The 72,089-nt window shown below is 37.6% G+C and overlaps 1 protein-coding gene, 1 long non-coding RNA gene and 1 other non-coding gene across 3 annotated transcripts; 2 read left to right on the plus strand and 1 right to left on the minus strand.

The window, feature by feature from the left end:
- Positions 1-25,145: 25,145 nt before the first annotated feature.
- Positions 25,146-29,525, plus strand: LOC107784169 (bidirectional sugar transporter SWEET1-like). The gene is made up of 7 exons (XM_016605254.2): positions 25,146-25,256; positions 26,896-27,018; positions 27,121-27,157; positions 27,554-27,649; positions 28,475-28,754; positions 28,961-29,080; positions 29,176-29,525. Exons 2-7 carry the CDS (start codon positions 26,976-26,978, stop codon positions 29,359-29,361), a joined length of 762 nt encoding a protein of 253 aa, XP_016460740.1. The 5' UTR covers positions 25,146-25,256; positions 26,896-26,975; the 3' UTR covers positions 29,362-29,525.
- A 302-nt stretch (positions 29,526-29,827) lies between these two features.
- TRNAK-CUU (transfer RNA lysine (anticodon CUU)) lies at positions 29,828-29,900 on the minus strand. The gene has a single exon. It is a non-coding gene; the product is annotated as a tRNA-Lys (tRNA).
- Positions 29,901-52,049: 22,149 nt separating this feature from the next.
- LOC107787354 (uncharacterized) lies at positions 52,050-55,263 on the plus strand. Its single transcript, XR_012693985.1, has 2 exons — positions 52,050-52,479; positions 54,861-55,263. It is a non-coding gene; the product is annotated as an uncharacterized LOC107787354 (long non-coding RNA).
- The last annotated feature ends 16,826 nt before the right edge of the window (positions 55,264-72,089 follow it).

Here is a 72,089-nt window from a genome sequence, read left to right on the forward strand (position 1 = left end):
GAAAGCAGAATCAATAATCCAGAAGCGTTTAAGTCAAACAAGGCTCATAGATCAACTCAAAGCAACTCCAAATTAACCACACAGACTCGAGAATGAACCCAGAACTCCTCTGAAACTTCCAGCAGACAAAACCTCAACTCAAACTAGTTTAACCATACCCAAAATCACTTGAAATCAACTCAAAACACCTCTGAATACTTTAGCAACCAAACATTGAGCAAAGATGTGAATCAATTGGACAGAGATCAAAATTAACCTACAATTCTTCAGTGAAGCATTGCATTTTTTGGATTTTTTTGCAGATTTTGTTTATTATTTTTTTCTGAAGAAAGCTAAGATCTGAAGGAATTTGGATCTGAAATTTGAATTTCAGATCTGTGAGGCTTTGAGGAGTATTTGGGGGGGAATTTTGGAACTCCCCACCTTGTCAAACAAGGCAATAAGGGCTGCCTTTTATAGGCAAAACTAAGGGGAAGCTTCAGATTTTCAGTTGCCTATTAGTCTCATGTTTTCTGACTTGTGTCACAAGTTAATACTCTACAATTACTAAAATTACACTAAAGTCCTACTTTGGAAGGCCCTAGAAGATTCTAGTTTCAACTACCATGTGTTACTCAACCCTAAATGTCTAAACTACCCCTGCACTTAAACTGAAATTACATCTATAACCAAACATTTTCCTAAACTCTGAATCTATCCCAATTTAAACTCTTATTGAATCTAGCAATTGAACTCAGAATTAATGACCAAACTAACTATCAAAGGAAAAACTAACGCAAGCTAATCTAATCAGAATTGATAACCACAGAGCCAATAACCAAATTAAACTATCAACTATAACCAAATTCAACTAATTATGACGATTAATTAAACTGAAACTGGACCAACTAGTAATTAACCTAAACTAAGGAATACCAGAAATTAATTCAAACAAAACTTAATAAAACTAATTAACAAATTATCAAAAGCTTAACTAAAAATCAAACTAAAATCCGGAATTGGAACAGATTAAAATCAAACAAATAACTAGGGTTAATCAAAACAAATCAGGACACAAGATTAGAACAATATTGACAAAAATTAAAATGCAAATTAAACTAAACGTCAACAAATATGAGAACATAATCAAAAGCAAGAATTTAAACAAAGAAAGGGAAAAACTCAAAAGCTCACTGATTCAACTTCTAAAATCTGGCCAACTCTCAGAGTCCAGATTCGATCATCTCCAGTGGGAATTGGGTGCTATTGACTGCAGATTCTTCAAAAGAGAAGCCCATGGACCATGTGGTATCAATTTGGGGTAATTTGGTGCAATTAGGGTTTTGGCCGAAAAAGTTCAAACTAATATTCGAACAGTTCCGGCCACGTTCGAGGGTCAGGACCTTGGGGTTTGATAGAGGAGGTTGTGATGGTCCTCTGGTGTAAGTTTGGTGGTGCTTGGGCTACTTTGAGTCATGGCCGGAAAAACTTCGATCCAATATTTGACGAGATGTGGTGGGATTCGAAGGAAACAGAGGTTGGATTTGTGAAGAGGAGGAGAAAGGGAACAAGTGGTGTTATTTTGGGTGGGAACGGAGTGGTTACCGTCATCGCCGCGGCGAACTTGACGGAGCGTATAGAGGCGGCGTCTCTAGGGTTTGGGTAGGGGTGAGTTCTGAGAGGCGAGGTAGGAGGGGTAACGTTTGGACATTAATATACTAAACGACCCAAGCTTCTCGTCCGTTGGATTGATTAACCTCGACGGCCCGGATCGATCGACGCCAAACGGCGTCATTTCAGTTATGTAAAGGGGTGGACCGGGTAGAGGCTACTGGGCTGGGTCATTTCGGATGTGTAATTGGGCTGAAGAAACGAATTGAACGGCCCACTTCGTTGTAACAGTCCACTTCTCCCTTTTTATTTGTATTCTCTTTATTTCTTTTACTATTTTTGTATTTCATTATGTATTTTTGTATTTTTTTCTGATTTTATAAAAATGCAAAAAGTAAAATAGAGTCCTAATATATTTCAAAGTTAAACCAATTAACTCCTAAAATTGTTTAAAATCTATTTCGTGACAAATTCACAATTAAACAATTAAAAATGCAAAAATGAACTATTTTTGTTATTTTCTTCATATTTTGTTTTAAAACAAATTAACCCCCAATTAATACTAAAACATGAAATTAAAACCTAGATGCAAATGTATTTCTGTATGTTTCATATGAATTAGAATGCAAAGATAAAAATGCAACAATTACCAGAAAACGACACAAAAATTGTAAAGTAATAAAGAAATTGTTTTATTTGAATTTTGGGAATAATTCATATATAGGGCAAAAATCACGTGCTCACAGCTGCCCTTCTTTGCCCGGAAACACGAAGAGTTTTCGTGCAAAGATAAGTGAGCGGAAACGAGCGATTTTTGCCCGTTTGAATATTCCGTGCGAAGCATTTTGAAAAAGTTTGACCGCACCCTACTTCAGAGGTTGCCTACATATCCTGGGCTAAATAGGAATCAGGTCAGTGTAGTTCGGGAATGTCTGGTAGCTGGGACTACCAAGAGCTGTGATTTTACTGCGATTGCTGCTGCCACTGCTTGCTGACCTCCCTTATTACACCATGTCAAAATAAAAGAAGCTAAACTTAAGCTATGATCTATGAATTACAAGAAATCCTATCTAAGTTCTTCAAACTTGTTCTTGTACTTCCTTGTTGCCTTGTTGTCTTGTGTTATCTTGGTAAAATCCCTTATTACTATTGCAAACTACAAACTGAGGTGTTGTTCCTTTCTTCAAATTGCTGAACTTGAATGTATTCCCCTGTTGTACGGGTGGGCTCCCGACTTCAAAGCTCGAAATGGATTCTCCTATTCTCCAGGCGGACTCTTGACTCTGTTCTCCAGGCGGGCTCTTATCTTCTGAACTTGCAATGTATTCCCATGCTATCCAGGCGGGCTCCTGACTTCTGAACTTGAAATGTATTCCCTGCTCTCTAGGCGGGCTCCTGACTTCACAAAATAGACAAAACAAAGAATTTTTGAAAGCTAAAACTTTACATTGTACTCCCTTGTTCTCCTGGCGGGCTCCTGACTGCTGCGATTGAATGTATTCCCTGCTTTCCAGGCGGGCTCCTGACTGCTGCATTTGAAAGTATTCCCTGCTCTCTAGGCGGACTCCTGTCTTTAACAAAACATATAAAAACAATTAAAATTTTCTGCCCCAGTTTGGTGGCTGGGACCATGGGTGAGTGTTGCTGAATCACAAACCAGCTATTACTAAGAGTTTGAAAGCTAAATCCTATTATTCAGGGAGGTCCTGACAACTCCTAAAATTACAAACCTAAGGTATTACTCTCACTACAGCATGTCACCTACAAGGGTCTTAAACTACGTCCTGTTATCCAGGAAGGTCCTGACAACTTCCACCCATTACGAACCTAAGGTATTATTTTTCACTACATCATGTTATCTTACAATGGTATTTGAACTACGTCCTATTATCCAGGAAGGTCCTGACAACTTCTTCTTGAATTTTATCCTAAACATGCAAATTTGCAACCAACTTATATTCCCCTATGCTATTCATAATTATCTTGTGGTTTAATCGCACCATACTTTGCGGTCAAACCTGATTACTGCTTGTTTTTCCCTTATTGAGAGTTCCTCCGGCACAATCGATTTTTCTGCCCCTGTTTCAATCAAAGAAAATTTCGTCAGTTTAAAATGGTGGTTAATTGATGGCATTCTTGCTGAAAATCGTTCCACTGTATTGCTTTGCTTTTTCCTCGAACTGGCCTTGGATCGCTTGCCTTTCTTCCTGACTTTCAAACCCCTGACTCTGACAAACCGAGTGTTCTATACCCATGTTGTTGTTTCACACCTCTGAACCTTTTATCTGAACCTTTGCACTTCCCAAGATATTTCCCAATTATCCCACTGATGACACTTTCGGTGATTCCCCATACTCCACTTTACATCAGGTTGTTGCTGACATGCTCTGACCACATTATGCTTTACCATTTTCGGAAGCTGGTAGTGAGCTTTGGAATCCCTTCCCGCTTGCTTTGCACAGAACTAAACCCCCTAAAAGAAATGAAATGCAATGATTTTACGAGTTAAGGATACAGATAATCCAAAATTGGATGACTGCTGAAAAGAAAAAGGGAAAGAAACTTATCTGACCAGAACAACTGGTACCAATGGTCATGACATGCATTTCGGACTAATCGGCCCAATCTGTCCAACTACCCAGCTCTTGGTCACCACACTTTGTTGCCCCAGAATTTCCATCACTTGACTACTTTACCAAAACCTTAAACCCTGTTCATCCTGCGGCGCCTTGAAAGATTTTTACCGGCATGCCTCTTTCATTCGTTCATCTCTCAACTCACATCGCCTTACGGTGCCCGTGAGGGTTTTCACCAATAAGACTCTCTCATTTTAATTTCTCTCAACTCCCATCGCCTTACGGTGCCTGTGAGGGTTTTCACCAATAAGACTCTCTCATTTTAATTTCTCTCCTTGCTTGTACCATAGTGCTGCCCCTGACGGGAATTACTTTTACCTGCTTGACTTGACATTTCTCAAAGACTGATCAGAAGGTCTTTCTTTGGACTGTAATGTGGGCTTTGGATGGTGTTAGAAAGAAAGGGTATGAAAGGCTCAAAACAATTTCAAAATGGGTTAAAATTACAACTTTCGGAATCTAATTTCTTTCACAACAACCACAACTTCTGCCCCAGTTTCTTGCTTGGGGACTTTAGATTTTTTATTTTGGTATGACTGAACCCCAGCGAGGCTGCCTACGTACCCTTTCGGGATCAAGTCAAACGTAGTTCACGTTATAGAGACTACGTTGTTGTGTGTTTTTTTGTTTTTTGTTTTTTCTTCTTTTCCTTTCAATTTTCTTCTTCTTTTCTTTTCTTTCTTTTCTTCCTTTCTTTTCACTTTTCTTTCATTTTCTTTTCTTCCGCACTTCTTAATGGTGCCATTGATTCCAAAAGAGGGACATGAAAGAGAATAAGTAAGGCTCAAAGGGGATGACAAGGTGTAAAAGTGTTTAGATAGCAGAACAAAACGCCGTCGTCATTTCAAACTTTAAAATATGCCAAATACAAACAAGTACAATCAAAATAAAGAAATCATACATAGTATCTCTTGACCGCATCGGAATTGATGGCCATTTCTACACATTTTCCTTTCACATCTGTCAGATATAATGCACCATTAGACAACACTCTGGTTACGAGAAATGGTCCCTGCCAATTTGGAGCGAACTTTCCTTTTGCTTCGGCCCAATGAGGCAAAATACGTCTCAACACTAACTGTCCCACCTCAAACTTCCTCGGACGCACTTTCTTGTTGTACGCTCTTGCCATTCTTTGCTGGTACAGCTGACCATGACACACGGATGCCAATCTCTTCTCATCAATCAAACTCAACTGCTCAAGGCGGTTTTTCACCCATTCATCATTATTGATCTCAGCCTCCGCAATGATTCGAAGAGACGGGATTTCCACTTCTGTGGGTATCACTACTTCCGTACCATACACCAAAGAGCAAGGAGTCGCCCCCACCGAAGTCCGAATAGTGGTGCGGTATCCCAACAATGCAAAAGGCAGCTTTTCATGCCACTGTCTAGATCCTTCCACCATTTTTCGGAGTATTTTCTTTATATTCTTATTGGCCGCCTCAACCGCACCATTTGCCTTAGGGCGGTATGGAGTAGAATGACGATGAGTAATCTTGAACTGCTCACATGTCTCCTTCATCAAATGACTGTTGAGATTAGCTCCATTGTCTGTAATGATCACTTTGGGTATCCCAAACCGACAGATAATGTTCGAATGCACAAAGTCCACTACAACTTTCTTGGTCACGGACTTGAATGTTTTAGCCTCTACCCACTTGGTAAAATAATCTATAGCCACCAAAATGAACATGTGCGCATTTGACGTTGCTGGCTCAATTGGCCCAATAACATCAATGCCCCATGCAACAAAAGGCCATGGTGCGGACATCGTGTGTAACTTCGAGGGTGGAGAATGAATCAAATCTCCATGCACCTGACACTGATGACATTTGCGTACATAGCTAATGCAATCTCGCTCCATCGTGAGCCAATAATAACCTGCTCGGAGAATCTTCTTTGCTAAAACATACCCACTCATATGAGGCCCACAAACTCCGGCATGTACCTCAGTCATGATAGATGTGGCATGTCTCGCATTAATGCATCTCAACAACCCGAGGTCTGGAGTTCTTTTGTACAACACTCCTCCACTAAGGAAAAACCCGCTTGCCGACCGTCGAATTGTTCATTTCTGATCACCTGTGGCCTGTATCGGATACACACCCATCCTGATATATTCCTTGATGTCATGAAACCACGGCTCACCATCAAGTTCCTCTTCCACCACATTACAATAAGCATGCTGATCGCGGACCTGAATCTGCAAAGGGTCTACGTAAGCCTTATCCGGATGGTGTAACATCGACGCCAAAGTAGCCAACGCATCGGCCACTTCATTATGAATCCTTAGAATGTGCTTGAACTCTATTGACTGAAACCGCTGACAAAGCTCATGCAAACATTGTCGGTACGGTATAAGCTTTAAGTCCCGTGTTTCCCATTTTCCTTGAATTTGGTGTACCAGTAGGTCCGAGTCACCCATGACCAAGAATTCCTGGACACCCATATCTACAGCTAATCTCAACCCCAAGATACATGCCTCATATTCTGCCATATTGTTCGTACAATAGAAACGAAGCTGAGCTGTAACAGGGTAATGTTGCCCTGTTTCAGAAATAAGCATCGCTCCTATTCCCACGCCTTTCAAGTTTGCAGCCCCATCAAAGAAAAGTTTCCATCCTGGCTTCTCAACTTGTTCCAACTCTTCAACATACATCACCTCTTCATCAAGGAAATAAGTCTTCAAAGGTTCATAATCTACATCAACCGGATTCTCGGCCAGATGGTCCGCCAAGGCCTGTGCTTTCATCGCAATCCGAGTCACGTAGACAATGTCAAACTCTGTGAGCAGGATATGCCACTTTGCAAGCCTCCCTGTGGGCATAGGCTTCTGAAAGATATACTTTAACGGATCCAAACAAGATATGAGGTAAGTAGTATAAGATGACAAATAGTGTTTCAGCTTCTGTGCCACCCAATTTAGGGCGCAACATGTCCTTTCAAGATGAGTATACTTAAACTCGTAGGGTGTGAACTTCTTGCTGAGGTAATAGATGGCCTGCTCCTTCCTTCCAGTGATATCATGTTGACCCAATACACAGCCGAACGAATTGCCCAATACCGTTAAATATAGAATCAAAGGTCGCCCTGGTTCTGGCGGAACCAACACAGGTGGATTTGACAAATACCCCTTTATCTTATCAAACGCCTCCTGACATTCGTTTGTCCACTTGACCGCAGCATCTTTCTTTAACAGCTTAAAGATAGGCTCACAAGTTGTCGTGAGCTGGGCGATGAACCTGCTGATATAATTCAATCTTCCCAGCAAACTCATCACCTCGATCTTGTTCCTAGGAGGTGGCAATTCATGGATGGCTTTGACTTTTGATGGATCCAGTTCAATACCCCGGCGGCTGACTACGAACCCCAACAACTTTCCAGATAGCACCCCGAACGCGCATTTTGCAAGATTAAGCTTGAGATTGTACCTACGAAGCCTTTGGAAGAACTTTCTCAGATCCCTAACATGGTCAGATTGCTATCTAGACTTTACAATCACATCGTCCACATACACCTCGATTTCCTTGTGTATCATATCATAGAATATTGTTGTCATTGCCCTCATATAAGTTGCCCCAGCATTTTTCAAACCAAACGGCATGACCCAATAACAGTATGTTCCCTATGGCGTGATGAATGTCGTCTTTTCTGCATCTTCCTCGTCCATTAAAATCTGATGATAACCCATGTAACAATCCACAAAAGAACCAATCTCATGTTTGGCACAATTATCAATAAATATGTGAATGTTCAGCAGCGGAAAATTGTCTTTTGGACTTGCCTTGTTAAGATCCCGATAATCGACACACGCCCTGGTCTTGCCATCTTTCTTCGGCACAGGCACAATATTAGCTAACCAGGTGGGATACCGTGTAACCCGAATGACCTTCGCATCGAACTGCTTGGTAATCGCTTCTTTAATCTTTACACTTATGTCCATTTTGAACTTTCTCAACTTCTGCTTGACAGGAGGGAATGCTGGGTCAGTGGGCAATTTGTGAACCACTAAATCAGTACTTAGTCCCGGCATATCATCATACGACCATGCAAAAATATCCTTGTACTCAAACAATGCTTTGATTATCTCCTCCTTGAGCTGTGGCTCCAGATGAACACTTATTTTAGTTTAACGGACATTGTCTTGGTCCCCTAGATTAACTGCTTCTATGTCATTTAGGTTAGGTTTGGGTTTTTCTTCAAAGTGACTTAATTCTTTACTAACTTCCTCATAGGCCTCGTCATCATCATATTCCACCTCATCATCACACTCGATTTCTTGTACTATTATTTCTGAGTTAGATTGGCTATTAAAACCAGACCGAAGATTCCTCATGCTTTTCATGTCATTGATATCAGCATAAAAAGAACTGTACAGAAAAGAAAGAAAAAAATGGAAACAAAATTAGGAATTAAGAAAGAAAAGGAATTGCATTTCATTGAATGTACAGATAACGGGATTTTAACTCATCCAAATGGACGGAACATAGTAACTGAATTACAAACCCTGGAATAATCCAGGTGAACAAAATAAAAACAAAACCCACTACCGCGACTCCCTCCGAGATGGAAGAGGAGTGGCTTCCTAGTTGTTGACATTAGCACGTGGCCCGATGTACTGTATATCTGCTTTGCTCGACCCTTCCCCGGCCTCAACCATGTTCACCTCAACAAATACCCTCTCAAGCCCTTTCTCCAAGTTCCCATCCACACCAATCAGTGGACTAGACACCTTTGCCAATAATTGCTTCCCGATACTTGGCCTGACGAAGGACCTGGACAGACGTGGAATTGGTTTGAGAAGAACCCAAACTCTTTTCTTCATCTTGTGGGCTCGTCTCACATCTGCCGCCGTAGGCTTGAACCCCAACCCAAAGGTAGCCAGATTCTTGGGCAAATAAACTGGCTGAACAATTCCTTGCAAATCAGCACCCAACCCTTTGCCTGGTACAAACCCATTTTTCAACATTTCAGAGGCTACCATAACAGTTGCAGCCGTTATTCTGGGGACTGGGACGCTTTTCCCTTCAGAAACCTTTTCTACCGAGACTGTGTCAAAAACTTGGTAAACCCACGGCTGAACAATACCTTGCAAATCAGCACCCAACCCTTTGCCTGGTACAAACCCGTTTTTCAACATTTCAGAGGCTACCATAACAGTTGCAGCCGTTATTCTGGGGACTGGGACGCTTTTCCCTTCAGAAACCTTTTCTACCGAGACTGTGTCAAAAACTTGGTAAACCCACGGCCCCTTATCATCATCAATCTCTATGAAGGGTACGATGGCATCACTTACAGTCATTATGTTGTCTTCCCCATGTACTACGATCTCTTGTCTATCCCACTCGAATTTGACCATCTGACGTAGTGTAGAAGGCACCGCTTTGGCAGCGTGGATCCATGGTCTCCCCAACAGAAGATTATAAGACACTGCCACGTCTAACACCTAAAAATCCATGGTGAACTCGACCGGCCCAATTGTCAATTCAAGTATAATGTCACCCACTGTGTCTGTACCACCACCATCGAACCCTCGAATGCAGATGCTATTCTTATGAATTCTGTCATCATCAATCTTCAACTTGTTCAATGTAGACAAAGGACAGATATTGGCACTAGACCCATTATCAATCAGTACTCGAGTGACAACCGAATCTTCACATTTCACGGTCAAATAAAGAGCTCTATTATGTTCTGTACCCTCCACGGGCAATTCATCATCAGAAAATGTCACTTTGTTTACCTCAAAGATTTTGTTCGCGATTTTATCCAAATGATTCACTGAAATTTTATCGGAGACATGAGCTTCGTTCAATATCTTCATCAGAGCCCGGCGATGTTCATCCGAGTGGATAAGCAATGAAAGCAACGAGATTTGGGCTAGTGTTTTCCTTAGCTGCTCAACAATAGAATAATCTTGCACTTTCATCTTTTTCAAAAACTCTTATGCCTCTTCCTCCGTAATAGCTTTCTTAACTGGCACTGGATTTTCCTTGGGAGCCCTGGCCTTTCTCAACTCTTCGGGGGCAAAACAACGTCCCGAGCGAGTTAAACCTTGTGTTTCACAGACTTCCTCTTTGATTTCCTTCCCCTTGTAGGTCACAACTACCTGTTCATACTTCCACGGAACGGCTTTACTATCAATTACTGGTAACTGGGTTACTGGCTTTATGACAACTGGTTCTATGTGAGCCCCCTTCACGACTACTGCAGGTGTTCTTGATACTCCCCGAACCACTACCTTGATCGGCTTTGGTTTCTTCACAACAATGGACGATCCTTTCCCCATCACCACAACTGGCTTGTTGTCTATACTTTTCAACCGAACCGCTGGTTTCACACTTGCTGACTTTTCATTCACTTTGGCTTCGCTAGAACGGATCATCATGACCGTCTGTGAGTGCTCTTAATCTCTGCTCCCTTATGTATCAGTTCAATCATGTTGGCCTCATGATGCACTGGCAACGGGTTCTGGTTGATATTTGGTGCCTCCGGGGCCTGAACCTTGATCCTGTTTGTGTCAATAAGCTCTTGCATAGTAGTTTTCAATCTCCAACATTTCTCAGTATCATGTCCGGGAGCCCCTGAACAATATTCACAGCTCACTGAATGGTCTATATTCCTAGGAAGTGGATTTGGCATTTTGGGCTCAACTGGGTTCAATAGGCCTAACTGCCTCAGTTTGTGGAAAAGAGTGGTATAGGATTCTCCCAGCGGAGTGAATGTTTTCTGTTTCTGTATTCTCTCGTTTTTGAAAGCTTGGTTTGGGCAGAAGCCGGATCCTGGCCTGTGAGACCTCGGGGGTGGATATGTGTTTTGCGGAGCTGAGTATGTATTTTGGGGAGCCGGCGCATGCCATTGCGCATGAACCGGAGGCTGGGTATAAGTTTGGGCATGGTGGATGGAAAAGTGTGGCTTTGGTGGTGGATAATAGTGTTGAGGAGGGCCATATGGAGTATATGGATAATTTGGGTGGTGGGGTCTGGGTTGGTTGTAATAGGGTGAAGGGCTTCTAGACCTGGACCATGCTCCGGATTCGACAGTTGCAACCTCTTCTTTCTTCTTCTTCCCAAGCATACCCCCACTGCCGTTTTGAATGGCTTGGGTGGTTGCTTTGATTGCTGAATAACTCATGATCTTATTGGATTTGAGTCCCTCCTCAACCATGCCTCCCATTTTCACGACTTCATTAAAGGACTTGCCCACTGCTGACACCAAATGACCAAAATAGGTGGGCTCCAAAGCCTGCAAGAAATAATCAACCATTTCACTCTCTTTCATCGGGGGTCAACCCTCGCTGCTTGCTCTCTCCAACGGAACCCATATTCTCGAAAGCTCTCACCGGGCTTCTTCTCAATCTTTGTCAATGACAGTCGATCTGGGATGATTTCAAGGTTATATTGAAAATGACAGGCAAAGGCTTGGGCCAAGTCGTCCCAGGTGTACCACCTGCTATGGTCTTGTTTAGTATACCATTCCAACGCCGATCCGCTCAAACTTTGGCCGAAATATGCCAACAACAATCCATCTCTCCTTCCTGCTCCTCTCATCTTGCTACAGAATTCCCTTAAATGTGCTACTGGGTCGCCATGCCCGTCGTACAAATCAAACTTAGGCATCTTGAACCCGGCCGGTAACTGAACATCTGGGAACATAAATAAATCTTTATAGGCCATACTTACTTGACCCCCTAACCCCCTCATGTCTCGAAATGATTGCTCCAGACTTTTGAACTTTCTGATCATCTCCTCCTGCTCAGGATTTTTGGGCAGCTTCTCGGTGCCTGCCGTGAGATCAAGATGAGGGGTATAAGAGTAGGGTTCTGGGACTTTGAAGGTAGGCTCAGGGGGATAATACTGGTTGTCATGCGTATGGAATAGAGGTTCACTAGGGGATCGGTGTAGGGTAGCAAGCGGAGGTGCCACAAAAACGGGAGTGATTGGTGGAGGAGGGTATGAGACTTGTTTGGATGGAGGAGCCTGTGATGTATAAGAAGTGGTGCCTTGGCATTGTTGGTAGAGGGGAAATGCTGGAGATGAGTTCACAGTGGGTGGCTCCTGAGGCTGAGCCAATGGTGGGATATAAGCTGGGTTAGCAGGATAAACTGGCGGTGGATACCCCTTCGCCCAGGCTTGGTACATTTCAGCCATCTGTTGCTTTAGCTTATACATTTCCTCCCTCATTGCATGAACGTCCATTTCTTCTACTTCTTTCGATGGGTCAGCAATACTCGTATCAGATTCTGGGCCAGTCATGTTCACTTTATCTTTAGATCGGGTGTTGTATGGATGGGTTGCCAGAATGCCAAACAACTAACCACCTACCTGGACTCAACATCAACAACAGCTTGGTTAATGGTTAGGGCATGAGCATATTTGATAACCGCATGTTGGGGAATGAATGCACCTAAGCAGTTTAACAGATTCTATTATGCATTTGCTCGGCGGCTTGCGTCATCCCGGCTTGTATTTCCAACGGCAACTTCCTTTCTCTTTTTGCTTCCTTTTTCCCTTCTTTCTTTTTTCTTTGCTTTTCCTTTCTTTTCTCTATTTCCTTTTCAATTTTTGCCTTTATTTTCTGCTTATTTTGGTTCTCTCACTCCCTCGACTTCTTATTTTCACTCTTTCTTGTTTTCCCTCTCTTTTACTTCTTTTTCTGTTTTTCTTTCATTTTCTTCCCTCTCTTTTGCTTTTCTCTTAAAGTTACAGCCGAATCCGATGAGGATTGCCTACATATCGTGACCCCACACGAATCAGACCGAGCGTAGTTCGTGAAGATAAGTGCGAAAAGTAAAGAGACAATTTTGGAAATTTTCAATTTTCATTAATAAACATTCTATTACAAACTAGACGCTTTTAGAAAGGAAAATAACAGACTCGAAACCAAACCAAATACAAACTCAAGAACTTTTGATAGACTCTGACGCGAAAGGAAAAACATACTCTAACAAACAACAGACTCTAAGGAGAAAGAAAATGCAGACTCGGCCTACGAATACATTAAAGCTTTAAATTTGGGTGCCCACGGGGCGTCATCAGGCCTTGCCGCGGGTTTAGGTGTAAGGCCCCTTTCCAGCTGTCCCAATTCATACATGATTTGCTTTACAAATATCATCACTGCCGAGAAGAAAGTAGTGCGGGTCATGCTTTCACACACCCAACATTTCCTGGTAATAGCATGAGCAATATTCAAAATCTTATCCCTTATTCGGTCTTTCTCCAGGAGTAGGCATTCTATTTGATCCCCTCTAGCCTTCAAAACCCGAGAATCACGCAGATGTTGTTTCTGTAACTGATGTATTTCATCTTCCATCAAGGCCATTAGATCATAGCAGTGTTCACTTTCGGTTTCAAAAGCCTTGGCTTGTTTAGCCGCCTCGCTTTCTAGGGTGGTCATCTTACTTTTTAGATTGGCAATGGTCTTTTCATAGTCTTTCCTCGCCTGCTGTAAGTACTGTGTGCGCTCTTTTGTTCTTTTTGCCCATTGTGCCTGTAGTTGTGCTATGGTATCCTCAGATTTCTTCAAATCATCCCGGCACTCACTGATTTCCCTTTGCAATCCTTTCATTAACCGCTCATCCGACCGACTCCTTTGTTGGTTGTCAGCATCTATCCTCATTTGTCGGATTTGGGCTTTCAGCGCCTCATTTTCTTGGGCCAATTTGTTCTTTTCTCCCCGCTCGGCATCAACTTGCAAACTATTTTCAAATTCCATGTCTCTAATATGTCGCTTCAGCTTGCCTATTACTGCCCTATAACCCTCTTCTTTTGCTAACCAACCCCATTGCCCTTGTGAATCATTAGTAAACTTTTGGACATGGGCTCTTTTGGCGGGCCTTTGGAGAATCTGGAACCTTTTCCCAAACCACGCATTATACTTCGGGTCCACCTCACCTTTAGCTAGATCTCGGACCATAGTCTTAGGCTCAAGGAACCGGCATTCGTTCCATAATTTGCGAATTTTATCTTCCGAGAATGTGGCTCTCGGACTCAACTCAATGATGTGCTTGCTCAAGTTTTCATCTTTGGGGATGACTTGAAACCTTCCCAGTTGGCGTAGTACCCGATGGGGAGCATACGGTTGGATACTCCGAACACCCATTAAAAGAATATGACACTCTCCTGCTGACATATATAGCACCTCGGTAACGGGCAACCACCCAAATGCCCATTCAATTTGATCGTCAGTCAATGACCTCAGTCGTATAAGCCAAGCTTCGGTACCTTCCGGAAATGTAATACATCTTACTCGCTTTTCAAATTCTTCGATACAACTTAACCTAGTGAGCCCATAGTTCATGTACCCCGCCCAGTGGCACAGATGTTCTTGCATCCACAACTGAAGTAATAAATTGCAACCTTGGAAAAAATTTCCTCCCTCCCTGCACACAGTCAATGCTCGGAAAATGTTTTACAAAATTAAGGGGACTATAGTGCTATCTGCCCTTTTAATCGCAACATCAACCATCCCCACAAGACCTGCCTCTATTTTCTTATCTTCTCGTGGGCAAATCACGATTCCCAGGAATGTCGTTATGAACGCCAAGGTTCGTCTTGCTTCCCACTTACTTTTGTTTCCAGCATGGGTCAGTCCCAGATTTGGTTCTTCGAAACCCCGAGGATTACCATAACGCTGATACAGGAACTGAAGAGTGCAACATCCTCCCGACAAATCATCATTCTGAACACTTCGTTTGATGTTTAGCAAATCCAAAAATTTGTGCGGAGATACCGGTCTTGGTGACAACAAATATTGACCCCTCAGATTTCCATTCAACCCCGCATAACTCGCGACTTCCTCCAGCATGGGCGTAAGCTCAAAACCCCCAAAGCGAAACACATTGCGGGTCGGGTCCCAAAATGGTATTAAGGCCTTGATGACATCCGACTTTGGCTTGACATTTAGTAGACCGACAAGACCTCCCAGGATTCTAGCCACTATTTCTTTGTTGCCTTCTCCCATATCATTCCACCATATGTGGAGCTGGAGGGGGACCTCATTAAGTATGGTGAAAGATTCATTTTCCTTTGTGCTCATCCTGCACATTTATTAAGGTGATTAAGAAAAAGGTACATTTATTTGATTCAAAACAAAACTACTATTTTTGTTTTTTTCCAAACTAAAATGAAGGACCCGGTTTTTCAAACACGGCCTTTCAGCACTTCGGAGACGAGGATTTTAAGGCTGTGTGGATTAACCGATCGACATCTTAAAAATGACCAAAGGTGGCTATTTATGCAAAATCGACCTTCCGGCGTCCCTTTTGGGGACATTCGGCTATTTTTGACAAAAATGGCATCACCCGACTTATTTATGACAAAAATTAAAATTTGACATTTTTGGCTATTTTTGCAAAAGGGGAGGTTGGACCCGATGAGGGTTGCCTACGTATCTCACACCCGGTGAGAATCAAACCTGCGTAGTTCGGGCGGAGAAACTAGCTATTTTTTGAAAACAAGATTCTTTTTTCCTTTTTTTCCTTTTATAACAAACAAACAAACTATTTTTCTCCTCCGTTTTTGAAAACAAGACAAACTAAAATAAAATATTCTTTTCCACGCATATTTGCTTTTTGAGTAAAACAAACAATTAAAACATAAAATATTTTCTTTTTATTTTTCTCAAAATTTCGGCAGAGTTTCGACAGTACTTGGCATTGGTTTTATCCTAAAAATAGGTAATTAACTCTCTACACTGCTATTTCCTCTCTTTTTTGCTTTTCTCAAATTTCTGATATTCCCGAGATTCAGAAGTCGGTCAGCATGCAAGCCCGAACAAATAAGTGCACAGAAAACAAGTAGGATGCATCAGGATGGTCTTTTTCATTTCAGGTTGCTTGTCCTAGACGAACCCAACCCCTGTGTTGAGTCCCCTAAGTCAAATGCACATGATGCAAATAAGCGTTCCTACTAGGGATCCGGCAAGAAGTTGAGTTATTCTAGGTTTAGAACCTGGGTGTTTGCTCTAGACCTGGCTTACCCAAGCGGACAGCTCGAGCCGAGAGGGGGCAGCGTACCAGGAATACAGAAGCTTCGCCGGCTTTGCAACTTATCCAAACCTCGTTCTAAATTTGGGATATGACTTTAACAGAAAAGAAGTCATACGAAGTGCACACTTCTTCATGATTTAGAAGACTCATAGAGAGGAGGGATTTCGCAACAGTTTATATAAAGTTCACGGAATATCAAAGCGGTAAAAGCAATCAATTAGCACATTAGGCCCCAAATCATGTAACAAAATCAGATAATGGATAAAGCCAACTATAACAATTATTTTAAGCTCGAATTCTTGAACCCTGAACCAGAGATTCTGGGTTCGGTCCCCAGCAGAGTCGCCAGAGCTGTCACACCTCCTTTTTCCGCCACCCCGGAAAAGGGTATAGGTAAAAGGAGTTTTTCCAATTAAAGGACAATTGAAACGGGATTTATTTTAAGAAATTCAGAGTCGCCACTTGGGAGATTTATGGTGTCCCAAGTCACCGATTGAATCTCGAATCGAGGAAAATATGACTCTGTTTAACAGTCCGCGAACCAGAAATCCGAGTAAGGAATTTTGTTAACCCAGGAGAAGGTGTTAGGCATTCCCGGGTTCCGTGGTTCTAGCACGGTCGCTCAACTGTCGTATTTAGCTTATTTATCTAATTTTATTACATGATGAACCTATGAGCCGATTTTACTTTTAACCGCTTTTATTTAATTTTTTAAAGAAAGTTGAACGTCATTTAAAACGTGTCTTTGGATCGCGTCACATGAAATGCACCCGCCATCCTGAACACATTTTATTCAACGTTTTGGGATTTGATTTGGGTCACATGAAATGCACACCTGAATTTAAGAAGGTGAATTATTAAAAGCGCGCCTAAAGTGACTAACGCGTTATTATCTTTGGGAAGGGCCGTGAAATTCGCTAAACGGCCCATCCCGAATTCTAAGTATTTTAATATCACCATTTATCGAGGGCCCCGCAATTTGTGTATTTTTGTTTGGCGAGGCTCATCTCATTCATTATTTAAAAGGTAAACCTAAAAGCAACTATGATTTTCTATTTTTATTTTGTCTCCCATCACAAAACACAGGTCCTAGTTAATTATAGTTTAAATATTACTATATTTGGACCCTTGACTCTCATTCAAAATTCAGCAATACTTTTTGGCCTCAAGCTTAGCCCAGTAGAGTAATACACAATTAAATTCAAATTGAACTTCCGATCCAGGCTTAACATTCTAATCCAGGCGTGTTTTTGCATACACGCTCAGTTCGTGCATTTGACAAGCTAACGGACTTATTCTGAAACTGTCAACAGCCAATTAATCACACATTATGAAATTTATTTGAACCTAGGAGTGCAACAACAAACTGAGCCAATCACTTTTTTTTAAATTGCCAGACGTATGTGATTTCATGTAGTTGCAAGTATACTATTTCCAAATTTAAACAAATCCAAACATTCTGATGCTTCTGTTTTTTTGATTGAATTATCGTCACTAACTAATTGCCTACTCTGAAATTAACCTCTATAGCAGAACAAACCACAAGCTAACACCACTTCATACTAGTACTAATGGTTATGGTGAAGCAAGCCCAAAAACTAACACGTTTGAATTAGCAAACTAACATAATCGCAACAATTCAGCACAGTCCTATTAAATGAAAACGAAAACACTACTAAATGTTTTATCTCAGTTCTGAATTACTTTTAAACAGATTTGCGAAAAACAACTAACAGGAACCTAACTACTACTAACGTGACCTATTCTGTTAACCTAATAGGAAACCGAAAAATTCATGTGAATCTATCAAGTAGCAGTTTATACAGTCCATTTTTCAGTCCAATTAGACAAAGTAAACACAAATCAAAACTAAAACTAAGCAAGTACAAGTTGTCTACTATCTACCCTCTTATAGCAGTTTGAATACACATGTTCCAGGAGAAATAGTTTATTTCAGCATTTCGATTCAATATTTACATCAGATCAGCCTCGAGCGTGTACCTGGGATTAGAATAAACGAGAAGAGAAGAGGATCAGCAGCAGCAGATTCACAATCCAAATAGCCCAGAAAGCAGAATCAATAATCCAGAAGCGTTTAAGTCAAACAAGGCTCATAGATCAACTCAAAGCAACTCCAAATTAACCACACAGACTCGAGAATGAACCCAGAACTCCTCTGAAACTTCCAGCAGACAAAACCTCAACTCAAACTAGTTTAATCATACCCAAAATCACTTGAAATCAACTCAAAACACCTCTGAATACTTCAGCAACCAAACATTGAGCAAAGATGTGAATCAATTGGACAGAGATCGAAATTAACCTACAATTCTTCAGTGAAGCAGTGCATTTTTTTGGATTTTTTTGCAGATTTTGTATTTTTTTTTTCTGAAGAAAGCTAAGATCTGAAGGTATTTGGATCTGAAATTTGAATTTCAAATCTGTGAGGCTTTGAGGAGTATTTGGGGGGGAATTTTGGAACTCCCCACCTTGTCAAACAAGGCAATAAGGACTGCCTTTTATAGGCAAAACTAAGGGGAAGCTTCAGATTTTCAGTTGCCTATTAGTTCCTTTTTTCTGACTTGTGTCACAAGTTAATACTCTACAATTATTGAAATTACACTAAAGTCCTACTTTGGAAGGCCCTAGAAGATTCTAGTTTCAACTACCATGTGTTACCTAACCCTAAATATCTAAACTACCCCTGAACTTAAACTGAAATTACATCTATAACCAAACATTTTCCTAAACTCTGAATCTATCCCAATTTAAACTCTTATTGAATCTAGCAATTGAACTCAGAATTAATGACCAAACTAACTATCAAAGGAAAAACTAAAGCAAGCTAATCTAATCAGAATTGATAACCACAGAGCCAATAACCAAATTAAACTATCAACTATAACCAAATTCAACTAATTATGACGATTAATTAAACTGAAACTGGACCAACTAGTAATTAACCTAAACTAAAGGAATACCAGAAATTAATTCAAACAAAACTTAATAAAACTAATTAACAAATTATCAAAAGCTTAACTAAAAATCAAACTAAAATCCGGAATTGGAACAGACTAAAATCAAACAAACAACTAGGATTAATCAAAACAAATCAGGATACAAGATTAGAACAATATTGACAAAAATTAAAACCCAATTTAAACTAAACATCAACAAATATGAGAACAGAATCAAAAGCACGAATTTAAACAAAGAAAGGGAAAAACTCAAAAGCTCACTGATTCAACTTCCAAAATCCGGCCAACTCTCAGAGTCCAGATTCGATCATCTCCAGTGGGAATTGGATGCTATTGACTGCAGATTCTTCAAGAGGGAAGCCCAGGGACCATGTGGTATCAATTTGGGGTAATTTGGTGCAACTAGGGTTTTGGCCGAAAAAGTTCAAACTAATATTCGAACAGCTCCGGCCACGTTCGAGGGTCAGGACCTTGGGGTTTTGATAGAGGAGGTTGTGATGGTCCTATGGTATAAGTTTGGTGGTGTTTGGGCTACTTTGAGTCATAGTCGGAAAAACTTCGATCCAATATTTGACAAGATGGGGTGGGATTCGAAGGAAACAGAGGGTGGATTTGTGAAGAGGAGGAGAAAGGGAACAAGTGGTGTTATTTTGGGTGGGAACGGAGTGGCTACTGTCATCGTCGCCGGCGAACTTGACGGAGCGTATAGAGGCGGCGTCTCTAGGGTTTGGGTAGGGGTGAGTTCTGAGAGGCGAGGTAGGGGGGGTAACGTTTGGACATTAATATACTAAACGACCCAAGCTTCTCGTCCGTTGGATTGATTAACCTCGACGGCCCGGATCGATCGACGTCAAACGACGTCGTTTTAGTTATTTAAAGGGGCGGACCGGGTAGAGGCTACTGGGCTGGGTCATTTTGGATGTGTAATTGGGCTGAAGAAACGAATTGAACGGCCCACTTCGTTGTAACAGTCCACTTCTCCCTTTTTATTTGTATTCTCTTTATTTCTTTTATCTATTTTTGTATTTCATTATGTATTTTTGTATTTTTTCTGATTTTATAAAGATGCAAAAAGTAAAATAGAGTCCTAATATATTTCAAAGTTAAACCAATTAACTCCTAAAATTGTTTAAAATCTATTTCGTGACAAATTCACAATTAAACAATTAAAAATGCAAAAATGAACTATTTTTGTTATTTTCTTCATATTTTGTTTTAAAACAAATTAACCCCCAATTAATACTAAAACATGAAATTAAAACTTAGATGCAAATGTATTTCTGTATGTTTCATATGAATTAGAATGCACAGATAAAAATGCAACAATTACCAGAAAACGACACAAAAATTCACAAAATTTGTAAAGTAATAAAGAAACTGTTTTATTTGAATTTTGGGAATAATTCATATATAGGAAAAAAATCACGTGCTCACACACATAAGAACCACTGCCACCTGGAGCACTATGAGAAGTCTGAAGTGCTGAATGAAACGGCCTGGGAGGATGTCCCCTACCAAAAGAATCCCTGCCTCCAGATGAGGCACCACTGAACATGTCTGAATGATGGGGCCTCTTGTCAGACCCTTGACCACTCCCCTACGATAGAACCATCTCAACTCTCCTGGCTACATTGGCTGCATCCTGAAAAGAAATCTCGCTCCCAATATCCTTAGCCATATGCAATCGAATTAGCTGAGCGAGTCCCTCAATGAACCTCCTCACCCTCTCTCTCTATCTCGGTGGGAAGTATAATAAGAGCATAACGGGCCAAAGCAATGAATCCGTCTCATACTGAGTGACGGTCGTAGAACCCTACTAGAGATGCTCAAACTGTCTCCGATAGTCCTCCATCTAAGTGATAGGAAGAAACTTCTCCAGAAATAGCTGAGAGACATGATCCCAGGTCAAGGCAGGCAACCCAGCTGGCCTGGCCAAACAATAATCCCTCTACCAAGTCTTGGCGGATCCTGACAGACGAAAAGCAGCAAAGTCGACCCCATTGGTCTCCACTATCCTCATGTTTTGAAGAACCACATGACAGCAGTCTAAGTAATCTTGGGGATCCTCTAAAGATGTACCACCATAAGTAGTAGTGAACAACTTGGTGAACTTGTCCAACTTCCTCAAAGCATTGCCAGACATAGCTGCTCCATCACCGGTCTAAGCTACCACACCCGGCTGAACTGCTCCAACTGGCTGAGCTGCTGGAGTCTGAAACTGGGGAGCCATCTGCTCCGGAGTGCGGGTAGCGGGAGTCTATGCTCCTTCCCCAGCCTGAGAGATAGCTGGTGCTACCGGAAGTAAGCCTGCCTGCGTGACACTCTCCATAAGGCCCACTAATCAGACTAGAGCATCCTAGAGTACTAGGGTAGCAATGAACCCCTCTGGGACCTGAGCTGGGCCCACCGGCCGGGTCTGGGCCGGAACTATATCATCAAACTCTACCTGAGGCTCTGCCGCTGGTGCTGCCGCTATGGGATGAGCTCTGCCCCTACCTCGGCCCCTAGCACGGTCTCGTCCTCATCCTCTGCCCCTCGTGGGAACTGCTGATGGGGGCTCGGGCTGTTGGTCAGCGGATGAAGAAGCACGTGTTCTCGCCATCTACGAAAGAACAGAGTAGAAATCCAATTAGCATTGAGAAACCAAACCGTACGACAAAGATAAATAGAAGTGAAATTGTTCCTAACGCTGTAGCCTCTAGGGGTAAGCACAGACGTCTCAGTACCGATCCCTCAGACTCTACCAAGCTTGTCCGTGAATTGTGAGACCTAAGCAACCTAGAGCTCTGATACCAACTTGTCATGACCCGGACTTCCCACCCTCGGGAGTCGTGATGGCGCCTACTCGTGAAAGCTAGGAAAGCCGAGTATTATAGATTTTATTACCCTTTTTCCTTAACATTTTTAACAATTTCAAATTAACATGCGATCAACAGCGGAATAATAATAATAATAATAAAAGAAATGCGGAAGACGAAATCTATTAACTTAACCAAATACTAGTGCCAAAAATACAAAATACTACTCTACCCAGACTTGGTATCACAATATCACGGAACATCTACGAATACTACAAACAGTGGTCTGGAAAGAACGATACAAGTCTGTCTTTGAAGTAAATGAAAATAGAATATAAAAGATAGAAGCGGACGTCAAGGCCTGTAGACGTCTGCAGGACTACCTCGGGTCTCCGCTGGACTGAAGGCAGCAACCTCACTAAGGTCCAAAAAATCCGGTACCGAGATCACAGTGCAGAGTGTAGTATCAGCACAACCAACCCGATGTGCTGGTAAGTGTCGAGCCTAACCTCGGCGAAGTTGTGACGAGGCTAGGACAAGACTACCAAATAAACCTGTGTAGTTAAAGCATAAACGGCAAGTAATAATAACGGAAACTAGCATTTAAAGATGGTAAGGGTAACATGCTGCGGGGAATATCAAGTACCAATAGAATCTCAGGAGAAAAACATAAAAAAAACATCTTAAATTTTGCATCAGTAAGAATAAGGAAAACAGTAACGAATCAATGTCCACTTTTATTCTTTATTGTTGCGGCGCGCAACCCGATCCAGATCATACAACACTGTTGCGGCGTGCAACCCCATCCAAATCATATATCAATGTTGCGGCGTGCAACCCGACCCCTTCCGTCATCCCTTATTACTCCTTGTTGTGGCGTGCAACCTGATCCCATATAATATTGTTGCGGCGTGCAACCCGATCCCAGTATACAAATCAACACCAATCACAAAAGAATCCCGGCAAGGGAGCAATAAGGAAACAACAATATCCCGGCAAGGGAATCAACGACAAGAATAAACACATCCTGGCAAGGGAACCAACAGTAAGAATTAAATACGTCCCGGCAAGGGAATCAACTATAACCAAACTTGTACCAACAATTAACTTCACAAATGAAATCTCAACTGTAGCAAATGCTCAACAATAAATAAATACCACGAAGATAATCATAATTCTTTCCCAACACGAAGAATTAACAATTTAGGCATTTGTAGTACTTATTAAGAAACACAACGATTATAATTTAAGACTCACGGGCATGCTTGACAACGATGTATAGATACTCGTCACCATACCTATATGTTATACACTACACTAGTACATAGCAAATAAAGCACAATACCTATTTCCTGAAGCTAAGGTTAGACCAAACACTTACCTCGAACTTTCACGGCCAACTCAAACCTCAAACACCGCTTTTCCTTTAGAATTCGCCTCCAATTTACTTCTATCTAGCCCAAATTAATTTAACAACATCAATAAATGCTAAAGAATTCATACTCAATGTTTAATTATTGGTTTTCTATCATATCCCCCAAAAAGTCAAAAATCAACCTCGGGCCCGCTTGGTCAAAACTCGAAGTTTGTACCAAAACTCGATCACCAATTCACCCAAGAACCTGAATATGCAATTAGTTTCGAAATCCGACCCCAAAAAGAGGTTTAAATTCCAATTATTCAAAAAGCCCTAACTCTACCCAAATTTTCAATTTCTACCAAGAAAATTCTTGATTTTTGATTAAAAAGCGATAAAAACGCTGGGTAATTGAAAGAGTAAAGTTTAGAATTGATTACCAACACTTTGGGGATAAATTTGTGTGAACAAAATTGCCTCTAGGTCTTGGTAGTTCGAAAATATAATAAAAAATTAGTTCTCCCCGTTTTTGGTTTTGTTTTAAAAAGACTGGGCAGGCCTTCTTCGCGTTTGCGAAGAGCACCCTTCCTCAAGCTTACGCGATCGCGAGATCTCCTACGTTTTCGTGAAGTGTAAGCCCCCCTGGCCTTCGCGTTCGCGGACAACAGTACGCGTTTGCGTAGAAGAAATGATAAATTCTTAGCCCACCTCTATTTTACACTATGCGTTCGCATGACACCGGTCGCGTTCGCGATGAGCAACCCCCCAGTGCTCCGCATTCGCGACTGTGGCTACGCATTCGCGATGGACAAAACCCTCCCCAACCCAGCTTGTACTTCACGTTCGCGCGAGCTGCATTGCGAACGCAAAGAACAACACATCAGTACACCAGAAGCAGCAAAACAGCAGAAAATCCTAAGTCCAAAACACTCTGAGACCTATCTGAAACTCACCCGAGCCCTCGGGGCTTCGAACCAAACATGCATACTAACTCAAACATCATATGGACTTACTCGTGCGATCAAATCGCCAAATTAACATCTTTAACAACGAATTTAGCATCAAAATCAAAGAAAAATCTCAAGAACTCTTAAGTTCAATTTTTAAAATCCGAGGGTCCGATTCACGTCATATCAAGTCCGTTTCTTACCAAATTTTACAGGCTCAACTTAAATACCATATAAGACCTGTACTGGGTTCCGGAACCAAAATACGGGCCCAATACTATCAAATTCAGACATATTTAAATTTTCAAAAACTCTTTTAATTTTAGTTAAACAATTTTCTTCAAAAATTCATTTCTCGGGCTTGGGACCTCGGAATTCAATTTCGGGCATACGCCCAAGTCCCATATTTTTCTACGGATCCTCCGGGACCATCAAATCACTGCTCCGGGTCCGTTTACCCAAAATATTGACCGAAGTCAACTTAAATTCAATTTTAAAGGTCAAATTAGCATTTTTATCAAATTTTCACATAAAAGCTCTCTGGATATACGTCTGAATTGCGCATGCAAATCTAGGTGAGATAAAAGAAGGCTTTTAAGGCCTCAGAACATAGAATTTACTTGTAAGTCAAGTGATGGCCTTTTGGTGACCCACAATTTCTTTTTTCCTATTTCCTCTTTTTCTTCTCCTTTTCCTCTTTCCTTTATCTATATATGCTTTTTTCTTCTTTATCCCATCCATTCCAAAATCTCTTTTCGAATATCATATTGTATATTTTCCGTCATTACCTTTTTTTTTTCTTGTCCTTTTGTATTCCCTTTATGTTTTCTTTTCCTTTATAATCCTTCCTAAATCTCAGTCCCTATGTATATTCCTTTGTCTCTGCTTATACAAATTCCAACTAACATCTCACATGGCGCGTTTCCAGGGGAAGAGTAGTAAAATGATAAAGTTCTAGGTAACTCTTGTTCTTTCCTTTTCCCTTCAGAATTTCTTCTTTGTGTTTAAGTAATTGATTGACCATATTTAATCTAATTTTTTACTCATTTTTCTATTTACTACATTGTCATGAATATTTTGGTCACTTCGCATATTGAATAGAAGAAACTTTTTGTTTAAAATGAGAATATTGAACTCGAATATTCTTATACTACTATATTCGTGGAACTGAACTTGTTTTGCATAATTGAGCCTAGATCACTCGTTGGGATAGTATAATATATACATTGTGTTGGAGTTTCAGTTCAATTCTAATCAATAGATGTAATAATTTAATTTGGGTAGACTCATAGGTTTATGAACCAAAGTTATTGTACCGACTATTTTCATAATCTGAAACAGAAAAATTATGTAATCTACTCAAACTATTGTCTATCAATGAACAAATTAATTAAAAATTGAAGCAACAAATTTGAAACAGACAAAATACACAATTTACTAAAACTAATGAGCAGTGGCAAGTAAAGATATGGTTCTATTATTTTCAAATTCTTGAAAATTGTGAGATTACTCGGATTCGTTGTGCTTAATACCGCGCGTATTTTCGGCTTGAAGTTCTATTTGCTGAGAAAAAAAAAAGACTTATAGTTCTCTCATTTAGTAATTTGTCAACGTGGGTTATTATTAATTGATAATCAAATAAGAATAAGAAGTACTACATAAATATCACAAATCTGTTTTTTTTTCGGGTTCAAATCTGTAATCTTAATTAAAGAAAATCTTTTTTTGTATAACTATATGGTATCTGAAAATCCACTGGCAACTAGTCCAGATCGCATCCCATAAGACCAATAAAAGCGGAAGCATTCCCTACCAAAAGTTCCTTTATTTCCGAGTCTCGAAACCGAGACTCCTTGTTATAAGGAAGGATGAATCACATTCATCTCACCGTAATTAGTAACATGATTAAAGAACATCAACCTTATAGAAGGCATATACATACAAATAAATAAATAAATAAAGATCCATACAAATAAAGTGACATGGACATTAAGAATTCACACACACATATATATATCGAATTCATTTGATGTCCAGCTAGTTAAACATATCGAATCATAAAATTGCATATGAGAATTAAAGAAATTCTTTGTAAAAGTTTAAAACTTGTTTTCCTTAAAAGACCCCATAAACTTAATTTGTTAACAGCAATGAAGAATTATTATTGCATGAGATATGATTATTGAGCGGGAAAGGTCGTTGAGAATTAGTTAAGCAGTTTCCTTAGTTACGTTAAGATCCGGGAAGTTTGCTTAGTTTTACTTGCTAGTCTACGTTTGTTAGATCCAGTTAATTACTGACCATGAATGTTTCTCCCTCTCTATATATATCTTCTCTGTAAAATTGTTTGATGCTAATTATGCGCGTAATTTCATCATCAATTTTAATTCTTCACTTTTAGTATTTTAGTGCTTCTTCGTTTTCTTTTTCATTGCTTTACTTCTTGAGTTGTGTGATTATGACATCTATATATCCCTATAAAGTATAAACACATGCAACGTCTTCTTTTGAATGATTGATTATTGGTTAGGGTTTCCCATTTAAATATTTATTCTTTGTGTCTTTAAATATTTTATTTGGATTTATATTCAAAGCAGAGTCTGGCCTCTATATATTGAAGAAGGTTAGTTCTGACGTTCTATAGAACTGAGAGCCAGCGCTTAGTAGAAGACACAACATGGGTGTTGTGCACACTCTACAATTTACTTTCGGGATTTTCGGTATGTGGGTTTGATCACTTTCATTTCCATATTTTATTTCTTTAAGTTCTAGTTGAGTTTATCTCGTTCTCATTATATTGCTTCTCTTTTTTCTGCTGACAGGAAATGCTGCTACTCTGTTTCTCTTCTTAGTACCAACGTAAGCATTCTCAAGAACTCTTTTTAGATTTTTTCCCCCTTAAATAGTGCTCCTCTCCTTGTAAAGAGGGTCATGTTCATATTAAGATTTAACTTATATATATACACCGGCAAAATAAATAACTTTTTTACTAGTATTACTCAGGTATTTTAACATGTACTATATGGTGTAAGAAAATTATTGTATATATTATCAGCTTACAGAGGCTAAGCTCTTGTTATTATATTACTATCTTCTTATTGTTACAAGTTTCGGAAAGACAGAATAAGGAGTTTTCTCTTAAGATCGTCCATGCATGTATCGATTTTTCTATTTTAATTAAAGGGGATATATCTGAAACGCCACGTAGTCAAGATTTTATTTATTTTTGATATCTTTTCGTTTGATTGAATTTAGGTTTACATTCAAGAGGATAATCAAGAACAGATCGACGGAACAATTCTCTGGCTTACCTTACGTCATGACCTTTCTCAACTGCTTGCTTTCTGCATGGTAACTATCTTTACCCAAAAACTAGTCTTTTTTGCCGTTGAGTTCTTTAAGTTGAAGTGACTCTTCACCAAATTTAGTTGTAATGATAATACAGTTCCCTAATTCCAACTAATTGTTTGGCGCATTTTGGGGTAAAAGTCTCCATCCACACATTGGATTCAGGATCTGAAATTTTAGGATTGAACACAATCGTACTTTTAAAATTATTGATCAGAATTTAATACTTATTGAAATGTTAGTATAGTTATTTCAGATATATATATTATGTCATGTATGAAAATAGTGAGTACACATTGTATATCCACCCACCCAACTTTATATACCCTCCAAAATATTGAACTTTTATACTACTACATTTTAATTGATTTTTTTTTACTGTTTTCACACGTATTAAGAAATTCATCTTTTAGCATTAAATAACAATGAAATTGGTCATACTAACCTTAATTTGTTCATTGAAAACACAACAAGTATTCACAAGTCTTTACTCCAAGGGCAACTTTGAAAAAAGAAATTAATTCTTTTTTGATAAAAAAAATAAATATTGGACCACCAAAAAAAGGCCCAAAAATCAATAAAGTGGACTGGAGGGAGTAACTATTAACCTATAACTACTAAAATTGTGTTCCCCAAAACTACTGCTAAAATGAATACGATGCTAAAAGAAAACAGTATGTTAAATTTTCCAAAAATTGTGCAGTCCTTCAAACCTTGGGATTAAGTAATTTATTTAAAGAAATGAATTTGTCTAATCTTCATGATTTTTGTGATCTCAATTGTTTGGTCATAGAGTACTGATAAATCTATTTCTATATAATTGAATAGGTACGGTCTGCCTTTTATAACATCAGACAATATTCTAGTAGCAACAATAAATGGGGCTGGAGCTGCAATTGAGCTCATTTACGTGCTGATCTTTCTCGCACTTGCACCCAATAAACAGAAGGGAAAAATCTTAGCAACCCTCCTTTTAGTCCTCCTCGTTTTTGCTGGCGCAGCGCTTGTTTCCTTGCTTGTTTTTCATGGGAAAAACAGGAAGCTCTTTTGTGGTACTGCTGCCACCATCTTCTCCATCGTTATGTATGCATCTCCTATGTCTATCATAGTAAGTTCTTTAAATTTCTAATCATCACTTTCAATTAATTTTATGTTTTCACGAGGTAGATTCAAGATTCTAATTTCATGGATTCAGTATTTATGTTCTGATATTGTAGGTTCAGAATTTAGTATTTATTGAAACTTTAGTGACTTTTGTGAAGAAAATATTGGATCCACCCCTAGTTTATACTCAAGGCAAGTGTATTGGTGCAGAGACTAGTAATCAGGACAAAGAGTGTGGAGTACATGCCATTTTTCCTGTCATTTGCGGTTGTCATATCTTGCACCTGCTGGTTTACCTATGCCATGCTTGGGAGGGACCCATTTATTGGTGTAAGCATCTCTCCTATTGAAATTTGAAATAAATCATATATACAAAAGTGAATTATGGGGTCAATTAGTAAATTAATGCTTTGTACTGCATGCAGATTTCAACAGGTGTTGGTTTGTTTTTAGGAATAGTGCAGCTGATCTTGTATGCCATTTACTGTGACAAGAAAGTTTTAACCAACAAATCAACTGATGTGTCTCTGGAGATGGACAACGGCCATAGCAATGTTAAACTTCACTATGAGGAGAAGCAATATAATCAGTCTAGCCATGAGCAAGTCTAGAACTAACAGGATCAAAAGTAGTTTTGGAATTTTGCTCAGAATCTGTATATAATGCTGTAGAAGCATAAAGGCATGTCAGGAATGGTGGGATATCTGCATTCCCTAATGAAATGTATCTATGATTTATGATAAGCAGATAAAATTAATAATGTTGTACAATCTATCACGACCCGAACAGAGGACCTCATCCAGCAATAAATTACTCCTCCTACTCTCGTAAATGTTCAAAACATTCTCTTGTTTTTCTATTATAAAATACACAAGCTATCAGGTAATATGAATATAGAGATACTTTCTACAATCATAGTTAGTTCATAATCGAATGCTAGCTCTAAAGCCAATAAAAATGCACTTAAGCTCGTGAAACCTGTATAAGGTGATGTGGCTGAAAAGTAGCATTGTCTTTTTTTTAAATTAGCAGGTTGGTCTTCCTTTTCAATCAGAAAAGGAGACAACAACTTAAAAACGCCCACCGTGGGGCTAAAACCCACGACCACAAGGTTAAGAGCCTTGCGGTCTACCAACTGAGCTAGACGGGCAGCTTGTGTTTATGTTCGAACTTTTTAAACATGACCTATAGATTGTAGGTCAATCTATTGCAAGATTACAAAGGAAGACTTATTAAAATCAAATACAACTAGCCGATAGATCAGCAAACAGATAGAAATAGGTGCATGCTTAGTTTCAGGAAACTTACGCAAATGTTCTAAATAAGCCTCAACTTACCAACTTCTAGCCATTAGTTATAAACTTACTAAAACTAGTCAAGTACATATAAAAATTGAAGAATTAAATAAATAAAGGTTCTTTCTTTCAAAGAATCACATGCAAAAATCACCTTCCATATTTTTAAGCGTGATTAGCAACATTAGATGCAAGACGGAAAGGAAATGTTATGGATGAGGTAGCAAATAAGTTGATGAAATAAAAAAAAATACAATATTCCAAAAATCTAAGCAAAAAAAAAAGGAACTTTTTCAATGGGTATAGTTGAGATTTATTGAAAACATATAGATAAGTCAAAATACAAAATTTGAGGAAGATTGGAGGTGATTTGAACTGGTTTTGTACAAAAATTCATAATTAAATCGGTTCAAAAAAATCATTTGCAACACATGTATCAAACATGTATCACGCATGTATCTCACATACAGATATACATGGATACACATGTGATACACAATTGATACAAATATGATACATGTGTGATACACAAATGATACATAATGTGATATACATATCATTTTTTTTTCATGTTCAGTTTTTACTTCAAATTTTTAATTCAAATCACCTCAAAACTTCACCAAATCATCCCAAAACTGAGATTCAAGCTCATTAAGATATACTCAATCTATTCTAATAACACCCACTCAAAAGAAAGCAAAAATTTGACTTTTTTTTGCTACAAATAGCTATTTGGCTAATATTAATAATATTTTATGAATTAGCCAATTTTAGTAATGAGCTACTTATAATTGGACATAGCTGGTAGTTTTCCTAATTACTACCTGCATGATATATTTATCGGGAGAATAATATTCTATTTTTTTTCAAATATGCAATACATAATTTCTCATGACACTTTTATTGTGCTGTATCAGGTTGCGAAACGTGTTACTCTCACTTGTACGGAATTGTTTGTGTCTTCTGCATCTCTCAGCAGTCCTCCACTCCAGTTTTTACTCGAGTAGTAGTAAGTAAAATCAGTTACTATAAGACATGTTTTCTAAGTTGTGCACACAGAAATTCGCATAAACACATGGTCTAATTAAAAAAAAGCTACCAGTGTTACAACTACAAAATGCCATACATCTCAAGAACATACTGACTACATTTTTTGTTAGAAAAATAATAAATAAAATTGGCTTTGAGGCGTGAAAATCGACTGTCCTTAAAGAGTTATCGCCTGTATACTAATTTAGGGAAAATACAAAACGATTCTCTTCAGGATACAACAAAGCCTGCAGTAACACTTGTGATTTTCTATCTCACTTCGTTTGAATTCTTGTGTATTTATAGGCAACCAACAGACCCTTTCAGAAAAGATGTCTTGTTTCACAAACAGACATAACTATTTATTCGAATTTTGAATTTAAAATTCAAATAAATTTGATTTTTTCTGTTACAAATAAAATAATTAACTTTAGGATCTCGTGCCTGTTGTGTCAATCTCGTGTCTGTTGACTCAATCTCGTACCTGTTGAGTCAATCTCGTGCCTGTTGACTCAATCTCGTACCTGTTGAGTCAATCTCGTGCCTGTTGACTCAATCTCGTACCTGTTGAGTCAATCTCGTGCCTGTTATGCGCTATTTCATAATGATCAGTTCCGAGGCTAACAGGCACGGTATGAGTAAGAAACGTCCCACTTCCAACTTGCCAATAACAAACTATCTTACAATCCCCCACTAGTTTATTATTTCACTTCATAACACTTGTGAATAATTGAAAGTATCTTTTACAGATTTGAACTTTCCTTTAGTGTAAGTATTTTAAAGTTTTGACGAAGTTAATGGTATCTTAAGATTTGAACTACAAATCCTTGTGCCAAAATCGAAAGTACCACACACACAGCGTTATCTAGTAGCTTAGAAAATCCAGTATTCGCTTTAGCACGTTTACGGCCATGTGCTCATCCTGAATTCATGAATATTTACAAGATCAACCCTTTAAATCTTGCTAGAAGTGGCACCACTTCAATATTCATATAGGTGGAATTAGTTACTATGTCCCTGTTACTCCAGACATTAATAATTCCATTAAGATTAATCAACCTCTTCATGTAACAGTATGCACTTTGGAGTTTGTCTTTATGCCCCTGTTATAACAAGCATTTAACAACTCCTTAACTCCTCATATAACAGTAAGTAAGTACAATAGAAATAGGGCTCCTAAAGAGGAGATTAGTGCTTAAACAATACAAGTAACTTGTTATTACCCATTGAACTTATATTGTTAGAGTGTATATTAACTCAAAGTGGGGTTCCTATTCCTTGTATTTAATTTAAGGGTCTCAACCCTATCCCTCCACAAGTTTGTTGTACTACATCTCTACCTAATGGCTTCGTAAGTGGATCAGCCAAATTCTTATTTGATCTTACATATATTATAGCTATAGCTCCATTTGTAATTAATTCTCTTATATAAGCATGTCTCAAGCTTATATGTCTCGATTTCCCATTGTATATTTTATTGTGAGCAACACACATTGTAATCTCACTATCACAGAATATGGAAATGGCTGGCATAGGTTGTGGCCACAACTTTATATCAAGTAACATATTCCTCAGCCATTCTGCTTCTTTTCCAGCAGCTGCTAATGCAATAAATTCAGATTCCATAGTAGAATGGGAAATACATGTTTGTTTCTTGGATGCCCAACTAATGGCTCCACCGCCTAGAGTAAATATCCATCCTGATGTGGATTTATTATCATTAACACTTGTAATCCAACTTGCATCAGAATATCCCTCTAATACATTAGGAAAACCATTATAGCAAATGCCTAAGTGCTTTGTATATTTTAAATATCCAAGTACTCTACTTATTGCTTTCCAATGATCATTACCTGGATTACTGGTAAACCTTGAAAGTTTACAAACAGCAAATGCAATGTCGGGTCTAGTGCAATGCATTGCATACATCATACTACCTATCACACTTGCATACTCCAACTGTGCTACTGCTCTTCCAGTATTTGCAGTTAGCTTAACACTAGAATCATAAGGAGTATTATACCCCTTTATTCCTAAATGACTGAATTTAGTAAGGATTTTATCTATATAATGTGCTTGTGACAAAGTCACTTGCTTGTTATCTCTTTTGACCTTGATTCCCAAAATAGAATCAACTTCATTTAAATCCTTCATTTTAAAAACTGAGGTTAGATACTTCTTGGTCTCGGTAATTCCTTGTAGATTCGTACCAAAAATCAGCATGTCATCGACATATAAACAAATTATTACTCCATATTCTTTTGTAAATTTAGAGTAAATGCTCTTGTCTGCATTATTATGTACGAATCCGTTTGATAGTATTACACTATCAAATCTTTCATGCCACTGTTTAGGCGCTTGTTTAAGACCATAAAGAGACTTTATCAATTTACAAACTTTCTTCTCGTTTCCTGGAAGAACAAATCCTTCAGGTTGTTGCATATATATTTCTTCACTAAGGTTCCCATTTAAAAAGGCTGTTTTAACATCCATTTGATGTACGTAAAGATCATAGATAGAGGCCAAGGATAAAAGGACTCTAATGGATGTTATTCTTGCAACAGGAGCATATGTATCAAAATAGTCTATGCCTTCCTTTTGAGTGAAACCTTTTGCAACTAATCTTGCTTTGAAGGTTTGGACAGAACTATATGTATTGTACTTTCTCCTAAAGACCCACTTACAACCTATAGGTTTTGATCTAAGAGGAAGATCAACCAAAACACAAGTGTTGTTGGATATAATTGAGTCCATTTCATCATTAATGGCCTCTTTCCAAAAGGCAGCGTCTCTAGAAGACATTGCTTCTTGAAACGTCTTTGGGTCTTCTTCAACATTTAATATAATAGGAATTTGATTACAAACGTTTGTCCTATCTCCTTCAACAAGAAATACTATAGATTGTGAAGAAATAAAATCAGAACCAAGATATTTTTCTTTTTTTTATTCTTTGGCTTTTCCTTGGTTCTATTTGCATATCATCACTTCTTTCCTTAGTTTTAATAATTTCAGAAAGCGACAATTTATTAGCATTGATACGTTTTCTATTTATTTCAGTCATTTCATCAACATTGTCATTTATAAATCTATTTTCAATAAATTCAACATGTATAGATTCTATAATGACATTAGATTCTAGATCTAGTAGTCTATAAGCTTTGGAGTGTTGTGCATATCCTACAAAAATACTTTTAATTCCTCTAGGACCCAATTTTTTTCTTTGATGGTCAGGTACTCTATAATAGGATACACCCCCACACTTTAAAATAATTTAAATTTGGTTTTCTACCATTCCAAAGCTCATAAGGCGAAATATGCATACTCTTTGAAGGCACTCTATTTAAAATATAACATGCAGTTAGTAGTGCTTCACCCCATAAATTATGTGGCAAATGTGCATTAAGTAACATAGCATTAACCATATCCACCAAAGTTCTATTTTTTCTTTCCGCTAACCCATTTTGTTGAGGAGTATAAGGGGCACTCATTTGATGTATTAGGCCATGCTCTTCACAGAACTTATTAAATTCGTTAGGAAAATATTCTCCGCCTCTATCACTTCGAATAATTTTAATTTTCCTACTTCTTTGATTTTCCACAACAGACTTGTATTCTTTAAACTTTTGAAAAGCTTCGTCCTTATTTCTAAGTAGGTAAACATATGTAAATCTAGAGAAGTCGTCTATAAAAGTAATAAAATATCTTTTGCCTCCTCTAGTTAATTCTCCATTTAATTCACACAAGTCTGAATGTATTAAATCTAATAGTTCTGTGGATCTTTCAACTTTACGAAATGGTTTCTTTGTCATCTTTGCTTGTATGCAAATTTCACATCTTATATGTTGAGTTTTACATGAGATATAACCATTTTTGGACATAAAATTCAAGGAGCCAAAATTTAAATGTCCTAGTCTAGCATGCCATAAACAAGAATCAGACTCAACGATGTAAGCAGGAACATAATTTATTTCACTAATACTCAATTTGAACATGCCGTTACAGTTATAGCCTTTTCCAACAAAAACTCCATTCTTAGACACTATTACATGATCAGACTCAATAACTATCTTGAAGCCTTTCTTTGACAGCAAAGCAGCCGACATTAAGTTTTTCTTCATATCAGGAACATGATACACATTCAGTAATGTCAACTTCTGGCCAGATGTGAAGTTAATCTCAATACTTCCTTTTCCAGCAACATCTGCCGCAACATGGTTTCCCATCAAGACTTGTTCAGAATCATGCACTTCTGCATATGTCTTGAACATCTTCTTGTCATAACAGACATGAATAGTAGCACCCGAATCTAGCCACCAGTCTTGAGTATTTGTAGCAGCGGTAGCCACATCAACTCTGTGACCATACCAATTTGCATTGCGGAAACCATGGCAACCAGTCCTTGGGCGGAATTTTCCACTACGTTTGCCTTTTCAGAATTTCCAGGTTTTTTAATCTTTCCAGACTTTTCGGTATTGCTTGCATTGAAATTTATTCCTGCCTTTCTATATCTGCAGTCCCGAATCATATGGTCTTTCTTTCCACAATGATGACAACTAAAGTTCTTTCTCTTTTTAAAAGAAGACTTTCTGGAAACTTTCAGATGTTTGTTCCCACTTCCTGAACCATTCTGACTGGCAAAATTGACTGCGGAACTCGAAGGCTGACTAATAGCATCACGAGCACGAGTCTCACTTTCAATTTGAATGTGAGTACGAAATTGTTCCACAGTCATTTTATCCATAGAATGTAGGATTTTCTTTCTATAGTCATTCCAAGAGGAAGGCAATTTCGAAAGAATAACACCTATTTGAAGTGCATCAGGAATTTTAACTTCAAGATCACTTAGTTTTGATACTAAGATTTGCAGTTCATGAATCTGATCCATTATAGGCCTAGTATCAAATATTTTAAATTCAAAGTACTGCAGAGCCAGGAATTTGTCAATACCTCGTTTTTCATTCTGGTATGCAGTTTGTAGAGCAGTCCAAATCTCTCTTGATGACTTCTGATTGCAGTAAAGATCATAGAGTCGATCTGTCAAAGTATTCAGAATATGGCCGCGACACAACAGTTCATCATGTTCTCGTTTCTTCCTTTCTTCCTTGACTACGTCAGAATCTTCTGTTGTGGGCTCAGGCATTGGAGGCAAGGCAGAATCAAGAATATAGTAGATATTGAGAGCGGACAACAAGAATATCATCTTGTCTCTCCAACGGGTAAAGTTCGTTCCATCAAAGCGATCAAGTTTGATGAACTCCTTCGGATTCTCAACAACAGACATCAATTTCTCCATAGCAGTATAACTCTTTAAGATTGTTAGAAAAATAATAAACAAAATTGGCTTTGAGGCGTGAAAATCGACTGTCCTTAAAGAGTTATCGCCTGTATACTAATTTAGGGAAAATACAAAACGATTCTCTTCAGGATACAACAAATCTTGCAGTAACACTTGTGATTTTCTATCTCACTTCGTTGGAATTCTTGTGTATTTATAGGCAACCAACAGACCCTTTCAGAAAAAATGTCTTGTTTCACAAACAGACATAACTATTTATTCGAATTTTGAATTTAAAATTCAAATAAATTTGATTTTTTCTGTTACAAATAAAATAATTAACTTTAGGATCTCGTGCCTGTTCAGTCAATCTCGTGCCTGTTGAGTCAATCTTGTGCCTGTTGACTCAATCTCGTACCTGTTGAGTCAATCTCGTGCCTGTTGACTCAATCTCGTACCTGTTGAGTCAATCCCGTGCCTGTTGACTCAATCTCGTACCTGTTGAGTCAATCTCGTGCCTGTTATGCGCTATTTCATAATGATCAGTTACGAGGCTAACAGGCACGGTACGAGTAAGAAACGTCCCACTTCCAACTTGCCAATAACAAACTATCTTACATTTCTGTGGATCTTTTTTATCAAAATATGTCTTAAAAAAACTACTGTAACTCGCAAATTGTTATATATCTCAAGAATACATTGACTGTTTGATACTATGTCTCAAGAACATACTGACGGTTTGATATGTCTCAAGAACATATTGACTGATTTTAACCAAGCAAATAAAATGTCCCAGCTCCTTTTCTATTCATGCTCTTCCTCATTTTACCTTTACCAGACATAGTTTAGTAAATGGAAGAATATGGCTTAGGCTAAATGCTCATACCATTATGTAATTTGCTAGTATTAAGATATTTTTGGATTATAAAATCTCCACATCTTTTGGTTACTTGAAGGAGATTTTCCCTTGCTGATATGGGTGAAGGAATATGGCTTAGGCTAAATGCTTATTTCATGCATGTAATTTGCTAGTATTACTAGGCTAGTCCAAATTCTTTTTAGTTGAATAGGAATTCCACTAATGTGAAAGCCAGAAACTAATACTAAAGCTTTTGGAATGAACACTTAATAGACAGAAATAGTTACAACCTATAAACCAAAAATATACAGAGGACATGTATACTTAACAATTTAAAAGAGAGAAAAAAAGTAACATTAGTTCTACTGAAAACATACATGAAAAGAAGAACAAGTTTTTAATATTCTATCAAGAATATCCCGTATTCACAAAGAAGAAACTTTTCAAAAGAACCATTTACAGATTAAGAATAAAACTCTATAGCACACACCTGTTGAATATGAACATCTCTACTAATAGAAAATAGGCTAAGAAAATTGTCCAAATGCATCTGGAATTTCAGAAAATGCTTATTATATAAGTCTATAGGTTGTAGAGAAGGTTGTTGTTGTTGGTTCTGCAGCCATGTAGTACTACTCAATGAACGTTCTGTTGCAAATTGTGTGCCTGATTTTTCACTGTACAGGTCTTAAGTTATTTGATGATTGTGGATTGAATTGCCTGGTAAAAATTGTGTATGCAAATATTCAGACCATTTGTTGACTTCAGGATCAGCTTCTGATATATGCAATTATTCAGACCGTTTTGGATTCTTGACTACACCACAAAGGCTTCGCCATCGCTGTAGCATGTCATCCTCCGAGTGCTTCGACTTCACTCCTCCAAAATTATCATTCAAATAGCTCTCCATTTTTGTTCTTCTTTTTCCTTCTGTGCTTATATGCTACAAATATAAAAGCAATATATAGAAAACCCGTCACTTACACACACAAAAAAAAACAAAAGGCAGTGCACTGAGAAAAACAGTAACGCGGTGAAAAAGAAAAAGAAAGGAAAGTTAAATGGGCATAAAAATAGATTTCCAAGACATTGTTACACAAGTAGGAGGAAGAATTTATTTGCAAAAACAGAAGTAGGCACCTTTATCAAAGAAATTGTGTATGAAAATTGTGTACAGGTCTTTTTATGATTTCCCACAATCTGCAGCTCCCCGTGAGAAGGCATTGTTATTCAAAGAAAGAACAGTTTCTTTGCAATTGATCAATACTAGTCATCTATGTTACAACCGAAATAATCAGGTGTCACGCGAAATCTAGCAAAGCAAACCTTGAACGACAATAAATCATACAACAAGTAAATATACCAAAAGAGGCATAAACATATAATGTGGTTCGGTCAATTGACCTACATCCACAACGGAGATGAGCAATCCACTATAATAAAAAGAGAGTACAAAATATCGAAAGAACAACCTCACGAAGAGGAAAATACAAGTGACTCACTAACACTTGTCCCGTAAAATTCTCCCCCTAAACACAACTCTCAAACCCCATATGGCTACATTGTGGATGCTACTGAATGAGAAGGAAAGATCCTCAATTTATAGAAGTCCAAACATTTTCCTACAAGAAAAAAGACTAGCCAAGTATAGGAGAATTATAATTTCCTTCTACAAAAGAAACACCCAATTAAGGTAATTATATTGCCCTTTCCTTCAACAAATAGAAAAACCAAATATGGTAAGAAAATAATGGCAAACACCTAACAATTCTCCCCCTTGGCCGAAATTTTCTGACAAAATAAACTTGATCCACCTTCTTCACATAGCCTTCAACAGGTCGCATCTCCAAATCTCCACCACAAAGTTTGTCTCAACGTGCATAGCACACTGCTCAAATTTCTCAGAAAAAAGAATCACTATTATCGTCAAATATGTTGCGGTTAGAACTGAACCTGCCAAGATGAACCTGTCTTGAACCTCGCTCTGATACCACTTGTTATGTCAAGGAAGAGGCAAACCCGAAAATAAAGAAGATAAATAACACCAAATTTTAACGTGGAAAACCCTTCAAATCGAGGGTAAAAAACCACGGGACCATAAAGATCCAAAAAGCTCAACTATAACAATAAGAGGGTTACAAAAGTTTTCCGAATTGGCTACACAACAAGTGTCAAACACGGAGCAACAATAGCAACAAGAGCAACAACTAATCAATTGAAGAAAGAGTATAATCCACAAAAACGAAGCTGTTGTTCGAGGCTCAAAATCAGATGCTACAAGCCTCAAATCCGATCTTCACCGTTCAAATTCAAGACAAAGAGGTATGAACATTCAGGCAAAATTTTATCCTGATCCAACGGTTAACGAATCAGAAACGTAATTTGAATTTGGCTGGTCGGAATAAAAATCTGCAGCAAAACAAATATTTTTCTTCTCTCTTCTCTCTTGACGAAAGCTCTCTCAAAAACCACTCTTATGTGCTTAAGTATTTTAAAGACTTATATCAATGAGCATAGAATAATTCTCCAAGGTTGTCCTATTTATAGATCATGAGTGGTGCTTTCTCTTAAAGCCAAAACTAACTTTAAATAGGAAAAAAACCCGAATCCAATTCCGAATAGGAATGGAAACCAAAAGAGAATAGGATTAGGCCATTGAGCCTTTAGCTGGACAACATAGGCATGTGCCCAACAAACTCCCCCTCCAACCAAGGGGCCAAATGGATCTTCAAGTAGAGGAACTATTGACAGGCTTCATGCCTACCAATTTCCTACAAAATTTATGTTTATCTGCAACCACCGCCTTTGTCAGCATATCCGAAGGATTTTCATCAGTGTGTATCTTTTCAACCTCAAATAATTTCTCTTCCCGGCCATTCTTATCCAGTGATACTTTCTATTTATATGTTTGGTCTTAGAATGAAAAATGGAGTGCTTGGTGGGACAGATAGCACTCTGATTATCACAAAATAAGATGTACCTTGGTTGCTCAAAGCCAAGATCATTAATAAATTCCTTCATCCATAATAGTTCTTTGGCACCTTCTGTGATAGCAATATATTCGGCTTCTGTGGTGGATAGAGCTATGTACTTCTGTAGTCTAGATTGCCAAGAAACAGCTCCCCTGCAAAAGTGATCAAATAACCGGAAGTAGATCTTGAATTATCAAAATTGCCTCCTAAATCAGAGTCTGTGTAACAAACAAGTTCAGGCTTGCTATTGCCAAAGCACAACTTCAAAACAGTGGTATCAGAGCCTTGGTTATTTATCCGGGTTCTTACGGAATATAGGTGAATATGAGCAAGATGGTATGTTTAAATGGGAGAAATTATAATGTTTGGAGAAACAAAATGAAAGACTTGTTGTTCATGAAGAAGATGCATCTACCCATTTTTTCAGCTCATAAACCCAAGAGTATATCCGACGAAGATTGGAATTTCGAGCACCAACAAGTATGTGGATATATACGACAATGGGTTGAAGATAATGTTCGCAACCATATTGTGAACGAGATACATGCGAGATCATTGTGGGAAAAGCTAGAGACTCGTTATGCTTCAAAAATCGAGAACAACAAATTGTTTTTGCTAAAGCAATTGATGACCTTTAATTACAAGGAAGGCAACCCTATTCTTGATCACATAAATAATTTTCAGGGCGTCCTTGATCAGCTATCTGGAATGGGAGTTAATTTTGATGATGAGATACAAGGACTTTGGCTTCATAATACTCTGCCAGACTGTTGGGAAACGCTTCTTGTTTCTTTGACAAATTCAGCTCCTAGAGATAAGGTGACCATGGAATATGCCAAGAGTGGTGTTTTGAACGAGGAAGTAAGGAGAAAATCTCAGGGTTCGTCCTCACAAGCAGATATCTTGGTTACAGAAGATCGGGGGAGAGATAGAACAAGAGGCTCAAGGAATAGAGGTAAAAGTAGAAGTAAGTCAAGGTCCAAATACTATAATATTACATGCAACCACTGTGGCAAGAAAGGACACATCAAAAGGTTTTGCCGCAAGTTAATGCAAGACATTAGAGAAGGAAAGAAAGTTGAAAATAATGAGAACAATGTTACTGCTATTGTTCGAGATGACCTTCTCTTTGCTTATAATGAAAACGTCATCAATTTGGTATCCCATGAGATGAGCTGGATAGTAGATTCTGGAGCAACCTCACATGTTACACCAAGAAAAGACTTTTTCTCATCTTATACTCCTGTTGATTCTGGAGTGTTAAAAATGGGAAATGCCAGTGAAGTTAAGGTGTTTGATGTTGGCACAGTTTGTTTGAAAACTAATAATGGTTCAACGTTAGTTCTTCAAGATGTCAAGCATGCTCCATACTTTCCTTTCAATTTGATCTCCGCAGAAAGATTAGACGATGAAGGTTACCATAATGCCCTCTTTAATGGCCAATGGAAGCTCACCATGGGCTCGTTAGTAGTGGCTCGAGGAGTCAAGTCTGGTTATTTTATATGTGACACTGGGCTCTATTCTTAATGACTCAATAAATCTGGTGGAAAGTGATACTTTATTAGAATTGTAGCACCGAAGACTGAGTCATATGAGCGAGAGAGGGATTACGTGTTTGGCTAAGAAAAGTTTGCTTTCTGGAGTGAAATAAGCAAAGCTGAAAAGGTGCATACATTGTTTAGCTGGAAAACAGAAAAGGATTTCCTTTCATAGCCATCCTCCCTCAAGAAAGTTTGATTTATTGGAGCTAGTACACTCTGATTTGTGTGGTCCTTTTAAAGTAAAGTCAAAAGGTGGTGCACTTTACTTTGTGACCTTCATTGATGATCATTCTCGTAAGCTCTGGGTGTATCCTTTGAAATCTAAAGATCAAGCACTTAGCGTGTTTAAGGAATTTCAGGCCTTAGCTGAGAGATAGATGGGGAAGAAATTAAAATGTATTCGTATTGACAATGGTGGTGAATATTGTGGTCCCTTTGATAACTATTGCAAGGAAAAAGGAATTCGTCATCAGAAAACTCTGCCCAAGACACCTCAATTGAATGGTTTGGCAGAGAGGATGAATAGAACTCTAGTTGAGAGAGTTAGATGCTTACTTTCAGAGGCTAAACTTCCAAATACATTTTGGGCGGAAGCACTTAACACTGTTGCCTATGTTACCAATTTGTCTCCTGCAGTTGCTTTGGATGGTGATGTCCCAGACAAAGTTTGGTTTGCCAAAGATATTTCTTATGATCACCTGAGAGTTTTTGGGTGTAAAGCTTGTGTGCATGTTCCTAAAGATGAGAGATCGAAACTGGATGTCAAAACTAAGCAGTGCATTTTTATCGGTTAAGGTCAAGATGAGTTTGGGTATCGTTTTTATGATCTAGTTGACAATAAAATTATTAGAAGTCATGATAGAATATTCTTTGAAGACCAAACTATTGATGATATTGACAACGCTGAGAAGATAGATTCTCAGATTAATGAGAGCTTAGTTGATGTTGATCCAGTTTCAATTGCTAAGGCACCTATTGCACATGAAGGAACCCAAGATAATAATGGAGATAGTGATCAAGATTAAAATGATCATCATGGTGTAGATGTTATGGATGCTCCAGTTGATAAAGTTGTGGTTGATCAATAACCAATTCCTGCACAGGTAACTACTTCGAATGCTCTTGAAACCTCTCTTAGAAGTTCTACAAGGGAGAAGCAAAAATCCATGCGCTATCCTCCTGATGAGTATGCACTTTTGACTGACATGGAAGAACCTAAGAATTATGATGAAGCCATGCAAGATACTCACAAAGATCAGTGGATCAAAGCAATGGAAGATGAGAAGAAGTTACTCCATGAGAATGGCACATATGAGTTAGTGAAATTGCCGAAAGGTAAGAGAGCTTTATTTAACAAATGAATATTCAGAACAAAGCAAGATAATCATACCTCTGCGCCTAGATACAAGGCGATATTAGTTGTTAAAGGTTTTGGCCAGAAGAAGGGAGTTGACTTTGATGAAATTTTTTCCCCTGTTGTGAAGATGTCTTCTATTCGTATGGTTCTAGGATTAGCTGCAGGTCCAGATTTAGAGGTTGAGCATATGGATGTCAAGACTGCTTTCATTCATGGTGATTTAGATGAGGAGATTTATATGGAACAACCTGATAGTTTTGTAATTAAAGGAAAAGAAAATTATGGCAAACACTTAAAAATTTCCCCCTTGATCGAAATTTTCTGACAAAATAAACTTAATCCACCTTCTTCACATAGCCTTCAACAGGTTGCATCTCCAAATCTCTTACCACAAAGTTTGTCTCAACATGCGTAGCACACCGGTCAAATTTCTCAGAAAAAAATCACGATTATCATCAAATATGTTGCAGCTAGAACTGAACCCGCCAAGATGAACCTGTCTTGAACCTCACTCTGATACCACTTGTTAGGACCGAAATAATCAGGTGTCATGCGGAATTTAGTAAAGCAAATCTTGAACGACGATAAATCATACAACAAGAGAAATATACCAAAAGAGACACAAACATATAATGTGGTTCGGTTAATTGACCTACATCCACAACAGAGATGAGCAATCCACTATAATAAAAAGAGAGTACAAAATATCGAGAGAACAACCTCACGAAGAGGAAAATACAAGTGACTCACTAACACTTGTCCCGTAAAGTTCTCCCCCTAAACACGACTCTCAAACCCCATATGGCTACATTGTGGGTGCTACTGAATAAGAAAGAAGGATCCCCAATTTATAGAAGACCAAACCTTTTCCTACAAGAAAAAGGACTAGCCAAGTATATGAGAATTATAATTTCCTTCTACAAAAGAAAAACCCAATTAAGGTAATTATATTGCCCTTTCCTTCAACAAATAGGAAAATCAAATATGGTAAGAAAATTATGGCAAACACCTAACAATCTAATTGTTGTATTATTTCAATTTCTTATTTATGGCCATTAGTGTAGCCTTTAATGGATATGATATTTCTTCATTAGGTGTTTATTCTTTATTATTAAACTGGCATACGTTAATTTGAACTCGGTTTGTATCAAAGTACGCTCTTTACTCTCTCTAGAACAGCGGTAACTAACGGCTACCCCCTAGCGAGTAGCCACACGCGCCCCCACTATGGATCCACCAGATGGAGCCCCTCCGGCGCGTCTGGATGGCCATAACGCCTCTCATCAATCTACAAAACAATCAATGGAAGCAGCAACAACAAAGGCTTCCTATGCAGGGACAATTTCAGTAGCAAAGCAAGCTCCAGAATCCTCAAAGCAGCAAACAAGAGAATCAGTAATAGCGACACACAATGGGATGCTAGCGGTGTTATTCAAGGCGGCGGACTACTATGAAATCATGGCTGAAGAATGTAGACTCACAATTGTGGGTAGATTTCTCAAACCTAGACCCCAAATTGACTGACTTAGGTCAAAATTCAAAGAACTAATTACCATCAAAGGTAGTGTCAAAATTGGGGTTTATGATAATTTTAATATGTTTCTAGATTTCACAAATGAAGACGATTTTAATTTTGTATGGTATAAGAGAGTTATTGAGATAGAGGGTCAACAAATGTGGCTTCAGAGGTGGTCGCCGGATTTTAAGCCGGAGAAAGACCTTCCGATGGCTCCGGTATGGGTGTTGCTACCTGGTCTCCCATACCATATGCATACACGGAACTACATCAAGCAAGTAGTCAGTGTCGTCGGAACCCCATTGGAAATGGACCTAGCGACACGAGGTAAAACTAGACCTAGCATGGCGAAGGTTCGAATTGAAATCGATTTACTTAAACAGCAACCAGATGTTGTTTACGTTGGACAAGTCTTCGACAATGCCCCTCAAAAAGGGTTCATACAAAAGCTTGAATATGAGGGGGTACCTAAGTATTGTAAATATTGTCGAAAGTTAGGACACAACATGATGAATTGCAGAGTGTTAGAAAGAAAAAGAGAGCTGGAAAGGAAAGAACAACAAGAAAAACAGAACAAAGACAGGCATGATGAAGCTGAAATAGCTGAAAATAAGGAGGCAAATGATGAAAAGGAAGCAGGGGAAACCAACAGTTATAATGAACTAAAGAATACACTGGTGAGACAAAAGCAGGGCAGTAAGCAGAACAAAATGAATCCTGACATTTATGATAGTAACAACAAGGAGCAGCAAGGTTGTGTTTATCAGCAACGAAAGGAACCAAATGACTCGCAGATTATGGATGAAGCAGTTCCAATACAGCAGATCATAAAAGATAGAACTTCCAAAAAGAAAAAAACTAAAAGGCACAGCAGAGTTCCGAAAAAAATCCAAAGTAGTCTTCAAACACGTAAAAGGTTCCAACACTCAAAAGAACAAACTTACCAATATTCAGTAGGCTGAAGATGTACTGAATTGTAGCAATCAGATGAACTTAGATGGGGAATATAACAAGGTAGACAACATAAAAGAAGGCAGTGCTAATATGACTAAACATGACGTCCCAACTGATAGTACAGAACCTGGTTTGAATGCAAGCAATATCGGGGGGAAAACATCTAAGGAATTGGGATGGCAAAAATATGTTAATGAGTCTATTAGTATCCCATCAGAAAATAAAAACTTACCTGAAATATGCTTAGAACTTGATCTGAACCCTGAACAACAACAAGGCAGCAATGAAACAGTTTCAACAAGGATGGAGAATATACAATAATTTGAGGTCACCTCCCCAAATACAATGACAGTAATGATACCACAAAATCAACTTCAGAAAGTACAAGACCAGGATAACGAAGAAGGCTTCTCTCTTGTGACTAAACGCAAAAATCAGAACAAAAAGAAAGACAAGAAGAAAAAACAGAATGAGAAAGCACCTACTCAGGGAGGTGGATCAAACTAATTCCTTCTATTTTCCATGATAAGTGCCATTTTTGGAATATTATAGGAGTTAACACAAAAAAGGCCATGCCTAGATTAAAAAAACTGATCAACATCAACAAAGTAGATTTCATAGCTCTAATAGAACCATTTGCCAATATGAACAATTTGGATAAGTATATGAGGTTTCTGAAGCTTAAACACTGCATATCCAATACAAATGGGCAAATTTGGCTCATGTGGTCTGAAAACTTTCAGTCAAGTGTGGTTACTATGGATGATCAACAAGTCACTATCAAAATGCATAATAGGGTGGATGCCAAGAGTATGTATATTACGGCAGTTTATGCAAAATGTAAAGTTAGTGATCGAAAAGCACTATGCTCTAGCTTGGAAGACACGCACAGGATGATTGATGACCCTTGGTGCATAGGAAGTGACTTCAATGCTATTATTGATTCGGGTGCAAAACAGGGTGGCCAACCTCACAGAATGTCCAAAAGCTTAGACTTTAACACTTGCATGAATAATTGTGAAGTTAAGGATTTGGGCTATGTTGGGCCTAAGTTCACTTGGTGCAATAACTGGGAGGCTAGAAGAAGAATTTAGAAGAGACTGGATAGAATCTTCGTTAATGACTCATGGTGTCAACTTATACAAAATAATTTGGTCAAGCTTCTACCAAAAACTGGTTTGGATCATAGGCCCTTACTCCTTAAGTGTTATAACAAAAACAACAATGGTATTAAGTACTTCAAATTCCTTGATTTCTGGGTGGAACAACCTTCATTCATGAATTTGGTAGAAGAAGTGTGGTCCTCCAATATTAGGGGGAATGCCTTGTGGAAACTTCAACGGAAGCTTAAAAAACTCAGCAAAAGGCTTACTCAGTGGTCAAAAGATGAGATTGGAAATATTAATAAACATGTAAAACTCTAGGAATCCAAAATGAATGACCTTGAAGAGCTCGATCTGCAAAGCAACTCTGATCTATCTAGGGAAGTGCTTAACAAAGGGCATGCGGAATACATCAAATGGATGACCATGCAAGATTCGATCCTTAAGTAGAAAGCAAACATCAAGTGGTTCGAAGAAGGTGACAGTAATACTAAATATTTTCATAGTCTGATCAGGGAAAAGAAAAGAAGGTTACAGCTTCACAAGATAAAAGGTCACAGGGACAGATGGGTGGAAGGAGATGATAACATTGCAAAGGCTACTATTAGACACTTCCATAAGAGATTCAACATTACCCACCAGTTTAAGGACACTGGTATTCTTGATTGCATTCCTAGGATTATCACTGATGATGATAACACTTTACTAACTGCTATGCCTAATATGGAGGAAATTAGAGATGTTATTTTTGTTATGGGGGCTAATAGTGCAGCTGGTCCTGATGGCTTTAACGGCACATTTTTTCAGAAATGCTGGGATATAATCAAAGATGATATCACTAACTTTGTACAAGAAATCTTCAATGGAAAAAGGCTGACCAAGTTCTTCTCACACACATGCTTGGTGTTAATTCCTAAAGTAGAGTCACCCAGTAGTTTCTCTGAGCTGAGACCCATCAGTCTAAGCAACTTCACTGCCAAAATTATTTCCAAAATCCTTTCTAGAAGGTTGAATCATATACTCCATAAAATCATTTCAGAAAATCAAAGTGGGTTTGTCAAAGGGAGATCCATCACTAAAAACATATTGCTAGTGCAAGAGATCACCCAGAACATCAAGAAGAAAAACTGCGGGGGTAATGTTATTATCAAATTAGACATGGAGAAAGCATACGATAGAATGTCATAGTGCTTTATCATGTCGGTTTTGAGAAAATTTGGTTTCTCGGAGGAGTGGATTGACATCATTTGGGGTCTGATTAAGGGAGTTTGGTACTCCATTATTATTAATGGTAATAGAAAAGGTTTCTTCACCTCTTCTCAGGGCTTGAAACAGGGATATCCACTCTCCCCATCTCTGTTTATTATTAGTACGGAAGTGCTTACCAGATCCTTGAATAACCTCTTAATATGTGAAGACTTTACCCCTTTCAGCATGAATAACAGAGGTCCAAAGATCAATCACCTTACATATGCAGATGACATTGTCATATTCTGTGGAGGTAACAAGAAATCCATCGAACTTAAGAAGCAAATCAAGAGGTATGAGAAGGCGTCAGGGCAAAAAGTCAACAATGACAAGAGTTATTTCATCATGTCTCCTAACACCTCTGCTTCCAGGATCAACAGAATTTGGCAAGCTTCAGGTTTCATGGATAAAACATTTTCTTTCAATTATCTGGAGTGCCCTATTTATCATGGAAGGAAAAACACTGTTTTATTTAAAGGTATGCTAGCTAAGATTATTAAAAGACTCAATGGATGACAAGGTAAAATTCTCTCCCCAGGGGGAAAAATTACTCTGATCAAGCATGTATTGCAATCTCTCCCCACTTACATATTGTCTGCTATGAGCCCCCCAAGAGCACTATTACTCTCATAGAAAAACATTTTGCAAATTTTTTCTGGGGTTCCACAGATGGGTCTAATAATTATCATTGGAGTTCTTGGCACAATATGTGCCTTCCCAAAGAAGAAGGTGGTATTGGAATTAGGAGGATGCAAGATATAATTGATACTTTTAGTATCAAGAGATGGTGGAGGTTTAGAACTAAAAACTCTCTATGGGCCACCTTTCTTAGAGCCAAATACTGTCCGAGGTCTCATCCGGTAAGTAAAATCATGACCTCAAAAGACTCTCACATTTGAAAAAACTTGATAAAAACCCGGCACATGGTGGAAAGGCACATTAAATGGAGCATCCAAAATGGCTCATCAAGTTTCTGGTGGGACAATTAGACTAGGGAAGGCCCCTTGGCCCATCAGGTTCAGGGCATCGGGAACTCGGCCAAAACCCAAGTTAAGGAATTCTTAACTAATGGGCAATGGGACATCAACAGGTTAAATTAGGTTCTCCCTTCCCACATCTCTGATCTTAGTTGCAAAATTGAGGTAGGTAATGATACGGATGATGATTTCCCTATTTGGTCCTTGTTGGATGATAGAAATTTCTCAAACAAATCGACATGGAACTCTATTAGATTTAAAAAAACAAAAAACAATTTTTTAAAGAATCTTTGGCATCATTCTATTCCTTTTAAAATGTCCTTCCTAACTTGGAGAATTTTGAAAAGAAAATTGCCATTTGATGATTTGATTGGTAAGTTTGGTACTAGCATTGTGTCGAGGTGTTCTTGTTGTAATGTGCCACAGGTAGAATCCATGTAACATGCTTTTGTAGAAAGTGAAGCGGCGATACACATATGGAAGAGCATTGGTAGCCCATTGGGCATCACCCACCAAAATGCACCTATTGCGGCAATTCTCAAGAATTGGTGGGAAGTCAAAACAAAAAATAAAATTCATGGTCGGGTTCTACAAGCTACACCAATATTTATCTGCTGGGAAATTTGGAAACAAAGATGTTTTTGTATATATGGCACGCAAAAGAAATTCCAACACAATGTCATGAAGCAACAGGTTGAATGGAACATCAAAGCCAATATTGCCAAACTTATGCCAAATGAAGATACTCAATACAACTGGCCTTCCCTCTGCAACTTAATTGAAAAGCTGAAGCCTGTACAAACGTGGAAGCAAGTTCAATGACATCCTCCGCTTGATGGCAAAGTTAAAGTTAACACAGACGGAAGCTATATCAAGGAAAGTGGGAAAGCCGACGTAGGAGGAATCATACGAGATGAGGATGGAAATTGTATCATGGCCTATGCAATGTCGATAGATTGTGATAGTCATAACATGGCCGAGGCTCTAGCTGCTGAGTTCGGAGGAAAATGGTGCAACCAGTTGGGTTTTACTAATTTTGTTCTCGAACTTGATTCAAATATCATAGTGAACATGGTCAACCAAGAAGGAAACAAGAATAGGAAACTAAAGATGGTGGCGGATAGAGTTACAAGATGGGTTCAAGAAGCAAATGCGACAGCCCAACATTATTACAGAGAAGGAAATCAGGTAGCCGATGCCTTAGCTAAAATCGCCTCCATATCTGGTACGAGAATGATTTACCAATCCTTTGAACAACTCCCAAAAGAAGCCAAAGGTCCTTTCATGATGGACAAGTGGCAAATGCCTAGTATTAGAACAAAGTATGAAAAGAATAAATTTTTTTTAGTTAAATTAGGATGTATATAGCTTTGGCAGTAGAGAGGTAGTTTCCTCTACTGTCCTTTTTGTGTGATAGCAATCACCATGTTGTATTATGTTTCCGAGGTCAGGCCTAGCCCCCCTCACTGATCTTTTTTGCAATACAACACCTAGACATCTGTCTGGGGAATTTTATATAAAAAAAACTGGCATACATTTGTTATGTTAACAGATCAAATATTTGAAGTCTGAAGAAGCTCCGTGAAGAAAGTGTAGAGCAAGTTGAAGTACAAGAGGTTTATATTTTGTTAGGGATGGTTTAAAGACACTGTACATATGCTGCACTTTTTTTTTTTTTTTTTGTCTTCTTAGGAATTATTAAAAATGATGTCATATGATTTAGATTGGTTTTTGGTAAATATGATACTTTAGTTCTTTGTATTGACAAGGATACCAAGTATTTGATTTATTTTAGAGTGTGGCTATACATCTAATTAAAAAATTTGTACTTATATTTAATATAATTTTACATTAAGCAAAAAAAATATGGTCATTGAAACTCTTTAATAATAGGTTTCTCAAATAGATAAATGGGAATTAACAATGGTAAATTTGGTTCTTAAAAGTAATACAAATAACGAAGGGAGTATTGGTCGCTAAAAGCACTTTCAAGGACTAAATTAATTGTTTTCATTAATGTAACGACTTTTAACGACCGGATAATAATTTAATGAACGGAAAATTCGGTCATCAAAAATGAGGTATAACGACCGGAATTTATGTCGTCGCTAAAGAATCTTTAACGACCGTATTGTAAACCAATTATTAACTTTTAGCATCGGAACTTTTAACGACCGGTGACGACCAAATTTTTCTGGTCGTTATTAACTTATAACGATCGGAATTGCTTTTCCTTTGCTAAAGGCCTATTTCCTTGTATAAACTTCTAGAAATGGCGTTCCTTTCACCAAAGATTCTCTAACGAAATTTCAAGAATGCGCTTGAATACTTTTCATTTAGTCACTATCCCCAATGATTTCATCATACGTGGCTAGTTCTGGAACCTTCAGTTTTCAGCATCACGCGTATTTTTTACCAAAAAAATATTAAAATTTCAAATAAGAAAAGCAAAAAAAAATACATCCTTTGCATTGGCATACTATTAATCTTGTATTGCCACCTTAGCCCTTTCAGTTAAAGCTTCCACCAGTTGTGTTCTTCCTCACTCTTCAGTTGCTAACTTGCTATACAGTATACCCTGACAATTTCTCCAGTCCCCAGTTCTAAATTACCAGCAAAAACGATAGTGTAATAAATTGCAATTATGTGTCATTTGTTTAAACACGTACATTTCTTTCTATTGTTACACATAACTCAATCCAAACTCTTACCCTATATCTTAGAAAACAAATTGCGATTTACTAATTAATGTCACTATCAGGGAATTAACTATGTTTCTTGAGGGGGGCTTTCACGCAGCATAGTCTATATTAAAGAATTAAACGGAAGAAAATTGTAGCTCCTGCATGTTTATTGTACATTATGACACCCAATTAATCCCAAAATCTACAACACTTGATTGAAATTTTATTGGGTGAATCAAAATTATTTGTAAGCCAACATTATATTATGACCAAACAAAAAAGGGAAAAGGACAAAGAAATTCAAAATGTTAAGGAGTATGTGGTAATTTAGCAAAACTTTTGTAGAACAGATGGTGATACCTGCAATTTCCAAGAAGCTTCCCGCGCCATCAACTGAAATGATTTCATTCACAAATGTCAGCCAAATATCGTTATCACAAACTCCCATATCTTACGTATATATCAATCATCATATATATAAAAATGACTGCTGAGTATATGATATGTGATATCGAACATCTTCTAAACCTCAGACCAGAAATGAGAGCTCCGCCAAGGCTTGCCGATGTACATACAAATTCAAAAATTCTTTTGGAAACATCAGATAAAATTGAAACGATACAGACTAGAAAATTAGAATGTTCAGTACAAAAGGGCGTAGGCAGCAGCATAGATGTTCTGGCTGGAAATATGACAATAATTGGCGAGGAGAAGCAAAAGAAGCTAAAGAAGTTGTTGTTGAATGTGCATATACAGAACAGTTTGGGGCCGGTACATGTTGTGATATCGCACGAAAACGCTGTCGGGGACTTGATAAAGGCTGCCATTGAGATTTACGTGAAGGAGAAGCGGCGGCCTTTGTTGCCTAGTCGTGATTCTCGGTGTTACCAGCTTCATTACTCCCAGTTTAGTTTGGAGAGTAAGTTCTTTAATTTGTTTTGCTCCCAACTTGAGGAATATTAATGTTTATGTCATTTTCTTTTGCTCATTGCAATTTAGTCCCTTTAAATCATATTTTTGCATATTATGCCGTATTAAAATCCCTTTATTTAATTTTTTTTTAAATTTGCGACTTCATATTATTTATAAATTTTAAATAAAAAAAAAGAGAGAGAGAAAGAGAAGTGTTTGGTTGTGGGCTTGTGGCTCTTATTTTATTGTTGTTCTTCATATATATATATATATATATATATATATATATATATATATATATGTAGATCAAATCAGTCAAAACTGTGAAAATTGCGCAGCAACGAGTTTTGAATACTCCTTTTGTCATAACTGGTTTGACACATTTTATTTTGCTCGTCAACTTGATAAAAATTTATAATTTTTTGAATATTCAATTGGCAAAAGATTATATTTGAAATATCAATCAAAGTTAATTTTGTTTGACTATTGGAAACAATATAAGTGATAAACATTTTGGAACAGACCGAGGCGTATATTTGTCCTTTTCTTAAGTAATAATTTTAAGGCATTTTTGTTTTTTCTGTCTCGTCCATCTGAGTTCACTTTCCTTTTATAATTTTCTTATGTTGGAAAAAGTTTTATATTTTTGCTTAATGATTTGGGTAGTTGGGAATTTTCAATTCATAAAGCACTATCTTTTAGTAGTAATTAGCCATCTATAGATACCATTTGCTATATTACGGATTATAGATACCTTTTTATGTGGTTATAAGATGTATTTGATGTATTTAAACTATTGTATTCATGAATACAAAAATAAGCGTGAATCAGAGAAGTCCAGCTAATCAGTTGTATTCGAGCATATTAGACTGTATTCATGGAGTGAAACATGAGATTACAGCTGGACAGATTATTGTATTCGACTGTATTCACGGCGTGAAATAGGGGATTACACTGTTTTTAAAACGGAAAGTGAATCAATTAACATAATAGACTCCTATTATAACTCAACAAACTCAATTATAACACACAAATTTTGTATTTTTAGTTATAAAAAAAATTCTCAACCGAAAATACCTCAAAAACATAGCAATCTTCAGAGAAATTATATAATACATCTGAATACATAAATTATATTAATTAAAAAAAACTTATGAATACATTCATGGCATATAGCGAGACAGTGAATACAATGAAATACATAGAATACAGCGGGATACATTGAAATACAATGAGAGAAAAAGACGGTGAATATAATGAAATACATGGAATACAGCGAGACACATTGAATTACAATGAAAAAAAAGACAATGAATACAATGAAATACATTGAAATATATTAACAGAAAATCAAGTTGCTCAGTCCCAAACTCCATCGTCTTTGTTCAAGAACAAACCAATCGAATTATATGTCGGCGACTGCTGTCTTTGCAATCATTGGGTTGCCAATGCCATTTAGTATAAAAATTATCAGGTCTACCATTCTCAGAACAACGAAAGCCTTCATTCAAGAACTTACAATCCTTTGATTTATACAGTGGATAACTTTCATCCCAAACCCAATTCCCATAAAAAAATCCCAACTTTCTGCTCCCTTTTCCAAAAAATCCAACTTTTCAGTCTTGTTATATGGAACAGACGATCCATTGAGCCCAATCCACGTAGCAAATAAGGATGTACAAACGAGGCCCTTTGTTTACTTTTCTGTAATCCAACAAAAACAGACACAAGAATAAGCAACAGTGAAGAAAAAGCAGCCAAGTACACCCGGTGATGGCTCAAAAAGCTTCAAGCTTGAATTTCTTGAAAATTTTAAATTGGGTCATTGTGTTGAAGAATCTAGGAGATGGGCTTTGCACAAATCTAGTGGAAGGAGGAGATTGGAAATTTTAATGGGATGGAGGAAGAGAATGAGATGTATCAAAGTCAAAAGAGAAAGAAAATAGTGTAACTGATCAGCGTATTTAGTGGCTTAGGGCTAGGAGGTAACCAAAATTAAATATTTTGCTATAAACCTTAAAATGTATCTATAGAATATAATTTTTTTAAATGATATTTATTTAAAATAAATAAGGTGTTAACCTTTGCTATAGGAGGTAAAAATTCCTAAATTCAACTTATGAAGTAAACTAGGAGCCCACTATAATACCGGTCATTAATATGCATAATTTCCCATCAAGAATTAAGCATAATGATGCCCGATAATTAATTAATTTAGTAAATAGGATAGTGTACTAATGTTGTTCTCAAAACTGAAATATACTGAGTACGCTGCAATGTCTCGTGTTCAGTAAATTCTTCCAATTAAATTGAAAGATGGAATTAACTTTTTTATAAAATTAATATTCTATTTGACTAACTATTTTCATGGTGGGAATATATATACAGGCTTGAAACCAGAGGAGAAGTTGCTGAATTTGGAATCTCGAAATTTCTTTCTATGTCCAAAACCAAATTGTAGTATTAATTCATCTTGCAAGGTCAAAGCAAAGGCCGCGGCGAAACTTCCACTTCTATTGGCAAAGTTCATGGATCTCTTAGTATAAATTGTGATTACTCTAGTAGTTTTTTTGTCAAAATGCCACCTGATCCCTTTGTTTTAAGCATTTTGAGCAAACCATGGTCACAACAAATAATGTTCTTCACTCGATAAAAGATTCACACCCGAATTCTATAGTTTTTGATTCACTATTTCTACCCCTAAAGGGATAGGTACTTTCCTTTTGAGCCGGTTGTGGGCGAAGTTCACGCGAATTTGATATTTGATCGTATTTTTCTCCTCTTTTTATTATAATTGTTTCTGCTTTTAATTTTGCATGTGTAATTAACAAGTTTTATAAAGTAGCACGAAATTGCTACAGATGCACAATGGGTTTAATTGGTTACTTCATTAGTTTAATTTGGTGCAAAATGCATTCACGCTGGAGATGTACACACTTTACATTTAAATTTAAGCTCAACTTTGTTCGTCAATAAAACATCATCTTGGATAAGTTTTGTTTGAGATTTTGCTTCAAAAGCTTACACTTCTTAAGTGAATGCTCTTTATCCTCTCTGAATAAATTTTTGGAATTTTCGTCTAACTCCAAATCTCCAAATCCATATTTACTTTGACTTCTTAATTGCGAACAATGAAAACTAAAATAACAAAAAGTACTTTAAAAGATGAAAATGAACTAAAACCATTCGTTCTACTTTTGGAGTTAGTAGCTTAATTTGTGGAGCAAATTAAGAGCGAATATATCAAATAATGATATATTAGGGACATAAACAGTTACGGTCACTTACCAAATGGCCATTTGGTATTCAGATCACTCAATTACTTTTTTTTTTTGGTGCTAATGAAAGAACCATAGCAGGTCTTCCTTTAGTTCATTAAAGATAAAAGGTGGTAGGTATACAAACATCAAAGCATTATTTCCCATGGCTGGACCTTTGCTTTTCCATAGCAGGTCAGCTTATCTGCTGCAGTATTTGCTTCCCTAAAAAGGTGGCACACCTGTGGGCTGCCGAGCTTCTCCATTAGTTGCATGCGAGTAAGTTTTTACAATAATTAAGTGGAACTAAGCTCTTACTGAGTGCCAGCTTTAGACCATTATAAAAGGCCAGAATTTCCATATGAATGGAAAATGCATAGTTGTAAATTCAAAGCCAATGATCCAATCTCCATTGTGGTTTTGTGTAAGTCCACCACCCCCGCATGCCTTACTTTTGTCATCATAAGCACTGTCTGTATTTAGTTTGAAGAACCCCTTTGGTGGTGGTTGCCACCGTATTATTTTCTTTGGACATGTATTTGGAGTATGGTGATTGTGAACTAGGTGGAGGTACTCTAAAATTTAAAAAGTTATGTCTGGAGGTCTTACGTGAGCATTAGAGTTTCGAAAGATATTTTGGTTGCTCGATTCCTGCAGCAAGTAATTACCCAAGGATAGCAGTTCCTCCTCCTGAACTGTGTGATTGTAAACTAAGCACTGGTAAGCTTAAAGTATCTCCGTTTCGTTCATGGTGTATGGCTGGACGTCTGGAGTTAGAGGTGGAATTATGTGGGTTAAGTTTTGGCCGTTCCAGTTGTTCATGGGTGGTAGTATTGAGGATTTCATTAGTTGATTTCCCTGTAATGGGTAGTGTGGGGTCCCTGAATAAAAGAAACAAAAAGAATATAGAAAGAATAAATATTATTGGTTAAACAAAAGGCAAGGTAGGCGGATCTATCAAATTGGTTTTGTAACAGATTTGGTTGTAGATTTGCAAATTGCAATATGCAACTTGCATATGAAATCCAATCTCCTGATTGGTTCTATGGGCGGTCATTCACTCCTATAAATAGGAGCTTTGTTCGTTCATTCAATCATACAAAAATTCAGAGAAGCCAGAGAGAGCTAGAGAGAGTAATCCACATATTGTGAGAAAAATATTGAGTGGGAGTAATATTATACTGAGCTATTTAAAATAAAGAGTGTTATTTATTTTGAAGTTGTAGCAGTCTCTTGACACTACCAAGTTCTAATATTTTAGTGGTATTATATTGCTCCGCTCGGGTATTGTATTCTACCCTGTTAAAAGATTTGGTATCGTTGTTACTCTCTTGTGTTATTGTTATTTAACGTGGATATTGTTTCTGAGCGGGATTATTATATTTTCCCAACAACGTGTATCAGAGCCGTGGCGAGTAATGGTCCGTTGTCTTTTCAGTATCCCCGTCTCACAAAAGATAATTATGAGAAATGGTGTCTACGTATGAAAGCCATTCTCGGCTCCCAGGATATGTGGGAAATCATAGATAGAGGGTATGTAAAACCGGACAATGAGGAAGCTCTGCCTCAAAATTAAAAAGATGTCTTGGCAAAGACAAGGAAGGAGTATCAGCAAGCTCTCACGCTCATCCACCAATGTCTGGATGATGCCATGTTTGAAAAGGTGGCAGATGCTACCACCTCAAAGGAAACTTGGGAGATTTTACAAAATTCTCTTCAAGGAGTTGACAAGGTGAGGAAGGTAAAACTTCAAACGCTAAGGGCTGATTTTGAAGTTGTAAAAATGAAAAAAATCCGAATGCATTTCGTATTATCGTTCAAAAGTGAAGGCTGTTGTAAATCAACTGAGACGATACGGGGAGGACATAAAAGATGTCCGTGTGATAGAAAAGATCCTTCGCACTTTAACACCTAAATTCTATTTTGTGGTGTGATATTGAATAGTCTAAAGATTTAAACTCTATGACGGTGGAGCAATTAGAGGGTTCTTTACAAGCCCATGAAGAAAAAATCAAGAGGAGACAAGAAGTACCATTGGAGCAACTTCTTAAAATGCAGGCATCCTTCAAGGATTATGAAGGTGAAAAGAGCTACCAAGGAAATGGACGAGGACGAGGCCGTGGCGGTCATGGAAGAGGAAGAAGTAACGGTAACAACTTCAATAATGAATCTAAAATCCACCAAACATTCAGAGGTCGTGGTCGTGGACAAAGAGGAGGAAGAGGACGTGGCTACTACCAAGAAAATAATGGACAAAGGTATAACAAATCAAAAATTGAGTGTTATAATTGTCATAAAGTTGGCCATTACTCTTGGGAATGTCGTAGCAATGTTGAAGAAAAAGCTAACCTTGTTGACGACAAGAAAGAAGAAGTTGAGTCAACGTCGTTGATGACACTCAAGGAAGAAGACAAGGATGATTGCTGCTCGTGGTATTTGGACAATGGAGCAAGCAATCATATGTGTGGATGCAAAGAAAAGTTTGTGGAGATCAATAAAACAGTAAGAGGTAATGTGTCCTTTGGAGATATCTCAAAGATTCAAATCGAAGGGATAAGTACGATTCTGATCTCCTATAAAGATGGTAGTCACAAGCTAATTCAAGATGTTTATTATGTCCCAAAATAAAAAAGTAATATTTTGAGTTTGGGCCAACTTCTTGAAAAAGAATATGACATCCACATGAAAAATATGCATCTTCGGCTTAGAGATTCAAGTGGAATTCTAATTGCTAAAGTTCATATGACCGCAAAGAATAGGTTATTTATTTGAATCTTAAAACAATTGATGCAAAGTGTGTGAAGGCTAATGTGCAATATGAATCATGGTGTTGGAACATGCGACTTGGGCACTTGAATTTTAAAGCACTCAAATGAATGGGAGAAAAGAACATGGTTCATGGGATACCATCAATCAACCATCCCAATCAATTGTGTGAAGCTTGTCTTCTTGGAAAACATGCAAGGAGGAGTTTTCCAAAGGAGGCCATGTCAAGATCAACCAAGCCGCTCCAGCTTGTTTACACTGATGTGTGTGGACCAATCAATCCACTTTTTTTGGTAAAAATAGATACTTTCTGCTTTTCATTGATGACTTTAGTAGAAAGGCTTGAGTTTATTTCTTGAACCAAAAATCCGAAGCTTTTGCTGCTTTTAAATTTTTTAAAGTACTTGTGTAGAAAAAAAGTGGCTATGAAATTAAAGCTCTAAGGTCCGATAGAGGAGGCGAATTCACTTCAAACGAATTTAATGACTTTTGTCAATCTCATGGAATTCATCGCCCTCTAACGGTACCTTATTCACCCCAACAAAATGGAGTTGTAGAGAGAAAGAATTGAACGATTCTTAATATGTCTCGATGTATGTTGAAAGCTAAAAGTATGCCCAAGGAATTTTGGGCCGAAGTTGTTTCTTGTGCAGTTTATTTGAATAACAGGTCTCCAACAAGGAACGTTAAAGATCAAACGCCTCAAGAAGCATGAAGTGGAAGAAAGCCAAGTGTCAAACACTTGAGAATCTTTGGGATCATAGCATATGCTCATGTGCCACAGCAGGGGAGAGCGAAGCTTGACGATCGAAGTGTCAAGCATGTGTTTGTTGGCTATGATACGAGTTCAAAAGGATACAAGTTATACAACCCAAGCAACGGTAAGATGGTGGTAAGTCGCGATGTTGAATTTGATGAAGAATTGGCATGAGATTGGGAAGCTCAGGAAGAAACTTCATATGATTTTCTTCCATACTTTGGTGATGAAGAAGAAGAACCAGAAACCGTGGAACCTGTGCAGGATACAACTCCACCTCCTTCTCCAACCAATGTTGCATCTCCCTCTTCTCAAGAAAGTTCAAATGAACAACCGCAAAGGACAAGGAGTATTCAAGAGCTCTATGAGGACACAAAAGAAGTTACTAATTTTGATCTTTTATGTTGTCTTTTTGCTGACAGTGAACCAATGAACTTTGATGAATCTATTACAAACAAAAAGTGGAGACAAGCAATGGAGGAGGAGATTGAGTCAATAGAGAAGAACAACACTTGGGAGTTAACAACTCTTCCCAAGGGTCATCGAGCAATTGGAGTGAAATGGGTATACAAAATAAAGAAGAATGCTAATGAAGATGTGGAGAAATACAAGGCAGGACTTGTGGCTAAAGACTACAAGCAAAGGCAAGGCATTGACTATGAAGAAGTCTATGCACCTGTTGCCCGCATGGAGATGATTCGTTTGCTGGTCTCTTTGGCGGTGCAAATGAAGTGGAAGATCCATCAACTAGATGTCAAGTCAGCCTTCTTGAATGGCTATCTTGAAGAAGAAGTCTATGTTGAACAACCATTGGGTTTCGTGGTCAAAAACCATGAAGATAAAGTGTTGCGGTTGAAGAAAGCTTTATATGGATTAAAGCAAGCCCCACGAGCATGGAATAGTTGCATTGACAAATATTTTCAAGATAATGGGTTTACTCGTTGTCTCCATGAATATGCTCTTTACCTTAAAGTTCATACTAATGGAGATATCTTACTTGTTTGTCTTTATATTGATGATCTTATTTTCAAGGGTAATAACTCAAGATTGTTTGAAGCTTTTAAGAAAGATATGTCCCGTGAGTTTGAGATGACAGACGTAGGGCTCATGTCATACTACCTGGGCCTAGAAGTGAAGTAGATGGAGGATGGAATTTTTATCTCTCAAGAAAACTATACAAAGAGATATTGAAGAAGTTCAACATGCTCGATTGCAACCCCGTGAACACACCGATGGAGAGTGGGACAAAATTATCCAAGTTTGATGAAGGAGAAAAGGTGGATCCCACATTTTTCAAAAGTCTTGTGGGAAGGTTGATGTACTTGACTTAAGGTTGTATTGTGGTCCGGGCTCAGGCCTAAACGGGCCAAACAGGCCTGGGCTTAGGCGGGCCTGGCTGAGGCGGTCCCGGGCCTAATGGGCCAAATGAGTGGAATCGGCCCACTGTGGTCCTAAGCCCACATGGCCTCGGGCTAAATGGGCTGGGCCCGCGGGCCTAAACGGGCTTTTTCGTTCCGGGCTTTTTTTAAATTTTTTTTTATCTAAGGCAATTTCTGGTAAACTATATATGTATATACTAATATAAATTGCTTATATATAGCTATATAAATATATATAGTATATATAGTATGTATATATAATTATATATTGTCTTATATAATATATAGCTTATATATACTATATACTATATATATATATATATATATATATATTATATTAGAGATATATATATAGTGCCTTATATATAGCTTATATGTATTAGATATATAATATATATACTATATCAAATTTAAACACAAAATAAATTGCAAAGAAATATTCAAGGGAATGTCTTATAATTTTTATTATTACGACATTAACAAAAAATGGCAATATCTTTCTTAGTCTTCCTCCCCCAATGGAATGAGCACAACAAGGTACTAATACCACCATTAAAAGGAAAAAAAAACTAAGGAAGATATGCCAAAATACAAGTTACATATTAGTCTATGTATTATCTCTAACAAATTTCATAAATCCTTCAAGGTCCGAAGGAATTTTCGTTGGTGGTGGTGGAAAAGAAGCTTGTTCATCACCACTTCCGGGCGAAGCAGCATCCTGCGCAAGTTCCGCTAGCATTTCTTCATAAGCTTCGTCTATCTCCGGTTGTGATTCTGCAAGTCCAAAATTTCTTCTTTCCGAACGGATCCAATCTCTGAAGAGTACTGATTTTTCCAAGCTCTCCCTCATAGACGCTCTATGATCACCGATTTGAAGTCTTGCTTAACTGAAAGCGCTCTCTGATGCCACTGTTGAAGCTTGAACACTTAAAATATCTCGAGCCATCCTTGAAAGAACCGGATAGTGTTTTTGTTTGTCCTTCCACCATTCCAAAAACATCGAAGGAGCCGTCGGGATTCTCTGATTCAAGTCCCTGCGACAAATAAACTTGAAGCTCATTTAATTGTGAACTATCACCAATATTATCACCTTGAGAACCCCGAAACTCTGCCCAAGAACTAAGGAATTTTAGGCCCACAGTTCTTTTAGATGATTGCGAACTAGACGAAGTAGGAGTTGGAACATTTGGTCTAACATGATCTAAGGCAAGTTGATAAGTATTATAAATTGTTTGAGCATTTATTTTAATTGAGGCTTTTGCATCTCCAAGTGTAGTAAATTCCTCAGCTGAAAGTGATAAAGCATTATAAATTTTTGAGAACCAAAAGTGAGGATCTCCTAATTTCATTGTAGGATTTAACACTGCAGCAACACCAAAAATAGGGAGGATAGGGAAAAAATATTTTTTAAACTTAGCTTTCATACAATCAATAGCTTGTTGATAAATTACCCATCCTCTGAAAATTGAGTAAATAAATCTGCAAGTGTTGCAATATAAACTAAACAGTTAGAAATAGTAGGATAATATTGTCCAAATAATTCATTTGTAGCAAAATAAAATTGTTCTAAAAAGTCTACAAGCATTTTAACATTAGTCCAATCTTGATTTGTAAGGTGCTCATCATCATCATCATCATCATCATCATCATCATCATCATCATCACCTACACGAGCATTATACGTTGCACTTATTGGGTTTCTAAATTCATATGCAACAACTAAACTTTCATACATGTAATTCCATCTAGTCGGACAAAGTTTAGGAACCTTTCTTTCTCTAAGGTCAAATTCATCACATTTTGTAAAATAATCTCTAAGTCTACTTCTACGGTTTGCAATATCTGCAACTGTGTTAGCAATAAACTTACCTGTGTGGCGTGAATTAATTATTCTATAACCAATAATACGCTTTTGCATTATCCACTCCTCATCTATCGAATGATTTGTAACAGTTAGATAATCACAGTCATTACCACTTCTACCAATATCAGTAGTAATAGCAATGCGACAATCTATATGAGTAAATAAATAACGCAAATATTATTCATATTCATGTTTATATTTATAAATATCACTCTTTACGGTTGCGCGAGACCATCCTTTATAAGTAGGATTAAAAACTCTTCTAATATAATGCACAAAATGAGGGTTAGAAGGAAAACTATAGGGTAAGTACATAACAGTAACCATTTTTGCCAATTCTTCACGATCTTTATTTAGATCATAATATAAAATGCCACCGGTAATAGTGTTAATTTCCGGTTGAACTACATTTGAACCTGTACTAGGGTTAACCGTAGTATCTACACTTGTCCCCTCTTGCGCAACTTTCATTTGTAAATATCTAGCTTTATCTCTAGGGTGTTTCAATATGTGTCTAGTCAAACTACCCGTACCGCTACGGTCTCCAGTATATTTATGAGCCATCAAAGACCCACAAGTTTTACACTTAGCTTATTTTGTTCTCTTAGTTGAGTAAAAAAGTGCCAAACAAGAGATGTTTCGAGCCGTTTAGAAGGTTTTCTATTAAAAGTAGGGGTTACTACAGGAGGGTCAGGCAGGACATCAGTTGGGTTATTAACAGGACTAGTAGGTGTATCATCTAAATCCGGTTGCGTTTCATCATTTTCCTCATCATTTTCAAAGATAGTTTGATTAGGATAAAGAGCATTCATAACTTCTTCATTTAATTGGTGACCTGGTGCAACCTCATGACAAAATTGACTATCGGAAAATTGAAACAAGGGTTATCACTATCAAGAATAATAAGTGGAAGAGGACGGGTAACAGGTTTGGGTCGGGGAGCCGGGCGAAGAGTAGTAGTTTGGCGACTAGATTCACCAATTTTAGATTTTCCCTTACCCTTACCACCAAATATTTTTTTCAAAGAAAAGTCCATATTAATTATAATTATACTAAATAAAACAAACAAAACTATAATATTAAAACTTAAGAGTTGGAACGAGTTTACCGAATTGACGAACAACTTCTTGAAAATTGAATATTGTTGAAGACTTGAATACTTCAATTCACCAACTTCACAATTTTTCACGAAATTGCAATAATAAACTAAGCAATTATAGAAGAAAATTAGAGAGAGATTGATGAATTTATGAGTAAAAATGGAAGAATGAGAGGGTATTTACAGTTGAGAATAGGGAAAAAATGTAATTATAAAAAGCTTGGGGTTAAAACAAAGTTTGGGGACCAAATGACTATTTTTTAAAGTTCCAAACGACTAAAAATTGAAGGCCAACGGCTAGATTTTAAAAATCTGACCGTTGGCCCTTTTAAAAAAAAAAATTTAAAAATAGTCGTTGGGGCCCATTTGGTTTGTTTGGCCCGGTTGAACCGGCCCAGGCCCGCCTGCCGGTCCCGGGCTCACGGGCTATTTGGTCAGGACCGGCCCGCTATGGGCTTTTGCACCACTAGAGACCGGCCCATTTGAACCGGCCCGTTTGGCCCGCAGGCCCGGGCTGGTCTCGGGCTAGGCCCGGCCCACAATACACCCTTAACTTTGACTTGTATCAGGCCAGATATACTCTCTGCAGTTGGAGTAATAAGCCGCTTCATGGAAGCTCCTACCTCTACTCATTTGAAAGTCACCAGAAGAATTCTTCGTTACCTAAAAGGTACTATTGACTTTGTGTTATTTTATTCTTCTTCTAGTGATTTCAGCCTTATGGGATTTTGTGATATAATTATGCGAGAGATATTGATGATAGAAAAAGTACAACTGGTTTTGTATTTTTTTGGGTAATTCTGTTATTTTTTGGAATTCAAAGAAACAATCAATTGTTACTCTCTCAACTTGTGAAACTGAATATATAGCAGCAATATCCTGTACATGTCAAGCTATTTGACTGAAAAGATTGTTGAAGGAGCTCAATTTACCACAAATTAAAGCTACAAAGATTTGTATTGACAACAAATCCGCACAGGCATTCGCGAAGAATTCAGTGTATCATGATCGAAGCAATCATATTGATACAAGGTATCACTTCTATTGGCAAAGTTCATGAATCTCTTAGTATAAATTGTGATTACTCTAGTAGTTTTTTGCCAAAATGCCACCTGATCCCCTTGTTTTAAGCATTTTGAGCAAACCATGGTCACAACAAATAATATTCTTCACTCGATAAAAGACTCACACCCGAATTCTATAGTTTTTGATTCGCTATATTGATCATGATTTTTCTACTCCTAAAGAGATATGTACTTTCCTTTAGTTCATTAAAGATAAAAGGTGGTAGGTATACAAACATCAAAGCATTATTTTCCATGGCTGGACCTCTGCCTTTCGCATAGCAGGTCAGCTTATCTGCTGCAGTATTTGCTTCCCTAAAAAGGTGGCACATCTGTGGGCTGCCCAGCTTCTCCATTAGTTGCATGCGAGTTAGTTTTTACAATAATTAAGTGGAACTAAGCTCTTACTGAGTGCCAGCTTTAGACCATTATAAAAGGCCAGAATTTCCATATGAATGGCAAATGCATAGTTGTAAATTCAAAGCCAATTATCCAATTTCCATTGTGATTTTATGTAAGTCCACCACCCCCGCATGCCTTACTTTTGTCATCATAAGCACCGTCTGTATTTAGTTTGAAGAACCCATTTGGTGGTGGTTGCCACCATATTATTTTCTTTGGACATGTATTTGGAGTATGGTGATTGTGAACTAGGTGGAGGTACTCCATAATTAAAAAAGTTATGTCTGGAGGTCTTACGTGAGCATTAGAGTTTCGAAAGATATTTTGGTTGCTCGATTCCTGCAGCAAGTAATTACCCAAGGATAGCAGTTCCTCCTCCTGAACTATGTGATTGTAAACTAAGGACTGGCAAGCTTAAAGTATCTCCGTTTCGTTCATGGTGTATGGCTGGACGTTTGGAGTTAGAGGTGGAATTATGTGGATTAAGTTTTGGCCGTTCCAGTTGTTCATGGGTGGTAGTATTGTGTATTTCATTTGTTGATTTCCCTGTAATGGGTAGTGTGGGGTCCCAGAATAAAAGAAACAAAAAGAATAAAGAAAGAATAAATATTATTGGCTAAACAAAAGACAAGGTAGGCGGATCTATCAAATTGGTTTTGTAACAGATTTGGTTTTAGATTTGCACATTTCAATATGCAACTTGCATATAAAATCCAATCTCCTGATTGGTTCTATGGGCGATCATTCACTCCTATAAATAGGAGCTTTGTTCGTTCATTCAATCGCACCAAAATTGAGAGAAGCCCGAGAGAACTAGAGAGAGTAAAGTCTTTTAGATAAATATTGAGTGGGAGTAATATTATAAATATTGAGTGGGAGTAATATTATAGTGAGATATTTAAAATAAAGAGTGTTATTTTTTTTGAAGTTGTAGTAATCTCTTGACACTATCAAGTTCTAATATTTTAGTAGTATTATATTGCTCCGCTCGGGTATTGTGTTTTACCGTGTTAAAAGATTTGGTGTCGTTATTACTTTCTTGTGGTATTGTTATTTATCGTGGATATTGTTCCTGAACGAGATTATTATATTTCCCAACAGGTTGTAGTTGAGGGAGTGGAGTGGAGCCTGGTAGGGGATGATCGTGTTGTTCCCTAGCGGCAGGGGAGCTAGCTGGAACATGCATGAGAGCGAAGGTAGTGTGCATGGAACAAAAGTCGGTGGGTTTGTTATTGGACGGTGTGGTTGTGAGTTCATGTGGCAGGGTGGCTGGTGTTAGAAAAATAATAATTAAAACTGGCTTTGAGGTGTGAAAATCGACTGTCCTTAAAGAGTTATCGCCTGTATACTAATTTAGGGAAAATACAAAACGATTCTCTTCAGGATACAACAAAGCCTGCAGTTACACTTGTGATTTTCTATCTTCACTTCGTTGGAATTCTTGTGTATATATAGGCAACCAATAGACCCTTTCAGAAAAGATGTATTGTTTCACAAACAGACACGACTATTTATTCGAATTTTGAATTCAAAATTCAAATAAATAATTAACTCTCGGATCTCGTGCCTGTTGAGTTAATCTCGTGTCTGTTGAGTCAGTCTCGTGCCTATTGAGACAATCTCGTGCCTGTTGAGTCAGTCTCGTGCCTGTTGAGTCAGTCTCGTGCCTGTTGAGTCAGTCTCGTGCCTGTTGAGTCAGTCTCGTGCCTGTTGAGACAATCTTGTGCCTGTTGAGACAAACTCGTACCTGTTATGCACTATTTCATAATGATCAGTTTCGAGGCTAACAAGCACGGTACGAGTAAGAAACGTCTCACTTCCAACTTGCCAATAACAAACTATCTTATAATCCCCCACTAGTTTGTTATTTCACTTCATAACACTTGTGAATAATTGAAAGTATCTTTTACAGATTTGAACTTTCCTTTAGTGTAAGTATTTTAAAGTTTTGACGAAATTAATGGTATCTTAAGATTTGAACCACAAATCCTTGTGCCAAAACCGAAAATACCACACACGCAGCGTTATCTAGTAGCTTAGAAAATCTAGTATTCGCTTTAGCACGTTTACGACCATGTGCTCATCCTGAATTCATGAATATTTACAAGATCAACCCTTTAAATCTTGCTAGAAGCGGCACCACTTCAATATTCATATAGGTGGAATTAGTTAATATGTCCCTGTTACTCCAGACATTAATAATTCCATTAAGATTAATCAACCTCTATCATGTAACAGTATGCACTTTGGAGTTTGTCTTTATGCCCCTGTTATAACAAGCATTTAACAACTCTTTAACTCCTCATATAACAGTAAGTAGTACATTAGAATTAGGGCTCCTAAAGAGGAGATCAGTGCTTAAACAATACAAGTAACTTGTTATTACCCATTGAACTTATATTGTTAGAGTGTATACTAACTCAAAGTGGGGTTCCTATTCCTTGTATTTAATTTAAGGGTCTCAGCCCCATATCTCCACAAGTTTGTTGTACTACATCTCTACCTAATGGCTTCGTAAGTGGATCAGCCAAATTCTTATTTGATCTCACATATATTATAGCTATAGCTACATTTGTAATTAATTCTCTTATATAAGCATGTCTCAAGCTTATATGTCTCGATTTCCCATTATATATTTTGTTGTGAGCAACACACATTGTTGTCTCACTATCACAGAATATGGAAATGGCTGGCATAGGTTGTGGCCACAACTTTATATCAAGTAACATATTCCTCAGCCATTCTGCTTCTTTTCCAGCAGCTGCTAATGCAATAAATTCAGATTCCATAGTAGAATAGGAAATACATGTTTGTTTCTTGGATGCCCAACTAATGGCTCCACCGCCTAGAGTAAATATCCATTCTGATGTGGATTTATTATCATTAGCACTTGTAATCCAACTTGCATCAGAATATCCCTCTAATACATTAGGAAACCCATTATAGCAAATGCCTAAGTGCTTTGTATATTTTCAATATCCAAGTACTCTACTTATTGCTTTCCAATGATCATTACCTGGATTATTGGTAAACCTTGAAAGTTTACAAACAACAAATGCAATGTCGGGTCTAGTGCAATGCATTGCATACATCATACTACCTATCGCACTTGCATACTCCAACTGTGCTACTGTTCTTCCAGTATTTGCAGTTAGCTTAACACTAGAATCATAAGGAGTATTATACTCCTTTATTCCTAAATGACTGAATTTAGTAAGGAATTTATCTATATAATGTGCTTGTGACAAAGTCACTTGCTTGTTATCTCTTTTGACCTTGATTCCCAAAATAGTATCAACTTCATTTAAATCCTTCATTTTAAAAACTGAGGTTAGATACTTTTTGGTCTCGGTAATTCCTTGTAGATTCGTACCAAAAATCAGCATGTCATCGACATATAAACAAATTATTACTCCATATTCTTTTGTAAATTTAGAGTAAATGCACTTGTCTGCATTATTATGTACGAATCCGGTTGATAGTATTACACTATCAAATCTTTCATGCCACTGTTTAGGCGCTTGTTTAAGACCATAAAGAGACTTTATCAATTTACAAACTTTCTTCTCGTTTCCCGGAAGAACAAATCCTTCAGGTTGTTGCATATATATTTCTTCACTAAGGTTCCCATTTAAAAAGGCTGTTTTAACAACTATTTGATGTACGTAAAGATCATAGATAGAGGCCAAGGATAAAAGGACTCTAATCGATGTTATTCTTGCAATAGGAGCATATGCATCAAAATAGTCTATGTCTTCCTTTTGAGTGAAACCTTTTGCAACTAATCTTGCTTTGAAGGTTTGGACAGAACCATCTGTATTGTACTTTCTCCTAAAGACCCACTTACAACCTATAGGTTTTGATCCAAGATGAAGATCAACCAAAACCCAAGTGTTGTTGGATATAATTGAGTCCATTTCATCATTAATGGACTCTTTCCAAAAAGCAGTGTCTCTAGAAGACATTGCTTTTTGAAACGTCTTTGGGTCTTCTTCAACATTTAATACAATTGGAATTTGATTACAAATGTTTGTCCTATCTCCTTCAACAAGAAATACTATAGATTGTGAAGAAATAAAATCAGAACCAAGATGTTTTTCCTTTCTTATTCTTTCGCTTTTCCTTGGTTCTATCTACATATCATCACTTCTTTCCTTAGTTTTAATAATTTCAGAAAGCGACAATTTATTAGCATCAATACGTTTTCCATTTATTTCAGTCATTTCATCAACATTGTCATTTATAAATCTATTTTCAATAAATTCAACATGTATAGATTCTATAATGACATTAGATTCTAGATCTAGCAGTCTATAAGCTTTGGAGTGTTGTGCATATCCTATAAAAATACTTTTAATTCTTCTAGGACCCAATTTTGTTCTTTGATGGTCAGGTACTCTATAATAGGATATACACCCCCACACTTTAAAATAATTTAAATTTGATTTTCTACCATTCCAAAGCTCATAAGGCGAAATGTGCATACTTTTTGAAGGCACTCTATTTAAAATATAACATGCAGTTAGTAGTGCTTCACCCCATAAATTATGTGGCAAATGTGCATTAAGTAACATAGCATTAACCATATCCACCAAAGTTCTATTTTTTCTTTCCGCTAACCCATTTTGTTGAGGAGTATAAGGGGCACTCATTTGATGTATTAGGCCATGCTCTTCACAGAACTTATTAAATTCGTTAGGAAAATATTCTCCGCCTCTATCACTTCGAATAATTTTAATTTTCCTACTCCTTTGATTTTCCACAACAGACTTGTATTCTTTAAACTTTTGAAAAGCTTCGTCCTTAGTTCTAAGTAGGTAAACATATGTAAATTTAGAGAAGTCGTCTATAAAAGTAATAAAATATCTTTTGCCTCCTCTAGTTAATTCTCCATTTAATTCACACAAGTCTGAATGTATTAAATCTAATAGTTCTGTGGATCTTTCAACTTTACGAAATGGTTTCTTTGTCATCTTTGCTTGTATGCAAATTTCACATTTTATATGTTGAGTTTTACATGAGATATAACCATTTTTGGATATATAATTCAAGGAGCCAAAATTTAAATGTCCTAGTCTAGCATGCCATAAACAAGAATCAGACTCAACGATGTAAGCAGAAACATAATTTATTTCATTAATACTCAATTTGAACATGCCGTTACAGTTATAGCCTTTTCCAACAAAAACACCATTCTTAGACACTATTACATGATCAGACTCAATAACTATCTTGATGCCTTTCTTTGACAGCAAAGCAGCGGACATTGAGTTTTTCTTCATATCAGGAACATGATACACATTCAGTAGCGTCAACTTCTGGCCAGATGTGAAGTTAATCTCAATACTTCCTTTTCCAGCAACATCTGCCGCAACATGGTTTCCCATCAAGACTTGTTCAGAATCCTGCACTTCTGCATATGTCTTGAACATCTTCTTGTCATAACATACATGAATAGTAGCACCCAAATCTAGCCACCAGTCTTGAGTATTTGTAGCAGCGGTAGCCACATTCAACTCTGTGACCATACCAATTTGCATTGCGGAAACCATGGCAACCAGTCTTTGGGCAGAATTTTCCACTATATTTGCCTTTTCAGAATTTCCAGATTTTTCAATCTTTCTAGACTTTTCGGTATTGCCTGCATTGAAATTTATTCCTGTCTTTCTATATCTGCAGTCCCGAATCATATGGCCTTTCTTTCCACAATGATGACAACTAAAGTTCTTTATCTTTTTAAAAGAAGACTTTTTGGAAATTTTCAGATGTTTGTTCCCACTTCCTGAATCATTCTGACTGACAAAATTGACTGCGGAACTCGAAGGCTGACTAATAACATCACAAGCACGAGTCTCACTTTCAATTTGAATGTGAGTACGAAATTGGTCCACAGTCATTTTATCCATAGAATGTAGGATTTTCTTTCTATAGTCATTCCAAGAGGAAGGCAATTTCGAAAGAATAGCACCTATTTGAAGTGCATCAGGAATTTTAACTTCAAGATCACTTAGTTTTGATACTAAGATTTGCAGTTCATGAATCTGATCCATTATAGGCCTAGTATCAAATATTTTAAATTCAAAGTACTGCAGAGCCAGGAATTTGTCAATACCTCATTTTTCATTCTGGTATGCAGTTTGTAGAGCAGTCCAAATCTCTCTTGGTGACTTCAGATTGCAGTAAAGATCATAGAGTCGATCTGTCAAAGTATTCAGAATATGGCCGCGACACAACAATTCATCATGTTCTCGTTTCTTCCTTTCTTCCTTGACTACGTCAGAATCTTCTGCTGTGGGCTCAGGCATCGGAGGCAAGGCAGAATCAAGAACATATAAGATATTGAGAGCGGACAACAAGAATATCATCTTGTCTCTCCAACGGGTAAAGTTCGTTCCATCAAAGCGATCAAGTTTGATGAACTCCTTCGGATTCTCAACAACAAACATCAATTTCTCCATAGCAGAATAACTCTTTAAGATTGTTACGAAATAAAATCAAAACTGGCTTTGAGGAGTGAAAATCGACTGTCCTTAAAGAGTTATCGCCTATATACTAATATAGGGAAAATACAAAATGATTCTCTTCAGGATACAACAAAGCCTGCAATAACACTTGTGATTTTCTATCTCCACTTTGTTGGAATTCTTGTGTATTTATAGGCAACCAATAGACCCTTTCAGAAAAGATGTATTGTTTCACAAACAGACACGACTATTTATTCGAATTTTGAATTCAAAATTCAAATAAATAATTAACTCTAGGATCTCGTGCCTGTTGAGTTAATCTCGTGTCTGTTGAGTCAGTCTTGTGCCTATTGATACAATCTCGTGCCTGTTGAGTGAGTCTCGTGCCTGTTGAGACAATCTCGTGCCTGTTGAGACAAACTCGTACCTGTTGAGTCAATCTTGTGCTTGTTATGCGCTATTTCATAATGATCAGTTTCGAGGCTAACAGACACGGTACAAGTAAGAAACGTCCCACTTCCAACTTGCCAATAACAAACTATCTTACAGCTGGTTCTGAGAGTAG

The sequence above is a fragment of the Nicotiana tabacum genome, chromosome 8 (assembly GCF_000715075.1).
Source record: "Nicotiana tabacum cultivar K326 chromosome 8, ASM71507v2, whole genome shotgun sequence".
Classification (NCBI taxonomy): Eukaryota; Viridiplantae; Streptophyta; class Magnoliopsida; order Solanales; family Solanaceae; genus Nicotiana; species Nicotiana tabacum.

What these genes read in the sequence shown, in the direction of transcription:
- LOC107784169 (XM_016605254.2), top strand. Translation starts at nt 26,976, where the DNA reads ATGGGTGTTGTGCACACTCTACAATTTACTTTCGGGATTTTCG. An exon ending in ATTTACTTTCGGGATTTTCG is followed by an intron (nt 27,019 to 27,120) that starts GTATGTGGGTTT and finishes TTCTGCTGACAG; the next exon opens with GAAATGCTGCTACTCTGTTT. An exon ending in TTTCTCTTCTTAGTACCAAC is followed by an intron (nt 27,158 to 27,553) that starts GTAAGCATTCTC and finishes GATTGAATTTAG; the next exon opens with GTTTACATTCAAGAGGATAA.